This window comes from Coturnix japonica, unplaced genomic scaffold (assembly GCF_054131305.1).
Source record: "Coturnix japonica strain WE unplaced genomic scaffold, WE-NBRP24 Scf046, whole genome shotgun sequence".
Lineage (NCBI taxonomy): Eukaryota > Metazoa > Chordata > Aves > Galliformes > Phasianidae > Coturnix > Coturnix japonica.
In genome coordinates, this window is record NW_028188949.1 from 3239887 (window position 1) to 3310066 (window position 70180).

The 70180-nt window shown below is 42.6% G+C and overlaps 4 protein-coding genes across 4 annotated transcripts; 2 read left to right on the plus strand and 2 right to left on the minus strand.

Moving 5' to 3' along the window:
* The first annotated feature begins 4907 nt into the window (after positions 1–4907).
* LOC146752399 (C-Jun-amino-terminal kinase-interacting protein 3-like) lies at positions 4908–7202 on the plus strand. The gene is made up of 4 exons (XM_085531957.1): positions 4908–5154; positions 5834–5936; positions 6549–6667; positions 7192–7202. The coding sequence occupies exons 1-4, from the start codon at positions 4923–4925 to the stop codon at positions 7200–7202; spliced, it is 465 nt and encodes a 154-aa protein (XP_085388083.1). The 5' UTR covers positions 4908–4922.
* A 20300-nt stretch (positions 7203–27502) lies between these two features.
* Positions 27503–53750, plus strand: LOC146752400 (AF4/FMR2 family member 4-like). The gene is made up of 18 exons (XM_085531958.1): positions 27503–27640; positions 32845–32881; positions 34598–34646; positions 35956–35976; positions 36529–36583; positions 37595–37632; positions 37972–38167; positions 38649–39584; positions 40265–40353; positions 41444–41681; positions 43557–43654; positions 44227–44290; positions 44439–44575; positions 44978–45049; positions 46155–46248; positions 46763–46806; positions 47645–47865; positions 48442–53750. The coding sequence occupies exons 1-18, from the start codon at positions 27518–27520 to the stop codon at positions 48558–48560; spliced, it is 2631 nt and encodes an 876-aa protein (XP_085388084.1). The 5' UTR covers positions 27503–27517; the 3' UTR covers positions 48561–53750.
* Positions 53751–54315: 565 nt separating this feature from the next.
* LOC146752401 (liver-expressed antimicrobial peptide 2-like) lies at positions 54316–56223 on the minus strand. Its single transcript, XM_085532008.1, has 3 exons — positions 56073–56223; positions 55533–55669; positions 54316–54589 (listed from the first exon to the last, which is right to left on the minus strand). The coding sequence occupies exons 1-3, from the start codon at positions 56127–56129 to the stop codon at positions 54553–54555; spliced, it is 231 nt and encodes a 76-aa protein (XP_085388134.1). The 5' UTR covers positions 56130–56223; the 3' UTR covers positions 54316–54552.
* A 5524-nt stretch (positions 56224–61747) lies between these two features.
* Positions 61748–65531, minus strand: LOC146752402 (growth/differentiation factor 9-like). Its single transcript, XM_085531931.1, has 2 exons — positions 64144–65531; positions 61748–63118 (listed from the first exon to the last, which is right to left on the minus strand). The coding sequence occupies exons 1-2, from the start codon at positions 64565–64567 to the stop codon at positions 62169–62171; spliced, it is 1374 nt and encodes a 457-aa protein (XP_085388057.1). The 5' UTR covers positions 64568–65531; the 3' UTR covers positions 61748–62168.
* Between the last annotated feature and the right edge of the window lie 4649 nt (positions 65532–70180).

Consider the following 70180-nt stretch of genomic DNA (forward strand, 5'->3'; position numbering starts at 1 on the left):
ATTGGCTTTCCCTCTCTCTCTGTTTCTCTGTTTAGCAGGAAGGAGCGTCCTAACTCTCTGAATGTCTTCCCCCTCGCGGATGGCATGGTACGTGGGCAGATAGGGGCCAAGATCGTCCCAACACTGGACCACTGGCACCTGAGTGGCCTCGGGCAGCTGCAGTCCAACTCCAGCTACAAGGATTTACAGACCATCACAGAGCAAGGGTTTCCCACTCTGCCACTGTCAATAGCATCCATGTTTTCATTAAGGTGGAGGTTAACCTGTGTCCATAACCCTTTGCAGCCTCTTCCTGCTGTGAGTTTACTCTTGTGGTGGCTGTGATGAGGTGGGAGGATGTCCCATCGCAGATCTGGTGTACAGTGTGGGATGGATTTATAAGGCTCCTCATGCTTGTTACCCCCTTGTCTCAGTGTTAATCTCTTGGCTGGCCCTAAGTTGAAAAGAGTATATGTGAGGACAGTTAGAAATATAGTGAAGATAAAATCCTTACCTTTTTTAGCTTATTTGTGAGAGGAAATGATGGAACCTGCCTCCTCTCTTTCCCTCTCTAAGAGCAAAGCTTTTGCTCCTCAGATGGGGCTAGAAGTAGAGTTACTCTTGCTCTTCAGCAGTTGTTCTTTTTGTCTTACCACTCTTCGGGCCTTCCTATTTTCAGCTAAAAGGGGTACTAAACATCTGACTGCCCAAGTCCTGCACTGTGCTTTTAAAGCTCTTCACTTCCTCACACATCTGGTCTGCAGCTCTAGTCTTGTGCTGTGTATATCCAGTACGCCTGTCACATTCAGTGCACTGCCTTCTGCACTGGGGCTTGCCAAAAGCCTCACAGCATGGCAGCCACACCAGAGCAGCTGGATCGTTGTGCCTTTTGCTTCAGGTGCTGTGCCATTTGGAGACTGGTCTGAGTTCAAAGACCCAGAGATTGTGCTCTTAGTTGACAGATCTGTGCATTTATTAACAGCTGAGGCCGCTCATGATGAGCCATCTTTCCCACATTCTGTGCCTGCAAACTTCTCAGTCTTTGCTCAGAATCCTACCAGATTCTTAAACGATGTTTCCCAGGTGCCTGGTGTCAGCCCTGACAGCCAGTGATGCATCCACCCAGCATGGCTTGCAGTGTGTCCTCCCTGCAGAGCTTCTGGTCTGCTTTAAAGGTGTCTTAAAAGGCACTAATCAGATCCTACACTAATTTCTGGAGAGCTTTACTGCAGTTAGGGAATAGCAAAACCACAGTGCAGTGGGATGTGGATGTGAAGGTGTAGCTTCAGATAGTCTGACGTGTGCCAGCACATTGCTGCACACAATCACACGGCAGCCAAAATGTACAGAGAGCGTATTTGTACTTCTGGAAAAAATTTATTCCTATGGATCTCTGAACAGCACTGCACACTGTGGTATGGGTGTGCTCTTGAGCTCTCTGTTGGTCAGGCATGTGTGGCAGGTGTAAGCCTTTAGAGGAGCTGGAACAAAGTTGAGGTGAGATCCACCTTCCAGACTACTGAAGGCATCATTCTTTCAGAGATATCATTGCGGGGCTTCTGAGAGGTTTTCAGTGAGAGCTGAGGGGAACTCAGCAGTAATTCAGGATCTGCATTGCAGGAGAATACAGCGGGAATCCACATAGATTGTAAGCTTTGGTTTCCAAGCTCAAGTAATGGAGAGTTACTGACTTGATGACTTTGTCATTTATTATTGGTGATGTCAGGCAAAAAGTCCATTTCTGGTAAAAAGAAAACATGCAGAAATAGTACCGTGCTGCTCTACATGTATTTGATGGGTGGGTCTGGGGCTTGTGTTGATGCTTGCTAGGAAAATTCAGAAGTGGGAAACACAATAAGGAGGTCAGCTGATAGTGTGCAGATAGAGCTCGGGCTATGGAAGACCTGGATAGCTGGGGTGTTAGGGAGGATTTCCTAAGGCTGTTGAAGAAACATATGAATAATTAAAAGGACTGATTATCTGACTCTGGATTTGCAGTTTGGAATGGAAAATTTTCCTCCTGCGAGCTACTTGTGTGCACTCTGACTAAAAATGCTGTTTTTCAGCTCTTCTGCATGGCTGAAATCTCAGCAGTGGTGCTCGTGCACTTCTTGCTTTTTCTTCATCTGCTCTGATATTTCACTGACATCGACTGCAGACACGTAACTGACTTTATTTTCCCAATATGTGTATCTTGACTTTTCTGGCTAGTTTTCCTTCTTACGGGGCCATACATTAGTTATGTTTTAATTGTACTTGTGTACTTATTATGACTATTTTCTGTTTAAATTGCTGTCCTTTGTTATTTTCTTTTTATATTCAGTTGCACATTTATTTTACATAATGATTTGGAGATGAAAGTCCTTAACGTTTTTGTTTTTATGTACTATGCTTTCAGTGTTATAACCATACAAGTGTGACTACTCATGGTGACATATGACTGCTATGAATGTTGAGCCTTTGCAATGCATTTTGGAGGTCACTACTGCACATTTGATGTTTAGGAGGTTGACAGGTATGGCTGTAGGTAAGTGGTGGCTGTGGAGTTTTCTTTGGGTGAGCTCTGGGCAATGCAGTGTGCCTCCTGGACTGCAGAGGAGAGCTGTACAGTCGGTAAAATATCTGGAACAGTAATAGTGGAACAATCAGAAGGACAGTAGAAGGAAGATACCAGCGAAGTTTAATAGATGTTCTGGACTGCGAAGAAAAGTGCCTTGGTAGTGTTAACATTTGAGAGGAATTTCTCCAGGGCAGGTTGGTAGTCTTAATAAAGGACACTCTCTAGATGACTACAAACTACAAGTGTATAATCATAGAGTGTAATTACATTTGTAATAACTCCCTGATGTGTTCTGGGTGAGAGAAGGATAATGTCAACAAGCAGGAAGCTTGTATTCTCAATACAAGTATCACTCTATAGATGCTGTAGAACTTCTAAATGACATCTAGATCCCAAGTCCAAGAATTGACATCTGCACATCCCTTTTGCAGGGCTGAAATTCTCACAGACTTCAGTTATGCTTAAAGGTTGTGGGTACAAGAAGGAGCTCTGAATCTGTTCATCCAACAGAAGTGTTTTTTTGGGTGGGGAAAGAGGTTTTATGATTGCACTTTATGCTTGGAACTCTTTGTTGTCCCTCTGTATGACAGAAAGCACAGCAGGTAAATTGCAGCTGAAGTGTTACAAGGTTTATTGGATCACGTTCCCAAAAAATGAACTAAACTATTAGAAAAGTAACTCACAAAACAGGAATCTGGAGTGGAGGTGAGAAGTGTGGTTTCCACATGTAGCCACAGTGAAGTGTTTCCATCTCAGTTTTGCTTGTAAAATCAGCAAATGTGCAGGGAAGCCATTGGAACTTCCATGTGGGAGCGTGGGGGCTGCTTGGACTGAATGTGCAGAAACCAAACAAGACATCAATTTTTCTGAATGGTCAAATATTAAAAATAAACCTTTCTATATAAATGCACAGATGTAATATAGAACCTTTTGACTTGTGCCATGCAATGCACTGCAGGGTGTTTTAAGATAAGCATAGTGGCCGGTCTAATTAAGGGAAGGTGTTAATAAGATTCCAGATTAAAAAAAAAAAAAAAAGGCTGCAAAGGGTTAATATATTTCAGTATTTCTCTCATCGCATTTTGAATTGCTTTGTTATGTTGTGCAGTTAATGTTAGAACAGTAGAGCAAGACTTAGAAATTAGTGAACCAGCATCACAGCTCCGAGGATGGGAGGCCTGAAGCAGCTGCTGAGCAGTCTGAGCCTCTGCAGCAGTTGCACAGGAGGGGAGAGGCAAGCAGTAACAATTATAGCTGAGTCTGGGTGTGCGGCTGCTGAGCGTCACTGCACCCAATTGCAAGTCATCAGCACATAGAACTCTCCAAATTCATTTTGCCATCTCCCTGCTGGCAGCAATTAGAGTGGGCTGCCGTGAAGAAAGGAGAGATCTCATTTGGTACTGGGGATGATTACTGCATCGGTCAAGACATTAATTGGCTGACTTTGAAGCAGCGCTGCTTTAATTGACAAACAAGGGCTGCAGTGTAAAATCCTCACAAAGCCTTACAAGTCTCCCATGTTTTTCAAGAGGTGTTAATACAAGAAATGGGGCTGTAATGTCTGTAAAGCTGAGACTCACTCATGCACATTTCACAATGGAAGTCTGTTGCCTTCGTTAATTTGTCAGCTTCTTATTTTTGAGTTTCTGGGTCTTGCCTTATCAATTTGGGGAGACCACACCTGTTTCTTCTGTGCTGTCAAGCCAGACCCATGCTTGGCAAGCTTCTGTGTAACATCATGCGGGGACATAGGGCTTCCCCCACTAGCAAAATCGGACCATCAGTTTGTTATCTGCTTTGCTTCTGCAGCTTGGTGTAAGAAATACGCTGCTGTTCTCTCAACGCAGGGGATTCTCATTCTTGTTATGTCAGTGGCTTACTGTAATGGCAGCTTCTGGATCCTCTAAGAGCTCGCATCTTTCCCAAGCAATGTCCGTGTTACCTTCCAGTCTTGGGAAATGCTGTCCTGGCTTACTGCGAGTGCCAAAGCCCTTCAGCTTCTGCTGTAGTCAGTGGCAATTGGAGGTGCTTTTCACTTATGAAAAGACCTTCTTCCTTGAGGTGCATGATGAAGAGGTCGCATAATGATGTGGCTTGTGAAGATAACTCTTCATAGTAAGAGAAGAAGGATGTCAATCCTTTCACAGGTAGGATTTGCTTGCTGAGTTCAGCATGGGAACTCACTGCTGCATTCTGGTTGCAGTGCCACGTGTCTCCAGTGAACGCTGGGCATTTAGTCAGTGCAGTGAGCAAGGCTCATTTTGCTTAATGCTTTAAGGCAGCCATATACCAACAAACCGGACATTAAGTGAAATATATAGCTCTGCTTTTCCCTTTTTATTCTTTCCCTACCCTGGAATTGCCATAATGTCCCCAAGATGAAATGTCTGAATCTGGGCAGTCCTCAGCAGCTACCACGCCGAGCACCACTGGAACCAAGTCCAACACTCCCACATCATCTGTGCCCTCTGCTGCTGTCACACCCCTGAATGAGAGCATCCAACCCATCAGCGAATACAATGGCACAACCAAGAGCAACAAGAGGACACGAGAAAAGCGGAACAGCCGGAACATGGAAGTCCAGGTCACGCAGGAGATGAGGAATGTCAGCATAGGTATGGGAGCTGGAGCATGTTTATGAATACAGGTTTCTGAGGTTAGCATCAGAACCAGAACCTTTTCTGTGTAATACAGAGGAAATTCCTGTGCTAACGTTCACCAGCTGTTTCCTAACAGGTTGAGACTATAAAACAACGTGCAACATCCTCTAGTGTAGCATTTGAATAAAAAGACTCACAGCTGAGTCCAGTTCTGTATTTTATTATTGTTTGCCCACAGTGCCAGCCTCAACCAAGCAATGAACGCTCTTGTTCTCATGGGCTTTGTAGATTTTACTTCTGGGGCAGCTTGGAAAGGACAAAAATGTCACCTCTAACACATTAAAGGGGCTAATGTAGTACACAGGTGACATCCTTAATCCTTCGGGAATTCTCTATGCAAACAGACATTGTGTTTATGTTGCTTGCCTCAGCTTTCAAATGTTTTGGTTTCTAAGTATGTTGGTTTCTATGTAAGTTGGCAAAAGGGGGAGTCCCTTATTTTCTTCCTCAAATATTGGTCTTAGGCTACAGATTATACAGAAACCAGGTTAGATTTCATGCACTGAACTGTGCAGTTTCAAAGTGAAATTTTAACTATATGCAGCACCATGACATTGTCAAGCTGTGCTATTTGCAGCTGCAGAAATGCCTTTAAGGAGCACTGTTGCCATAGATCATGTGTTGTCTTACGTAGGTATGGGAAGCAGTGACGAGTGGTCCGATGTTCAGGACATCATAGACTCTACTCCTGAGCTGGATATGTGTCAGGATCCCCGCCTGGAGCGCCCTGGTAACAGGTATTGGTTGTGACTTTCTGCTCTTGGCCCTCTGTCTTGTTTTTGTGAAGGGTGGATATTGTGGTCCAGAGCTCAAGATGCAGCTGTTTCAGAAAATGCATAAATTCTGCCTAATGCAAAAATGAGGTGCTGGCAGCCTTTGAGATCTCCAGGGAAGGCACATATCAGTAATATGGAAGGATCTGTGTGAGTGGCCCAGGCTGCTCTGAGACAGGAAAAAAGAAATCCAGGGCTGTTCACAGCATTTGAGTCCTTATCTGATCTTACTGCTGTGAGGGTTGCTGTTGAAGTTGGTGGGAGTGTAGGCATCACTGCACATCCTTAGGACTGCCAGTGGAAGGTTTTCTATGAATTTTTGAGTAGTTATCAGCTATTTGAAAAGGCATCAGCGAGGCAAGGCTGAGGTCATGCAAGGTAGGTATTGGTACATGGTATGGGGAATAAAACATTCTTTTTCCTTTACTTACTGAATTCCCTCAGTCAACCCATGGCAGAATCCACTCTCAGAGTTTTGACTGTACTGGTCTGTGATGCTCAGTATTTCAGAGTTATGTTCTGGCTTAAACATCACCAAGTAAGAAGAATCCTTGCCTTTCTTTCTTCCAACCACAGCCCAACCCAGGGGATTGTGAACAAAGCGTTTGGCATCAACACAGACTCCCTCTATCATGAACTTTCCACAGCAGGATCCGAGGTGATCAGAGATGTTGATGAAGGAGCAGATCTGCTAGGTAAAATTTGTTGGGACTGTTCTGTTTTCTCTGAAGCAAAGACAGCTCTATTAGGCTTCTAGAAGCGTTTAGATTCACTCTTTTTTCCGAACTTGGATGTTTGACCTTTAGAAAATGGCATGGAATTTGGGATACACTGTGACTGAAATATGCACCTACAGCAGCAATTCTTACCCAACAGCTTGAGTTAATGGCTGTGTATTTGGGCTATCTTTGTGTCTGTAAGTTATTTTCCTTTGTTTGAAGATTGCTTCTTCCCCTCCTCCCACAAATCTTCACTCCAGTAATTCTGCATTCTGGCAGCTTCACTTGGAATAGAGCTTTTCTTGGAAGTTTGCAAGAAAAAAAAACCCTTTTGTTAAGATTTCTATAAGTTTAAGGGGAACAATTGTCGTTCTCGTATGGAAACATCATAGATTTCACTGCAGTTTTTACCTTCTTAGTCAATCCAAGAGAGTTTTGCATTCTCCTTTTAGGCTGATATTGAAGGAGCTTCTTGTATCTGAAGTCTGATTATGTTCTAGGTTCCCAATGAGGACTTTGAAGCAGTCAGAGAAGCAGCTTTGTGTCAGGTAGCAGTCTGATAAAGCTGTGAAAGTGTAGCAGTCCCAGCTGCTTGTGGGTTGTTCCCCCTTTCTCTCATATCTCCTTTCCTGGTCTTCATTATCCCTTTACTCTGGACATACGGTAGGACTAACAGTTGGGTAATGGGCCCTGCGAAGTCCTTTTTTTCAGTGTTAGGGTGGCCTCCTGTGTTTGCTTTGGAGATTAAAATCTTACTTCATTTAATGGGTGTTTTATGGTGAAAACAGCAGTTGTTACATTAGTGGTAAGTTCATGTATATAAATGATGTTTTTCTATACAGAAGTTTAAATGAAATGATCAGACTGAGCCCTGGCGCTGCTGTTGGAAAAAAAAAATGTTGTAAAATGCAGCTGTCCTTTGCATGCTGAAATGTGGCTGAAATGTGGCTCCTGCCCTTCCTTCACCCTGTTCATCATGTCTGTTGACTTGCCATTGTGGTGGGGTTGGAATGCACAGAGATATTTAGTCCAGGGTAAGTGACCTAAACATGATAGCACTGAGTGTAGGGTAAGCCAATCTACCCAGCTGCTTGGTATCTGAACCAGATTGCTCCATGCCAGCTGATGAATGTCTGCAGTTCACAGCTATTGGCCAGTGCATTCAGTCACCAGGTTTACCACTGCATCACCATAGAGCAGTACTTTCAGCTCCAGGTTCAGACAGCCTTTCTGATTGCACTGGAATAGTTTAGAAGTAGGGGAGCAATCATTCCAATAACATCTCTATCAATCAGATTTGCGTGACCAAATAGAACAATTAAACATTCATGATGGGAGGAGCTGTTTGTCATTGGGTGGAAACCTCTGCAGAAGCATGTTTAGAGCATTCTTAATCAGTAGAAGGAGATGTTTGGTTGATTTTTACTTAGTAAATCTGGCAAGAAGACCAAATGAAATATCTTGAATTGCTCAGCACTGACACAATGATGAGTGCAGGAACAGAAGGCGATACTTTTTCAGAGATCTTGCAGCAAACATTGACCACGTTAGCCTGATATAAATTGAAATAACGTGGCCTTTGCTCCTGACAGGTGCTGCAGTGAGATTTACCAATAAGAGCAAAGATGTAGAAAAGATCTCCGCTCGGCTGCGTGAGGAAGCCAAACTGCAGGCTGAGCTTTCAGACACAGGCGCTACTGTGGAGTGGATGAAGGATGGGAAGGAGCTCAAGGCCAGTGATAATTATGAACTGCAGATTGTGGGGAAGAAACACACCCTGAAAATTCACAGCGTCTCTATGGATGATGCTGGAAGTTGTCAGTGCATCTGTGAGGGGGATAAAATGCTCTGTCCTCTTCCGGCCCAGGGCCAGCAGACTGCATTCACCTGACTCCCCGACAGTCCAGCTGTTGTCAGACAGCATCTGGGGTGTTTTCAGTGGCTGTTTTGACTTGAACTGGCCAATCTGCTTTGTAGAGCCATTTGATTTCTGTGTTCTGTGCTGTGATTCGTCCCTAAGATATAGAGGAAATCAAGGGAAAGATAGGAAAAAGAGCATCCCAGCCTTCCTGCTCTTCTCTCAGGGTGGCCATGAGAGATGATGTAAACAGCTCTTTTTGTAACAGTGATCCCAAATGTAGAAGAGACCTGTGAAGAGTCACAGGGATGTTTACTTAGCTGTCATTCCATGGTGGGCTTTTTCTTGCACAGATGTAGAGAGAAACTGAACTTTCCCACGCAGGTCTCTGTTTTGCTGCAGGGTGTAGGTCTGATCTCTGAGATCCACACGCTGGGCCTTGATTGCAATAAATGAGAGCCCTTTGTTTGCTCCAGTGGAAGACTTTCCATTTCTGCAGTACCCTCTGCAGATGACACAAATGCAAATGCACCTTCTTCCCATCAACCATTGCCTTTTTTTTTCACTCTGAGTATGCATGAGGCTCTTTATCATATTCTGCTGGCTTGTCACCCTTGTTGGTCCATGGAGAAACAACAAAGCCCTAGAGTAGTGTATGCACTTTGGCACTGGAGAGCTTACTTAATTGCTTCTTCTCAAAGAACAAACTCCAGAGAGACATGGAGACAGCTCCCAACAGAATTGAATAATGGGACTAAATTGATGGAGAGCAGAACTTCCTGCCAAGGCTTGTCAGCTAGTCTTAATTTTGCTTTTCTTCTCTCTCTTTGTCATGTTAGCATAATATTTTGTACTGGCAGGTCTGCCCCCAGAATTAATTGAATTCGCTGATGGACGTTTCCATGTGCTTTGCACTGTAATGTGACTATCAAAAGAGTAATCAATGCTGTTATTTTAAAATCTGTGCTGGCAAACTGTAAGACAAACAACTGCTGTTGGTAGCTTGGTTACTGCAGAATCAGCTTTCGTGTATCTCATAGATAGGGAAGAGACCCTTAAGGGTCAGCTAGTTGGACTCCCCCCGCAATGAACAGGGGCACCGCAGCTCCATCAGGTGCTCTGAGCCCTGTCCATCCTGACTTTGAACATCCTCAGGCTCACAAATCTTATACCCATGCCACACACTCGCAGTATTTCACCATTCAGCATCGCCACTTGTATCTTCTCTTGCTGTAAACCAGAGCTAGCTGGTAAATCATCTGCTGTGCGGGTCAGCTGTGTCTCTCCCATGGGCATCACGTGGCTGCTGGGAGGCTCTGAAGAGCTGCAGCCAGAGGTGTGTCACCCGCTGGGCCTCGTGCCCAAAGGAGCCCACAGGAAAGTGTTGTTGCAGTTTGTCATGCACTGCACTGCCATGAGACTTGACGTGCCAGACATCCTCTGACACGTGACCTCCTGCATCCAGGCAGGACATCTGAGACGTCTCCTTCAGCCTGACGTGGCTGCAGTTTCACACTGGTTTTACTAAGGAAGGAGAAGGCACGTGGATGAAACTCTTTTCCTGCTCTTCCTGGCATTAGCTCATAGTACAAGTAAAGCACTGTCAGGTCAAGCCTGGAGGAGTAATGCTTGTCACTGACATGTTCCAGTTCAGGGTGGAGCTGGAGGGTAGAATAACACAAGAAATTGTCATTGAAATTCAATATCTGTGAAATTCAGCTGGCTGCATTCACAGAACCTGGCGTTAAGATCTGTTTTCTGGTTTCTATCTTGAGCCTATTTTCCATAACCCAGTCCTCATTTATGAACTGAAGCTCTACTGAAAGCCTTTCGCTGTGTATGCTCATGCTGCAGTGCAGTGCTTGTGACCTTTAACAGCACATTCACATTCCTCTGATCACAGGATCCTTAAGGTTGATTAAGACCCTCTAGTCCGACTGCTCACCCATCACCACCATGATGCTCACCATCAGCTAGCTAAAAACTCAGCAGAGATGATAGATCAAGCACAACACTGGATTTGGGATGGCTAGAGATTCCTAAGATATTGAAGGATTGCTTGCAGGTGGTATTGGCTCAGGTATTCACCCTGCATCCCACCTCCCGTTCTGTTTGGTTGAGAATCATGCATTCTGCAATTTCACTTTGTAATTCAAAGACCCTGGCTTTATCTGTTTGAAAAACTGATCTAAAACAAGCCAAGAAGACTCCGTTGGAACTGGTTGATGCAGAACAAAGGCATCCCCAAAGGACAAGTTGCACTGTTTGATGAACATTATTGGATGAGAGCTAAGCTAAGATTTAAAAAGTTCTGGGGCTGTCTCTGAGCATCAAATACAGAGGAAGCCTGCATGATTCCCTGAGAATGGATACCTCCTACTTTGGTGTAGGGTTAAGGGAACACTAGCAGTAACTCCTATCACAAAATGTCACATGGCTCATTCAAAAAAAGCCATCAAGAGGGCTTAATTAGGAGCACCAAATGGTCACAAGATGGTCTTAGGGCAGGGAAGTAATCTATCTATGTGATATTGGTTGGTGCTATTAGTTCTTCACAGCTTGACTCTAGAGGGACTGTTCTTCTTTGGTCACCTAGTTTTAAAAGAATAGATGTCTACTGTCTATTACAATTTTTAACGAGTTATTTGTTCACTGACGCCATAAATGTGCCTGGCATAGCAATTGGCCTTGGTATATTCAGTGACTGAAAGCAACAGCTGTTGCTCTAAGAAATGCAATACTAAGCTAGGTCTGCCTGTAGCTGAAAGCCATCAGCTTGCTCCTCAGGCAGGTTCTGTCTGGATGGACTGAAGGGCATGAAATACTGATGTGCTCATCAAACTCTGCTTGTTAGCTTAGAGACAAGGTGTTGAATAGGTTTGTTCATGTATTGCAAACAGTTTACTTAGCTACCTTCATTTTAGCTTCAGAAGAACATGTGCAGAATACAGAATTGATTAAAAGAAATAAGAACTGTCTGCATAGAACTTACTCTTTCCTTACACAGGAGAATCAAGCACACGTTTGTATGTGAGTACCTCCAGAGGTGAAACTCGATCACCCAAATGTAATGAGCAGAGACATTGCAATCAGTTCTAACTGTATCTTAATGCTGTGCTGAATAAGCCTGAGTCAGGATGTAAACCACTTTCTCTTTTTTTCTTCAGATGCAGCCATTAATTTTGTCAACAAGCCCAAAACGACTCCAGAAATATCAGTCAGTCCTTCTGAAGACCTGGAGCTGGTGTGTGAGGTGTCAGCTGCAAGCGGAGCTGTCGTATGGAAGAAAGATCAAACAGAGGTGAAGCAGGACCAGAGGACAACCATCATCTCCCAGGGGACGCACCGCAAGCTCGTGGTCAAAAATGTGACCCTGAAAGACCAAGGGAGCTACAGCTGTGAAACAAAAGATGACAAAGCAACATTCCAAGTGAAAGTCAGAGGTGAGAAAATGCTTGAAATCCCAGAGATAAAGGAACGCTTCATTTTGTGTGTCTTGCATTTGGAGGATCAACTGACAGCCTCTCTGGTGCAAAACACTTTGGCTATAGGACTTTCTTTGTCATGTAGTGTCATAGCAACACTTTTCTACATGTGCTTTTCCATCCAGGAATGAATTACTGCAACAAACAATAGGCAAGGAGGGTAACTTGTGCAGCTCTTGTAGTCAGCTGGTGTCTGCAGTGTTACAGTGCAAGAGCACACCAGGCATGCAAGGAGTGAGAAAAGGGGAGGTGTTTGAAGAGATCTGGTTACAAAATTTGAATGACACAATGAGGTGGAAAATGCCACTAATCAGACTCATAAATGGCCTGGGTTGCAAAGCCCCACAGTGCTCATCCAGTTCCAACCCCCTTCTTCCTATGTGCAGGGTTGCCAAGCAGCAGCCCAGGCTGCCCAGAACCACATCCAGCCTGGCCTTGAATGCCTGCAGGGATGGAGCATCCACAGTCTCTTTGGGCAGCCTGTTCTAGAGGGCCGTTCCCTTCTGATTTACTGGAAATGTAGAGAGACACGAGAAGAAAAAAAGAGAAGGGAGGAGGTTCAGCAGTGCATGCAGGTGTTCTAAATCTCATGTCCAAATCTGCTATCAGACTGCGAAATGTTTAGCTTTGTGATATGATGTGATATGATGTGATATGAAATGATATGCTTATCATTTCCCAAGGCAAAATAGAGGGGAAAGTATTTTCCTGTCTTAATGAGGCATCACAATGCTCTCTGTGAAGGGCAAGTATAGTGAAAACGGGGAACTGGAGTAAGCTCTGCAGCAGACTACAGCAAAACGGTGTGACTGTTGTGATGTCCCTGCAGAGAAAGAAGACCTGTTTACAAACAAGGACAAGGTACAAAAAGAGGTGAAGGCTGTACTGACTCAAAATGTCACGCTGAGCTGCGAGGTGGCCCAGGAGAAGACGGAGGTGAAGTGGTACAAGGAGGGGAAACTGATCACCTGGAGCAAGATGTTCAAGGCTGAGTCAGAGGGCAAACAGCGTCGGCTGGTGGTGAGCCAGGTGGAGAAGAAAGGTGCAGGGGAGTACAGCTGCGAGGCTGCTGGCCAGAAACTCACCTTCAAGATTCATGTAACTGGTAGGAAACACATCTTGGTTGATATTCTTTGATTATTCCATAGTCTGGCTGTGGAAACGTCTGTGTGAATGTGTCCTCTTGATTCTGCCATGAAACTGTTTTGGGGAGGATGAAAAGAAATGCTTACAAACGTGCAGCTAAAATGATTATTTGTTTTTAACAGTGTTTCATCCAGCTCTTCCCCAACGACTACTTTTATAATGAGCTGTCCATGGATGTCCAACTGTGATTTGTACAATGTGCAACACTGCTCTACCAGTTGATATTTCAACAGTAGTAGTTACAGATCTCTACTGTGGCTGCACTGAGGTTTGGTTGTTGGTGTCCTAAGAACTTTTAGTCAGAGGCATTGCACTTGCCTTTGGCTTGTTGAATCCCACGTTGACAACCATTCGTTCCATGTTCTGTAAATGTAATGACCAGTCATGAATCCACTGATACCTTTCTAATTGTACATTTCTCATTAGTCTGAGAGTTTAGCACGGAGGCAGATCTCTCACTCCAGCTGCAGTAGAGATTGCTCTGGTGTCAGTATATTTTGCACAAGATCTGGTAAATTTTAACTTAGACTCCAGATAGCCTTGAGCACATCAGCTGCATTCTGAGTGACCATTAGTGAGCTGGCTGATGACGAGGGTTTGTCTTCTGTTTTATTTGTAGCTGCACTCTGCTGGTTTTTGCTCGTAAGTCATCTTGTTCTCTGTTAACTTTACAGTTCTCGTCTTGTATTCTGAGCTGATCAGGACAGGGAATCTGTTTTCTCCTCTTCTTTCCTATGGCAGTGAACACATTGGAGCTTAATCCTGGTCAAGGTTTGGCATTTGGTCAGCTATGTGGAGGAGCAACTGTACTGGGAGTCTACTGCCTTTCTGCTCACACAGACCTGGTGTCCTTGCAGGGCATAGCTTGCGTTCTGTTCCCTTGTAAAGGTTGCAGTCTTTGCTCTCTCCATCTTGGGGCATTCTGCTCCTTCAGTCCCTGGTGTGCAATATATCTCTGCTCCTGTAGTAGACAGTTTTGCTGCTGCCTGTGGTGTAGTCTCTAAACTATCAGCTCTTACTGTTCCCACACCATGTGGATGTGATTCTGGGGCCTTTGGATCTGTTCCGTGAGTTGTGTCGCTCATGCTTTTGGCTCAGGAAACTGGCAGTTTCAGCAAAGAGTGGATTACAGACAGGGTAGATTTGGGAGGTATCTGTCAGAGAAAATGAAATATGAACAGTGACAGAAAGACTATGGCAACAGCTGGAATCTACCAAGTTAATCCTCAGCAGCCAAAGCCAGCCCACGTCTTATTGCAGAGGTGTACGGAGAAAACACAGCAATGTAGTGCTTTTACACTTGAATTTTGCTAGCTGAGGGCTATTATTAGCTGTTTGCCTCAGAAACCAAAGGTTTTCTGTTCTCTTTCAGACCGGATGAGCTCATGGCTGCACAGGGTAATGTAATACTTCCTCCTCTGCCATACGTGGAGAGTGCTTGCCTAGCTACCGTTGCTGTATTTCTCATGTGTACCACTGTAACATGACGTGCAAGTCCAGCCCTCACTGCAAAATGATGTGGTGTGAAAGTCAGGAGGGATTATGAGTACTCTTGGAGTGGTTGGCTCTTTCACTACAGAAATCCTCATCTTACTAGCTTCTCCCAAAGTGCAATGGCTTTCTGAGTCTTAATTTGTCCTCTTACCACTGCACTCAGAAAGATTTTCAGGGTTCCTCTACCCCAGGGTTCCACTGGTAGCACAGAACAATCCCATTTTAAGGACATGTTGAATGTTAGGTGCTGAGTGTTGAGCATTACGGGATGCAGATTAGACCTTCTTGCTTAAAAGAAACAAGTGCTGCACACCTTGGAAACCTATAGAAAACTAGAGTAAAAAGGGCTGATTCTGCCATCTCATTATCTCAGTATTTGTGGTGCATGCTGAAATCCTTATTTGAAGTGGGCCAAAGCTCCATTGCATTTGTGAGAAGTTTTGCATCACCTGGTTGGTCTAGGCCATGTTTGTTGTCTTGCTAATAAGCAACCCTTCTGATCTTCATCAAATCATTGTGGTTGGAAAAGACCACAAAGATCCCCACATCCAGCCTCACCCCATCCCACCATGCACACTGCCCACATCCCTCAGTGCCACATCTCCATGGTTATTGAACACTCCCAGGGATGGTGACCCCACCACCTCCCTGCAAAGCTGTGCCACCACATCACCATTCCTCTTCAGAAGAAGTTTTTCTTAACATCCAACTTGAACCTCCCCTGAAAATCATCAGTCAAAACAGGGGCTGTTGAAGATGGGCAGAGAGAATGATGCTTCTGCAGTCAATACAAGCAGGGAGATCAAATGTAGAGTGTATCAACTGCATTCTTGCATTGGCTTGCTGCCCTGCTCCCTCACCTTCAGTGGACTGCAGTGCTGGTGGTAGAGCTGTGGTGTGAATCCTGGGATTGCACGTACTGCAACGGTCAGCAGCACAGGAACTTGAGCTGAACTTACCCTCCTGGGCAGCTGCTGCCACTCAGAATTCAGACAGCATGCAGAGGAGAAAGTCATGAAGGAAGGGAAAGGGATGGCAGCAGAAGGCTTCACAGAGTGACAGCGGGGAGGAAGGAGATAGGGGACAGGTCCTGGAAGGGTTTGCCATGACTGCTGGGGAGCAGGAGCCTTCCCGGTCACCTGAGCTGGGTATGCCTGAATATGCTTGCATGAATGATCTGAATGAGTGGTCTTCCATGTCTCCACTGCAAATAAAAGGCAATGTCAATCCCCCTCACACCTGCTAGTCCTGCATTCATGCTTGGAGCCTCTGTCTTGGTATCAACATCAGGACCCTGGGATCTTTCCTGGGACCCAAACAAGCATAGGAAGCTTATTCAAAATTGCTCTGCTGTTAGAAGCTGGCTAGCACTAGAGAAGTCCATGATGTAAGTACTTCAGAAATATTCTGCACTCTACAGCCTCTTGTAGGGCAAACCATGGAATAGAAATGGAAGCCCATTTATTTAGGGTTTATCTGTTCTCCCACGCCTCAAATAGGAACTAGCATGAACGCTCTCAGCAACCAGTTGTTGGTAAAAGGAGAATCAGATAAAACAGTCATTAAAGTAATCAATAAAAGATTCAATGTATCAATCGATCCCACTTAGCAAAGTGATTAACTGAATCACCTTAACTGAAGTGTGTATGCCTAACTAATTACACTTGCTATCTTTCTGATGCTAACTCCATTTGTTGACACAAAGGGTAAGGTGGGCTTTAAACACTTTCTTCTATATGTGTTAGGTATTAAGAGGAGATGACCTCAGCCAGTTCTCTGAAGAATCAGGGGTTGCTGTGAGTACAAAACCATGATTTATGCATAAAACTGAGCTACAAAATCTAATGTAGGCCAAATATTCACCATATTAAGGGCTATATCATTACCAAAGGGTAGAGTCAAAAGATGGTTTTCTGCTCTTAAATTTCTATGGTTTCCTGATTTTGAGGTCTTCATAATTGAGCTGTACTTGGCTGATATCCAGTGCAGAGTGGAGCAATATCAAAAAGACAGACAGATGAAGATCTGTCATTGTCTTCATTAGAAGAAATCTGAAAATTAGGAGTCCAAGCTGATAGTAAAGACTACCCAGAGGGATGGGATGACCATAGGGACAGTGCTGAGGATGCATTATAATGTGTGATAAACACTGTGAAGCAGAGTTGCTCCAGGAAATGGTCCAATACAACATAGAAGCAACTTTTAATGTCTTCCAGTCACAAGTTGCTCATATCTAATGTATATTTTACCCAATGTTTTCCATTTCAATTCCAGAAGCAGAGGATGCCTTTATCAACAAGCAGAAGGTGCAGAAGGAGGTGAAGGCTGCACCAACAGAAAATGCCACGCTGAGCTGCGAGGTGACCCAGGAGAAGACGGAGGTGAAGTGGTACAAGGAGGGGAAACTGATCACCTCGAGCAAGAAGTTCAAGGTGGAGTCAGAGGGCAAACAGCGTCGGCTGGTGGTGAGCCAGGTGGAGAAGAAAGATGCAGGGGAGTACAGCTGCGAGGCTGCTGGCCAGAAACTCACCTTCAAGATTCATGTCACAGATGAGAGAAATTGTTTCGACTGTATTGAACCCCCCAACAAAGAAGGAGGGGAAAGTTAAGTGGTTTGACACATTCAACCCCAGCATTCAGTGATGTAGACGGTGCTTAAATTCTGTTTCATTCATGTGCTTTTCTGTTTGCCTTCCGAAGCTATGAACACTTAGGACTTGGGTAGCCTCAGCTTAAGACAGGCTGGAAATAATTGGGGAATTTCCCTGGGGATCTCAAGTAGATGCAATGATAGCAAAATGAGAAGTCAATAATTTCAGGGGAAATTAAAGAATATGAAAGATATCTTCAGGGCACAAGCACACCCCTGCAAATGCTTCTTCCTAAATAGTCTCAGAGACAGCATTTGGTCACAATGCTAGACGGCGGCATTGGTGGTTTCTATTAAATTAAAGAAACCTGCAACTAAATGTTTTCCTGTATTTTCTTTTGTTTTCTTCTCTATAGCAGGTACAAAAGAAATGCTTAAAAATAGAAAGCCTTCAAGCTGGTGCTTTTCTTTCCAGAAATGGAGGAAGACAGGCGTTTTATTTATTAGGAGAGTCTGATAAGAAAGTGGAAAAAGGCTTTTTACCAGGGTCTGTAGCAACATAAGAAGGGGCAATGGTTTCAAAAGTGAAGAGGGTAGACTCAGTTTGGACATGAGAAAAGTTCTTTATGATGAGGGTGGTGATACACTGGAACAGATTGTCCAGTGCAGGTTGTGGGTGACTCATCATTGTAGTGTCCAAGGGCAGGCTGGATGGGGACCCTGGGCAGCCTCATTTAGTGAATGATGTCCCTGACCACGGCAAGAGGTTGGACTGGATGATCTTTAAAGCTTCCTTCTATACCCAAACCGTTCTATGATTCCATAGGGGAAATCATTTTATTACTGCCTATGAAAACTCAGGAGATATTAGAACTGTTTTCAGAAATAAGTAGGTGAGAAAAATACATTTCCTCACTATGACTTAATCACAAACAGAATTTAACCTTGACCCTCACCTGGCTTTTGCTGGCAAAGCAACTTACAGCTGTCAGCTTGTTTGGACAATGTAATGCCTGTCCCCTTGTATGAAACAGACTTTTCAATGACTGCGTATGCTGGTGTGCTGCTGGACAGTGGGGAAAGGGGTGTTTTTTTCCTTTTGAAGATTTTGGAACATGATACTGGTGGAAATGAAAACAAGTTTAGGGCTATCTAAGCTGTTTTGGTCTGGCAGGGAGGAAGTTCTTCACTGGCAATTGATATAGTTCAGATGTTGGCATTCAGTTCATAGCACTGTCAGGAAATGTGAGTGGGAAAGCTGTCCTCAACAGTGCCATCCAAAGACTAATTTGGGCATTTGGGGAAGGCTGTGTAGAAAAGATTCATGTCTTAAATTTGCCCGTTTTCCTTAAATTCCAGAAGAAGAAAATGCCTTTATCAACAAGCAGAAGGTGCAGAAGGAGGTGAAGGCTGCACCAACAGAAAATGCCATGCTGAGCTGCGAGGTGGCCCAGGAGAAGACGGAGGTGAAGTGGTACAAGGAGGGGAAACTGATCACCTCGAGCAAGAAGTTCAAAGCTGAGTCAGAGGGCAAACAGCGTCGGCTGGTGGTGAGCCAGGTGGAGAAGAAAGATGCAGGGGAGTACAGCTGCGAGGCTGCTGGCCAGAGACTCACCTTCAAGATTCATGTCACAGGTAAGACAGGTGTTGTATGAAATACAGCAGAGAACAGTAAAGTAAAATCTAGTTTCCATTATACAGTGATCCAGGTGCAGTAGTCTGTGCTGAGGTTTTTTCCCTATACTTGACTGCCTGGGTTTGTAGAAAGTATTTGCTTTTAGTATGGCACAATGACCTGTTTCAGTCTGTCTGTAGAATAATAATTACTGATATATGTACAATGGAAGCAATATTCAAGATATTATTCAAATCTCTCCTGTGCCTGAGATCCCAAACTGTAATTCTTGTTCACCGAAACATTTGACTAAGCTAAGTATGTGCAGTGAGGCTGGAGTGCATGTTGTACGTGCAGCCTTTTGTGGCAGGAGAAGCAGGAACTTCTCCTAGTAGTACACTGCCTTTTTACTATGCCTTTATGTTGGAGGCTGCATCTGGATAGGTGAGTCTGCTACTCACAGTAAGAGACCTGGTAGAGCTGACTATTCCCAGAGCTCAAAGTAAAATAGATATCTGCAAATCACACACAAAGAACAAAGGACTGCGTTGGTGAGCATATTTCCTTTGTGCCTTTGACAGTCACAGTTGTGGCAATGGTAGAGGCCATGAGGAGTCTGTTCAGGAAGCCAGGAGTACTGTTCTGGGTCATGAAAAGGCAGCCAGTGGTTTGACTATCACATGTTTATGTGTTTTGATGTTTCACAGTGGGTCTTAAGTAAAAGGAACTCAGGTTTTGGTTGCCTGCAGGTCAGATGTTCTTTTGGGTTCAATATGTTTGCATAGTGACTTGCAACCATGGGACTGGTGTTCAAGGACCCTCTTGGTTCCTTCAGTTCCTAGGTTCTTTCTTGCCTAGATTTGACACTTTGTTTCAACAGAAGAGCTGATATTCTCTAGTGAAGGCTATTAGTTTGGGCACAAGTGGTAACCTAAACCTGTTCCAACCGGTATATAAAGACCTGCAAGATGCTCACATGTCAGTCCCTCAGTCAATACTTTTTCTTTTCTTCCCTCAGAGCCAAAACCTGTGTTTATAAACCAGGAGCAGGTGCAGAAAGAGGTGAGTGCTGCCCTGGCAGCAAGTGCTTCCCTCAGCTGTGAAGTAGCACAGGATCCAACCGAAGTAAAATGGTACAAGGATGGAAGACTGCTTGCCTCCTCCAGAAAGTTCCAAATGGAATCTGTGGGCAAAACACGGCGTCTGGTTGTGGAGCAGCTGGAGAAGAAAGATGCTGGAGAATACATCTGCGAGGCTGCTGGCCAGAAGATGACCTTCAAGTTGGAAACAACTGGTGAGCATTCGCCTTGGGAGCACTAAGCAGCTGTTTATGTGGCTTAGAGGAAGAGGAAGTGAGCCATGTCAAAGGGAAGGTGGTGTGGCGCAGGAATGAGGTTGCGATCAAACCCAGCAAACGTTTCCAGATTGATGAGGAAGGGGTCAGAAGAACCCTGACAATAAGAGGGATCCAGGCTGAGGATGAGGGAGAGTACTTCTGTGAGTCCAGAGATGACAAGAGCAGCATTACCATCACCCCCAAAGGTATGTCTCTGGAAATGAAGGCTGACAGTGTGGAAAGATCCTTGGCTTCCCTCATCAGCCATTACAACACTGCAAAGCTGAGTTCATTTGTGTGTTTATGCTGTTCTCTGTGTTAACAACCAAGTACAAAACTTGTCTTTCTCTCTAAATAACTGTGGAACAACTGCTTCTGAAGAGCACAGCTGTTAAGTGGGCAAATCAGCCTTCAAGGCTGGAATTAAGCATCCCAAATGTAAGATGGGATTTATTTTACCCCTTCTTTGCCTCTTTTCTTCTTGCATCTTTGTAGATGCAAGGAGGATCTCCTCTACACGCAGGAGATGTGAGTGTGAGTTATGGTGATCACTTACTGCGAGTCATAAAATCTGATGCTTCCAATGAAATCATTGACTCTGTTGGCTCTTTGAAGGTGCTCATATATAATATGATAGCAGGCTTTGAGTATATAAAAGGCTTTTAGAAAGTGGAAGCAAACAATCTGTTCTCTGTGCAGAAATAAGGGACTTCAATTGCAATGACAAAGATGCAAGTTCTACAACAGAAAAGCTTTTTAATGGTTGGATGACTGGATATGTCATTTGGAGGGGCTTTGAAGCCTTCACTGTGGGATTCAGAAAAGGTTAGTGAAATATCTGGGGCACAAAGAGCTGAGCATGTCCTGGAGCAATGGAGAAGGGCTGGATGATTTTTGCGGGTATTTTCAGCCATAGAATTTTGTGTTCTGGTGGTGTCAGTACATTCTTTTGTACAACATGGACGGGTTGGTTTGTTGCATTGGTTCAGACTTTTGTACTAGGAGCTCAGCAGTGGTTAAAGCTCACACTTCTGCAAAGTAAACAAGCTCCTGCAATTCGTCTCTACTCTGTTTTAGCTGTGGATTAGCTTGACAGTTCCCTTCCATAAGCTTTATGGTTCCCTTCTGTAAGTCTACTTACATAGAGTGAGTTGCTTAACTTTAAGTCTAGCTACAGGATTTTAAGCATATTATTAGCAAAAAATATCACAAATAATTTCACCAACAATTCTCCCCACCCATCTGTAGCTTTCTTTTTTTTCACTGGAAGGTTTTACACTGGCAGATAGGGTGGGCATGTAGAAACAACCCCATTAATTCTGACGAAGCTCTGATTTCTCTGACTGGCCTTTGTTTTGTGATTCTGCATGCATGCCCTGTAGCTAAAGCCTGGATGTCTTCCCCAACACCTTCAGTCTCCCATCCTTACTTAAGTTACTCCATTGTAAATCTCTCTGCTAGTCCAAGAGAGTTTTTATTTTACCCCTTCTGTGAGGCAGCAGCTGGATGGGAAGGATGAGATGAGGACTAGGTTGTTTGGGTGGCTTTTTTTTTTTTTTTGCCTAAGAGCCAACTGGGAATCAAAGATCCCAAAAATTGAAGACAAACTGTGTCATACCGAGCAGGGTTTGTCAAATCACTGGCATGCACTGTTAGGACAACTTCATCATCAACATATTCTCGGCTGACAGTTGTCACAAAATTCTGCTTCTGTGTCCCAAAATGTGCACTTATCACTTCTATTGGCAGTTGCTCATCTTTTCTCCAAACTGAATGGTTGTAGGAAATAAAACAGACAAGCAAACAAACCAAACAACCCGCAGATATTAACTTGCAGCTGATTGTCAGTGCTGATCGTTGGGCCATGTGCATCACTTCACATACTTCTGCGGCCAACAGACATTGGAAAATACAAAGACCTTCAGAGACTACTTGAATTTCTAGATGCACTGAATTACCCTCTAGAGTGTATTTCTGAATATATAAGGAACCACGGGTGACTATGATCCTGATTTATATCTAGGTTCAGGCTTACTGTTTCAGTTAGGTTAGATGAATAATAGTTCCAGAGAAGATAGGGAAATACAGCACTTCATTGATACCACATGTCGGAAGAATGCAGCTCAGTGCTGGGCAGTTTGCTGCTTCATTCCCTCTTACAAGTTGCACCCAAGGCTGGAAAAGACCACTGAGATAGCTGAGCCCAACCCAGCCCACCCTCACTGTACTTACTAACCACGTCCCCAGTGCCACATACCCGTGGCTCTTGAGCACCTCCAGTGACTGCGGTATATCAGCGTGGTTGCTTCAGTTGTGTGAGTTTTCACCACTGGATGTTGTTCTAGCGAGGCAAAAAACCCAAACTGATGGAACAGTGTCTATACAGGAAGCAACTGGCTGTCCTGATGGCTGCCAACAGTTTTGCACAAGGTGTGTCATGCAAGCTTGCATGAGTCTGGTTTAAAAACTTGCAGTTCTGATGGAAGGAGAGGATGTTGGTGCAGGATAACTGCGGGATTTGTGCTCTCCTGACATCCAGTTGCAATCCCAGCTTATTGTTGCTATAGAAAACAGCTTCTCTGTAGACAAACTGAGTTAGTACCATTAAGTGGCTGAATCCCTAAGTGATCCAAGGTGAAGCATGATCCAAACTGGAATTTAGCTAATTGTAGTAGGGAATCCAAGCCTTAATGAGCTGAGTTATTTAAAGTATGAGTCTTCCATCTAAAACAGCATTGAACTGTTACCCTGGTTGATGATAGAAGTGAGAGTTGAACAGCAGAAGTCTGAAGTTATGCTCCATATTTCTCATCACTCAAGAGAATATTTGAATATGTGAATTCCTTTGGCTATGTTAGAGCTCATAATGAGGTAAGCTGATGTTCTTTAAATGCTCGGAGTCTAGCAATGTGGGGAAGTGGACTGCTATTTGCTGTTGAGCTTTAGGCTAAGAAGCCTGATTTTAGAGGACAGTGGACTTCCCCTTTCCCTTCCCCTCTCCTCCCCTTCTCCCTGGGCCGATCCCGCATGGTTTGTGAATGATTTCAGAGCAAGGTAAATGAGGAATAGCCATGTGACAACCTGTTGTTTTACTGCACTGTAAAAGACACTTAGTCAAAAGACAAGTGTGTGTTCCAAGCTTGAGTTTGCAGGAGATCCTAGAAACAACCCAGCTGCTCAAACCTGTAGTCTGGCTGAATATTTTATTGTCAGTTTTGGTCAGGAGGAGATGCTTGAGTAAGACAAATAAAAGGTCATGGGTAAGTTGGTCCTTCTTGTGATATACTTCTAGGCTTTCGTCAGGGAAAAGCTTAATTAGTCCAAATAATTATAGCAGAAACATCACACCAAGAACATGTGAGTGATATTTCAAACTTCTTGACGTGACGGTAAATTTTACCCCATTCTGCCATTCCCCAAATGTTTGTTTCCTTATGTTATGGTTTTGCAATTTGGTTGGTGTTGGTATTCCACATCAGAACACCATGCCTAATAATGGGAGTAAAGGGGACAAGTTTTTTTTTTCTCTGTGAACTGCCTCAAATGTTCATGTTGGGAGGGGCACCGGAAGGGAAGTGAGGAAGGGGACGGGGTTGCTGGCCGGCTCCCTGCGAGGAGACAACGTGGTCAGAGCTTCCTGCCTTCCACAGCTCCACCGGTGAGATTGGGGACTTGGTATTCTCTTTGTTGAGACTCTCTTGTTGTTTGTTTAGCATTATTGGGTTATTAAACTGCCATTCTTTCTCAGATCACCTTTTTTCTCCCTTATTTTTTGTTAGACCTAATCGCAATCTCCCTTCCCTTCCCCGTCTCCCTAAACGCACGTGGCCGGGCCTGGCCGGGCCGCGCCGCACTGCCGCTAGAGAAAAGGGGGGGGGCTTTTGTTCCTGCTGCCCCGGGTTTGTGCCCACTGTCCCGGAGTGAGCTCTAGAGAGAACTCCGTGACACCTACAACAGCAAAAATAACTTCTAGTTCTAATTTTCAATCTTTAAAAGTTGCCTTGGCGTTTATAAAAAGGCATTCCCATTAGCTTTGGAGTGTTCACCTGAAAGAAGTGATTGCTTTTTCCTCAATTCAGTCTCAGACTAAATATGTGCTACACTTTTTGGCATTTCTGGGATCGCTTTTGTGAAGGGATCTTGAAAACTATCCTAGTCAGTTACACTCCCTACTGGGTTTGTTTGTGTAAACACACACAAAAAAGCTTTCTCTGTCTGGTGTTCTGCCCTGATGTTGTGTGCTGGGCGCTGCACTGAGATGAGGCAATTGAGCTTTTTCCTATAGACTGAAGCCAAAGGTGTCTGTGATCTCTTTGATATTTCAGATGCTTTAGTTTTTATTTACGCACTTTGTCACTCCGACAGGAAATTCTCCAATTACTCAAACAGTTAAATACCATTAGAAGGATTTACAGCTTTAAACAAAATCTTTCCATCTGACTGGGAGCTAACTCAGGCCCAAGCTACTGAGATTTCAGAATGTTTTTAAATTGTGGCATAATAAATATCCAAAGACATTTCTCATTTCCCAAGATGGTCATGTTTTACAAATGTTCAGATTCATCTTGATTTGCACAGAAATGTTAAGGTCCTAGTTTTTCAATTTTAATTCTGCAGTTTTATAGGGTTTAAGTCTGAAATTCCATTCATTTAAGGAGGGTCCACAAAAGGAAAGATTCAGAATATAATTTTCTACAGGTATTCAGTTGGTTGTTTCCCAGGAAAACACTCAGCTAGCAGAGTGCTGTAGGTAACAGAAGAGTCCTACTATCTTTGTACTTCCATCTTATTCACTCTATATTACCATGTGAATTAATACGTATTTAGCAGTGTTTTGCTTTAGGTGGTGTGGTGCTGTACATGCAGAAAAGGATAAAGGGTATCGCTTACTCTCCTCTTTGTACTTTATGAGAAATATGGCTGCAGGAAAAGCCCACTTAAAAAGGTTAAGTACAGCTTCATGTTCCTTTATGCTGTTACAGAGTGTTTTTGTGTGCAGTTAAGCAGTTGCGATGTCCCACCCCAAGAATCCTACTTCATTTCACTGAATGAAAATTCATCAGGATAACAGAGGCCAGGTCAGGGTAGAAGCACTTAGCTGCACTGGCATGCGTGCTGTGCCTTGGAAGTGTTCACCCAAATGTTCACATGCTGTGGACATGACTCTGTATACAAGCCTCAAGACAAAGTCTTGGCTAAATATCAGATATTTTTCTCATTGTGAAGACAGGAAATCCTGGGAACTAAAATCATATTCTCCTATGACATTTGTAAACACAATGGTAATTTTGAAGGTTGGCATGGATGATTTTCAGCTTTCAGCTCTGGATCATTTCATGCATTTTTGATTTTTTAAGGAGCACTTCATTGCACAGATTCATGGCAGGCATTTGCTGCTTCTTCGCTCTGAAGAAGTTATGACTCTTTAACTAGGAATATAAATGTAGCATAATGCATATTGAGAGACCCAAGTGAAATGTACTGGGAGGAAAAAAAGGGTAACAGCATATTAAATCAAATTTTCCGTCTGTCTTGGGATATTTAGTGGAGAGCAGATTTAAACTGTTTTGACTCTTTTGACCTTTTTACTCTTATACTCAAAGAGTACTGTAACTCCCTTTATATTTGTTTTTATATCTTTGTATAGTACACTTGTTTTTTTCAACAGATGTTGATACAGTTTTGAAAGGTGATGCTCAGTGAAGATCCTCGTGTTAAAGTGTAACTCTCTACTTGTAAAGTGTAATTATCTTCTAAAGGGATAGCTGCATATGATTCATTATCTTAGTGCTTTTTATTGAATGAACTACCCACAGGTAGGTGTAGATACTCTGTTCCCTGCCAAACATTTTGCCTTTGATAGTAAAATGGCATAGATCCTAATGGTTGGCTTTAACAGGTCACTATCTGTGATTAAGTCTGACATTTGTTGCTGTTTAAGTCTTGGATATACAAGAAATCTGAAGGAGGAAAAAAGAAAAAGCTGTTTATACCTCCAACTTTCAAGGCAGGTTTACGTTCTGCCATCACTGTGAACACTGGTTGTAGTTTGTAGCTTGGCTGCATTGCAGCGTGCAGGGCCCTCCCTCAGCTGGCAGACTTGCATTCACTTGCAGTTGCATGAGTTCAACTGATTTTAGCACAATTAGAGAAGAAGTGATTTTCATATGTACGTTAAAAGTTAGCACATTCCTAGGCTCGATGTCAGCGTCACGTTGGATGATGCTGATGCTTTTAGCTTGCTTACAGTGCAGGTATCTCAGGGAAATGCAACAAACTCACACCCTAAAGCATCACACATTTAAACTTACACCGGGGATTTCTTCTGGTTTTGATGTGCCTGTGGGCAGAGCAGTAGGAAAAAATGAAGCCAAGTGAGTAAGAAACTGCAGTGAAAGGCTCAAATGATTTTAAGGTGAAAAGCACAAATAATGTTTTTTTAAAAGCTGAGTGGTAGGTGGAAGTTGTGCCCAGAATGGAACAGCTGGTTTCATAGAGCTTTCAGATGAGCTCTGTGGCAGGATTATGATGCTGTATTTCTAATAATCAGGCAGCTGTCTGAAAATATGAAATAATGACTTTCTGAGCAGACACCTTTTTCATTTTACACTTAAATTGGAATAGTATTTATGTTCTGGATGCACCTACCATCATTTTGTAGATCAAGAAGCCACTTTTATAAATCTCTTAATGCAAAGTACAGCATGACACGTACAAAAAAGAGTTAGAGACCTTATTTATACCTTATTTTGTTTACTCCTGTAAGTCCTGGTGCTTTATGAACCTCAAAGGAAATCATTGCTGACTTATTTGTGGATTTTGCATTTCTGCAATTTGACACGTTGCTGTTAATGCAAGCAGTAAGGCCAGGCTTCCAAGGAAGATTTGTAATATGTGAGATTTCTATGTTTTTGATCTACATTTTTGCAGTAGAGCACTGTAATGTGTGCTGTCTGTTGGGCTACCAGAGGGGCCGATCCTTCTGGATTTCCTGGAGCCTGGACAACTCCTGACTGCTGCATCGCAGTGCCAACAGAGCTGAAGGCTCCAACTTCCAGTTGTTTGCCTGAGGACTCTGTGATTTATTTATTTAAGTGCATAAACTGTCCCTGTCAGGAACAGATTGTAGGTTATAGCTGCTCTAAATGTGAAATGTTTTAAGCTGGACAAACTTCTTTTCAGTTTTGAGGAGCTGCAGTCAACGGGGGGTTCTTGCCTGGGATCTCTTGCAGAACAGGGTGTGCTTCCATCCTCCTCTTTCCTTCTGTGACCAGGGAATTGTTGGTTGTTTTTTGCAGCAACATGAACTGTGAAGACCGAAATGTGCTGCGTATGAAAGAAAGGGAAAGGCGAAATCAAGAAATCCAGCAGGGTGAAGAAGCCTTTCCACCCAACTCTCCTCTCTTTGCTGAACCGTACAAAGTTGTGAGTTTCTGCCATTTGTACAAATGTGTTTTTTTATTTTGTAGTGGAAATTGTAGGGAAATATGTGCTACAAATCTGTTTATATCTGAAATCTTTTCAGGTCCCAGTTGTCACCTTAACCAGCATTTAAGCAAGTATTGAAACTAAGGATGGACAGTTAGTTACTAATCATCTCCATAGGCAGATTTATGCTTATACTTATGAAGCAGGGACTACTTTCAAGGGAGGAAAGGGATAATGAGACAAGATAATTTATTTTTTGAAAAAACCTTTTTTCTGCTTCTGCTGCAGTGGTCATTAAGTGGTACCATTGAAGGTTTTCATTATACAGTTCAAAACTCACTTTGAAAACAAAGCCATTCCCTTATCTCTGTTTTGTTTGCGGGAGGTCAAACATTGCAGCTGAAGACTTTTCTCCCTCAGGAGGGAAGTTGTGAGTTTTTTGATTCCTGTCTTCCCTTCTGTTTGCTGTGCCTGATAACTAAAACCTACAAGTATGAAGCTAACTAAAGCTGGTTGGGATACAGTAAAACTGATTTGAAGGGCAAAAAAGAAACAACAGAAAAAACCCCAACTGGTTTTTCAGGAAAGAACCCCTATAACTGTGTTGGCAACAAGTTATTCCAGTATAAATACCAATTAAAAATTACATAACTGAGTGGTGAGGTTGAGCTGATGTTATTTTACTGCTAAGTAAAGCGTTGTCTGACCAATACATGATAGACTTTAAGGTGACAATGTCTACAGTTCTTAAAGTCTTCCATGCAGCTCACCTATACATTCTTTGAAGCACTGGTTAGTGTTTCAACTATTCTTGGTCAATTTAAGTGGTGCTGTACAGAAGTACTACTTAAAATCCCTGTTGAAACTTGCCTGAAGGCCTAGAATTTGGCTGCAGATTAAATAAATCCACTTTCTTTGCCCAGAATGAGAATTGGAATATAAGAAAATAACAGAACTGAGTTTGTGAAGTGATTGATCCATTTATTTGAAGTCAGCTGTAATTCATCTGCCTCTCAGGGGAAAGAGGAAATTTGAGGGAGAAAAAGATGAGCAGAGGGAGGGAAAGAACTGCATTACTGTGGTTGGTTGGGGAGAATTGGGTCACTGTGACTCTTTGTAGGGGTTTAAGATACAGGGATCTTCAGGCCATTTAATTAGTATTTTTCACTTGTGTGGCTGCTTGCCTGTTTCCTTCACCTTCTAATGCATGGGACTAAAAACTCTATTGACTGTGTAGATTTTAACAACGGCTTCATTTTTTAGAGAATAAGCATGGATTGGGCATCAATAGACACTTTTCATTTGGCTTTCTTTCTATCAAAATAAGTGTAAACTGTCAAAATAAGTATGAAGTATTGCAAAGTATTTTGGTCTTTTTCCTTCTCTTCTCTGCCTGTAGGGATTTAGTCATTATTTTCTATGAACAGGTGTCTTCTCAGCCTCTGCTAAGACAGTGGTAATCTCCTCTGTATAGGAAATCCTATTTGACGTGCAATCAAGAGGGCAGTTTTAAAGGGGCCTGTATGCAGAAGAACACATAGAAGCGGTTTTTTATTTGCTAATGGCAGTTCTTTCATTCAGCCCTTGGTAGTCTTTGATAAATAGATATGGCTGACATTTTAGTTTGCTTCCTTTCACCTGCCTCCCTAAAAAGCAATGCTTTAAATAATGCTTTTCTTAGAGTTCTGTGTCCTGGGTGTTTTTGTGTCTTCCCAGGCTGAAGGATAAATCTTCTTCACAGATACTTTGTTGGCCATATGAAATAAAATGAGAAAATGATAACAGGGCAAAGTTGCATTTAAATTTGATCAAAGATTTTAATAGAGTTGTTAGTTACTTCTTTGTTTGAAGCACACAGACAGACTACTTTTTAAGTTATCCAGCTTTTCAACATTTAAGAATTCAGAGCAGTGTGTGAATGGAGCTTTCCAAAAGGCTCCGACTACAACTCATGGTTGCTTTTTGGCCAAATGTTCCAGGCTGTGTGTTGTAAGTGCACATCCACCAAAGTGCCACAGGCTGACAGAAGGTTGGATGGTCCTGGTACTGTCACTGCCTGGGTAGCCCAGAGCTATGGGCAGCTTTGGTGTCAGCAGCCTGTGTTGCCTACGTTCTTCTCTCAGTGGCTGTTTGATTCAGGGGGGGAAAGAAAGTGTGCAGAAATACAAAGGCCTTTGTGCTGCAGATAGGAACTGCATAATATTGCACAGCCTTGTTGACGTCTGAACACAAAAGGGAGGCTGTGTTTTTCTTTCTGAATCTGTCAACCTTGGATTCTGTTTCTTCACAAAGTTTGCGAAAAAATTCCATGTATGGCTGCCCTGAGCCTTTCAACTTTCTGCCAGCCTATTTATTTTGTGTGCGTACATCTTAGCCATGGAACTTTGTCAAATTCTCTGTTTCCAAAGTCTGTAATTTCCTCTGCCTTCTCCCCTCTGTCATTCTTGGCAGTGGGATTTCTCCAAATTCCAGCAAGTTAGTGAGCCGTAGGCTTGTACAGCCTAGACCCGGAACAGAATTCAGAAGGCTGAACACAGCGCTGGTTTACTTGAATCAAGCCACACTGTTCTAGAAAATCTTATTCTCCTTAACTTTCTATTTATTTACAAGTTATATGCTGCAGCATCTCACAGCATTTCTCTTGTGTGCAGAAGTCTGGTACACTTTGCCTACATGTAGAAAATGAGGCTCGTTTTGGTGGATGGGTGGATTTTATGTCTAAGATTGCTGGCATAAGATCATTTTCCCTGTGTGCAGCAAGTGTTTGCAGGGACCCAAAATCCTGAGTGGGGCCTGTCTGCATTACTATAAATATATCTTATAATTATCAGGAAGTCTTTGAATCAGAAGATAAAACTTCATGAAAATAGGTCATAAAAAGTTTTATGGGTGCTGTGAAAAACAGATTCCTGACTCTTGATAAAAATGTTATCCCATCACCTAACGCTCTGTAATTTCATCCTGTGTAAGTCTTTAAAGCCAGGGGTTCACAGTCAAAAAATGCAGAGCAGGAGGACTGGTGTGTTTGTAAAATATATTCAGAAATGCAGCTGTTTCTTATTGGATGGAATCTTTCCATCATAGAACAGGGAGTGTGATGTCACTGACAGCTGTTATGTCTGTGTACCTGAGCGGTGACCTGCAGACATCTCTGAAGAGGTGCACTGGTCTCTGGGTTTGCTCAGTGTCCCGTGCTGTAGTAGTTGTGAAGGCAGCAGTCAGTTGCGTCGATCCCTTGTGATCCAGAAACTTTATTCTGAGAATTAAAAGTGAGGTCTGACCTGGGTTGTCAGATATTAAATGGAAATGGATCCTATTCACCACAGCCAAACCAAAAATGGACAGGTAAGAATTATGTACCTGACTACCATTCTAATCACCATTTTGTGTCAGAGTCCAAGCAATGGTTTCTTACCTGTTGAAGTGTCTTCCACTTAACTTCTGCAATCTGCTATGCTTTTGTGAAAAGCATTTCCATCCTTCAAAATGTTCTTAATTTCTTCTTTCTCAAGAAATTGGACTTGAAAAAATATATATTTCTGTTTATTTCTTTATTAATCTTTGAGTTTCTGAGAGACGTGTATTCAGAGGCAAAATAGATGGTGAGTTATTTGGAAGAAGTTGCACATTTAAGCATAACACCTCGTTAAAGTGCCCTTAACTGGAATACTGCCTTAGAAATAGGAAGCTGGCTGAGGTAAGCACTGAGGCAGACACTTTCTGTAGAATTTATGGTATGTACATTGATGAGAACAGTCCCAGTTACTCATCTTGTGCTCAGCACAGCGCAGTCGTTCTGCATATGTGGTATTTTGATTACTGTAGGGTCTTTTTTTTGGTTTTACCTACATTTTATCAGGTACTTTTATCAAGTATTTACCTACTTGTCTTAGTTGACAGGAAAAAGGAAACTGAGGAATCATGCTTGTACTCATTGAACCTGTGTGAAAGATAAGAATCAGTTTGTATTCTGAAGAGAGTACGGCTTTTGCTCTCTGTTGAAGTAAGAAGACTTCTGCAACTTGATCTTGACTTTGCAGTTTAACCATAGGTTGATTTTAATGTCTCTTCTTTCAGTCAGTAAAGATGAAGGGCATTGGGAACATCTTAAAGTTCCCTAAGAGGTTTTGTTTTTGAGAAAATTGCACTCTTTCTCCATTCCACTGACAATACTCATTCAAGTCATGATTTCAACTGCTGCCACTTTTGAAATAAAAATGTTAAAGGAAGTCAGATATATGTAAGTATGCCTTGCCATGTAGAGCTTTTGTGTGTTTATGAAGTTACAATTGGAAACTGCATTTATAAATTGCATCACGTCACTGAGCTGGCTGTTTGTGAAGTCTGCTGTACAGCAGTGCCCCAAACCTCTGCAATTCACTGTCACAGAGTACATCTATCAGCTTGGTGAATTGACTCAAACATTCTCTGTTTTTATGCGTAAGGTCAGCAGTTGTCCTCATTTTAAAAGGAGGTCAGGAAGGTCCTATTTTAAAATGGCACACTAGCTTAGAAGTAGGTTTTCAGTAACACAATACTCTCTGATTATTTGTTTATTTATTTATTTTTTAACATTTCAAGTGTTTGATAACGTACTGTGTTTCAGGAGGCAGAATTGGGTTTTCTGGAACAGGAATACAGAGATCTTACCAGTGCTAGAATTGGCGAGGCTCTGTCTTTCAAGGCTAGTTTCATAGACAGCAAATCCACTGTATATCGAGGCAGGTATTTATCACTGTCTGTTGGCTTTTATACAGCCAGGTTGCTCAGTTACATGAGGATTTGGATGAAGGTGAGAAAGGGAAGATAGGGTTTGCAGAAGTTGCACAGTTTCTGGAGATTCAGGTACTGTGTATGACAACTGCACGTGGCCCATCTTCCAAGCAAGCAAGCAGGGACAGATGGGTCAGTGGGACAGATGAGCTAAGGATGCTCTTCCCATGTACTCGCTGCTCTGTCACTGCTGGGGAAGGCAGCTTGGGCCCAGGAAAGGGCTCCCTGTTTCTGTTTGGTTGTTACCACTGGGTTTTGTTTTTAGCATGTTGGTTTTCTTTGGGAGTAGGTGTTGGTTTTGTTTTGTTGTTGTTTTTTAAAGGATATGTGCCATCCTTTAAAGTCAGAACAATAGCTTGATTATGGCATGATTTTTGAGATGTTAAAATTCCCTTTGAAAAAACTCCTGTGATCTTTTGTTCCCTTAGGAGTCTCAACAGTCCAGTTTTGGCACTGGAGAACAGAGTAAGTACATTAAACTTCCTTTCCTATGTGCAGTGTTTTTGTTACAACTGAGTATTCTTAGTACCCCTTAAGAAGTCAGGCCATTAGATCATGAGACCTCTCCAGGCTGGTAATGGAATGGGTTGCACGTAAAAATTGTCCGTATTTTCTCAAGACTTATGAAATAAACACTTGATTTTATTTGTGGCTTCTTGCTGAGAACTGGAAAGTTAATAACTGTTGTGTAACTCACTCATAACTTCTAGAAAAGGGGAAAAAAATAAAATTGTTTCTTTAAATTGTTGTTATTTTTTTAATTCTCGAAAAATAGGCTTCCTTGGTTGATATGATTGAAAATAGCTGAGTGTGAAAACACCCACAGAGAAAACCCCTGGGTATGCTGGAAAGCAACGAAGTTCATATTTTAATAGAAAAAACACAATGCATTTTCTTCCTTTTTCTTGTCCACTTTCGCATTATGGATATGAAAATTGAAGAGAACTGCTCAAGAATTGTTAATATTCTTGAGTGTATTATCCCAGAATGTATTTCCAAAGTCTAGACAAATGCACCTTTTATTCCTATTTGACTGTGTCTTCATTTTGAATATTACTGAAATGAAGCATTTAACCAGGTAACATATCTGGCAAAAATGAATTAGATTTGTGCTGTTGCCTTCCAACAGTCTTACCAGTCCCTGTCAAAGTGATTAAACAGATTAAATAGTAAAAGCGGAATGGTTTATTCTTAGGTATTCACAAGCAGCTTAATCTAAACTCCTAATACAGTGGGGAATTAAGGAAACAAATTAAAACTTAATTCCATAAGGCTAGCCAATAGGTTACATTCTGGAAACAGCTGATCTTTAGGTATGTCATCAGGGAGGCCAAATAGATAAAAACACAGAACCATTTCTCAGCTCCATTTTCAGTTTTCTGTGACACTTCCAACAACCTCAGATATTGTTTCTGTTGTGCTATGTTTAGTAATTTACTAGAACTAAAGAACAGGGAAGGAAAAAGAAGACAAACCAAAAAGCAGATTATATCACAGTGTTCTAACTGTAGGGTTTGGTTTATGAGTTTGCTTTTTGGATTTAAAGACTTTTCATTCATTAAAAAGCTGCGTAGGAATGCTGAAACAGATTAAAAACTTGATTTAATTGATCTCCTCAGCATGTAGAGGGTAATAGAATAATTTTCATGGGAGGGTTTGGGCTCTAAGGTCCCTTAGATGCCATCCAGTTCCAAGCTTCCCCCCAGACCAAGCTGCCCAGGTCCCACCCAGCCTGGCTTCAGGGATGGAGCACCCACAGCTCTCTGGCAGCAGTGCCAGGGCTTCCCCACACTCTGACTAAAGAATTTCTTCCTAATATCTAAGCTAGACCTATCCTCTTTTACTTAAGGATTGTCACTTGTATCCTACCTTGATAGAAGCAGAAGTTTTTCACACCTTCAGAAACATATTGTGTATTGGTTTAGACAGCAACGATTTAAAAAAGCCTTCTAGATTTTCTTGATTAAGGTCATTGCTTCTCTTGGCAGTCTGTCTCTGCTCCTCTCTCACTTGGTCAGTGTGTGAGAGGCTGCACCTGACGTCAGCTGGTCCCTCTTTCTCCTGTTCACTCCGCCATTCTTGAGTTTGTTTGGCTAAGCCTGTTTAGTTCTGTCCACTTTGCAGTGACTGTTTTGCTGTCTGTGTTCAAAAGAGTACAGCGTTATTTCTTTTTCCTTCTAGAACGATATAATCCTTCATCAAAAACATCCAATGGCCATCAATCCAAATCGTAAGTAGCAGTTGAGAAAACATTTCTCACGTAACAGTCAACTTTTAAAAGATTCTGGAAGTAGCTGTTTCTTTACCAGAATGTGTCAGTTCTTGCACACTCTTTGTCATGCTTTACACTTAACTGACAGGAGAGGGAAAAAAAAGTTGATTTCAACCTATTTTCAGGAACAGTAGGGCAAATAATGGCACACCGGTGTAACAGGTGCGCTGTGCCTTCCTTCCATCCCCCTGCTTTCTTCTCAGCTGTAGGATACTGAGCAGGAGTTTGGCCCTAGGAATTGGCTGGTGAGCTGGAAGTGTATCAGTGTGTGAGAATGGGCACGATGGGACAGGATTTACTAAACGTGCATTGCTAAGCTGTCAGCTGGAAGCAGCTTGTTGCAGTTGCACAAATAGGATGAGGAACTGTTCTGTTATTAGAGGAGACAGTAAATTAAGTTTGAGATCTAGTTAAGTTTGTACGAGTAGTTACTCATTCTCTTAAGTGACTGACAGGCATTTTTATTAGTTGCGTACACAGACCTAACATTATGCTTCATTAATCAGACATCAGAAAGAAAAAATAAAAAAGCAGCAGGAAGAATCTAACTGTCTTTTGCCCTATTCATACCTGAAAATTGATTACATTCTGTTTAAATACAATTTCCAAACAAAAAATGCCCATTCCACCTGATGGAATGTTTACTGAAAGCAACTGCAGATTCTGAAGGTATTCTAAGTTAGTATTTGTGATGCAGTTACGAAATGAAGTTTAGTTTTTCTGTTTACATTTTTAGTATTAATAAGATTAAAAAACAAATCATCTGTGAGAAAGAAATGGGAAATAATTGAAGAGTGGCTTGTTCACTTATTTATTTATTATAGACTATGTCAGTTCCTTAAAACATGAGGTTTCAGATGTTTATACACAGCCACTTCAATAAGTGGTAGCAGTAGGAGTTCATCATTTGGCTTTTCTTTTGTTATAGCAGTGTAGTCCTCTATGAAAGGGCTGTGCTGGTTCCAGAATGGGAGGGTGTAGGAAGGTGCAAGAACTGGAGTTAGCACTTCACATTAGTTAAAGTGAGGTGCATGGGAAGAGGGGTGAGGAGATGTTTGCTGTGTCAATAGAATTTCCGATAAAGCGATTGTGCTCTGTTAAGAAAGCGTTAAAAAGTGAGATAAATGCATCTTTTGATAAGGGTAGCAGCTGAAAATAGATGTCTAAGTAGATTCTCGAGGTTGCTGTTTCTTTTCAGATTATAAGTAGAACAGCTGTACTGTGAAATTGGGAAGTATTCTAACCCTTTCTTATCTTCTTTCTCCAGATGTGAATCGAACCAGACAGAGTAAGACGTTTTATTTTTGTAACGAAGGTGTTTTTAAATAAGCACAAATACCCCACTATGTTTTCTTTGTGTTCCTGTACTTTCAGTGTCATGAAATAGTATGTGTATGTATGACTACCCTAAATAGGAGCAATTATACCTTTGAAGAATAGTAGAAAATTTATGATGTCGAACAGTTGGGATTTTGCCACTAGACATGAAGCAATCACATTTCTTAATTCAATGGGAAACAGTATTCTTGTCCGTGGTGTGTAAGAGGTTGAACGCAGATGTTTTAGCTCCACCTGCATTAGTAAAACGTGTCAGAATTCCTTTCTAAACTTTAAAGAACGAACAAAGGAATCAAAGCACTACAGCCCGTAGTTTTCTTTAAAGAATGACTTAACTTGCCATTCTTAGACATTAAATGTTTTAAATGGTAACTTGTGGATTTCACCCACACACCCAGCTCTGTAGCATAAACAGTAACTTGTTGGAATATAGAAGAGTGCTTTGAATGTAATTAAATTACATGGAAAAACTTGTCTCACTTTCTCCCTTTTACTTACTTAGTATGTTGAAAGATGACTTAAAACTTAGCAGTAGCGAAGACAGCGATGGAGAGCAGGTATGTTCACAAGATACCAAAGATTCAGTAGAATAAACCAAGTGTATTGATGGTTTGTTACATCAGCAATGTTCAGTAGTCCAACAGCAAACTGAACAGCTGAAGGAGAATTTGCAATTGAGGTACGAAAAACAATTAGCAAGTTTTCAAACAAACTTCAGGTACTCTAAAATGCAAATGTGAGGAAAATGATCTGGTTTTGTGAGAACAGTACTTTTTTTTTTTACCTAGGGACTCATGCTTTGATGATTTCAAATGGGCTTTCTCTAAATGTGGAATGGAAACAGAGTCAGTTTCCTAACACACACAATGGGCTGCCACCTAAGGGAGAGCCCCTCATGTTCTGTGCTGGCTAAAGAGTGCATGGCACACAGATGTCCATGCAGCAACTGTTCAAGATAAGAGCTGCTGTGTGTGTCTTTTACTCCCAGGTTGTTTCTGTAACTATAAGTCTAGCAGCTCCTTTATTTTTATCGTATCTTTTGCTCCTTGGCAATATTAACTCTGTGCATCTCCAGCCAGAGATGGTGTTCAGCCTGCTGAATTAAACATACCTCTTGAGTCTGTGCTACCCAGCAGAAGTCCATGCTGCTTTTTTTGCTGTTCTCAGTTCCGCTGTTTGTTATATTTTCACATGGAAAACTTGAAGATGGTGCATTTAGTTGTTTAATTACTGGGGCATGGAACATTTCTGGAATAGCACAGTAAAAATTTGTATCATCTGGTTCTAAAACATGGCATGGGGGAGTGGAGAAAATAGGAAATCTCAGAACTACTGTCAGAATATGGAGGGTTCTGAGATGACACGTTTGTGGTAAAAGCTTGGATAAAAGAACTGTGATTTATTTTTCCTTTTGTACAAGCCAAAGGCAGGCAAATTTAAACCTCTGTATTTCTGAATTAGAGCACTCTTCAGGCTAAGTATTTAGAATCTTTAAGACTTGATATCAATACTTTGCAATGTAATTGCATATGCTTCTAGAAGCCTCATGCTCTTCTTCTTAATTGCAGGACTGTGATAAAAGAGTTCCAAGGAGCACACCTGGAAGGTAGGCATTCCTTTACTTTCTATGCTGCAATCCAATGGTAGTGATGTTTGGTCCAGTCAGCGCTTCTGGCTTGATCTCGTTTCTAAAATCAGTGTTAGTTGTTTGTCTTTGATTAGACCAGAAGGTGATTAGAGTTTAATCAGTGGCCAACACATATTCTGCAAATATTATACTGACAACATTGTGAAGGGGGGAGGGGAACAAGGTGAATTGTGCTCAGTTGAACTCTTTAGCAAATGTTAGTTAAAATATTACATTTTATTCTTCCTAATGGAAGAACTTCCAGGATGCCTTTGCACTGAGTAATGTTTGTTTATTTTTCTTCCTTTTTGTTTTCAGTAGTTCTGAACCTTCACAACATAACAGTGAAGGAGCAGAAAATTCTAGGGATGACTCAAGCTGCCACAGTGGGTCTGAAAGCAGTTCAGGATCTGACTCTGAAAGTGAAAGCAGTTCCAGTGATAGTGAAGCTAATGAACCATCACAGAGTGCATCCCCTGAGGTAGGATTTGTCACGCATTTGGGCTGTCATCAGGCATTAATCCTGAGTTTTAAAAGCAGAAAAAAATGAACATGTTCTCGGTCTCTTTTTTTTTTTTTAACAAAAACTTGTCAAGTGTAGAATTATTTCCACATATTTCCACATATTCTTTTGCTAAAGTACCTGTAATTTGACATGATAACTATATTTTCTATAAGCACACATTTGCTATTTGAGGTGATTTTTACCATAGTTATCTGTTGGAGTGCAGAAGACATGGGAACAGTAGCTTAAAGACCAGTAGCTTTTAGTCTGGAATGCCATGGCAGCAAGTGCTTCCTGTGGACTGCAGTTCTTCTGATTGAAGGAAAAAGCAGACCTGCTATCTGTAGTTATATGCATTTTTCATTAGTTACTGACCTCAGATGCTCGAGTGCACTGCTTGCTTTGGCTTGCAGCACAGTAGGGCTGCAGAAAAGATGGAAGCCACGTGAAACACTGTATCTAACAGTGCTTTATTGAAATTTGTTTTTAGCTGGAGCCACCGCCAATAAACAAGTGGCAACTGGATAACTGGTTGAACAAAGTTAATTCACATAAAGTGTCACCAGCTTCTTCTGTGGACAGCAACATCCCATCCTCACAAGGCTACAAAAAAGAGGGACGGGATCAGGGAACAGGAAGTGGGTACGCTGATCAAAGCGGATCCAAGGACTCGATTTCTTCAACACCAGGGCGAGATTCCAAACCCACCCAAAAGGGCTCAGAGAGCAGTCGTGGCACGCAGAAATCACCTGCCCAGAGTGACAGCTCAACACAGAGGAGGACCGTGGGTAAAAAGCAGCCCAAGAAAGCAGAAAAGACATCTGTTGAAGAGCCTAGAGGAGGTCTTAAAATAGAAAGTGAAACCCCAGTAGACATGGCAACAAACATACCTTCAAACAGGCATAAGGCAGCCACTAAAGGTTCCAGAAAACCTAATATAAAGAAAGAGCCCAAATCTTCCCCTCGGCCTACAACAGAGAAAAAGAAATACAAGGCTTCAAGCAAATCTGCCCAGAAATCCAGGGAATTCATAGAAACAGATACCTCATCCTCTGATTCAGATGAAAATGAAAGCCTTTCTCCTTCATCACAAACACCCAAATACTCCGAGAGCAATAGGACTCCTGTTAAATCTTCCATGGAGGAGGATGACAGCTTTTTTCGGCAAAGAATGTTCTCTCCTATGGAAGAGAAAGAGCTTCTTTCACCACTCAGCGATCCTGATGAAAGGTACCCACTTATTGTGAAGTGGGTACCTTCACAAAATGGATACCTGAGCCTCTTATCAAGAATACCAGAGAAGCCTTACAAGGATGCTGATGTGCCCAAAGTGGAAAAGAAAAATGTGCCAGAGAAGCATGCAAGAGAATCTCAGAAGCAGCCTTCTGATAAGAGTTCCACAAAAGGCAAAAGGAAACATAAACAGGTAACAGTATCGTAAATAAAATCTTGCCTGTTATCTTAGCCTTTTAGTATCTTGCTAAAGGGGTTAAGCATATGGCCCAGTAACCAATGTCATACCTCACTGCAGTGGCTCAGTAATTTAGGAGATTACTTTGCCTACCTATTCTATGTAGAATAAATTGATCCTTCCTGTGCCGTTGTAATAGGGAATATTGGAGTTTTCATTCATGAAAGGCAGAGGGTTGTACCTTTAGATGTGTTAGCACTGTAGCTTGCATTCCTGGAGGTAGCACAGATTGTGTATCCTCTTAAACTCTTCAACTTTAGGATTAGGTTTATATAAAAATCTGGTCTTCGACATCTCTTACAGACTCCATGGGTTTTACAGTTCCTGGCATTCATAAGACACCTGTGTTTGACTCCCCAGCATAAAATCTGATTTCGTACCAAAGCCTTTGGCAGATTTTTGTTATTTCATAGTGATATGCGTGTTATAAAATGAACAACTTGAGACTGCCACTTTTCAAATATATGATACAAGGTAGTTGCTTCAGGGGATGTTTCTGTAGCCTGTACAGGTATTATTCTGTACGCTGCAAGACGCCCACTGAATTAAATCCGTTAAATGTGAAAAATTACTGTCTTCGTGAAGCTGTAAATGTAGACATTTATCTGGATGTGTTTCTTGTTTGCTGTATTCAGAATGAGGATGAAAACAGAGCCAGTGAAAGCAAGAAAACAAAACTGGAAGAAAAAGCTCCATCAGGACACAAGACTTCTAGCAGTAGGGAGTGAGTATCTTGCCTGTCTTTTCAGCACTGAAGGCTCAGAGTGATCAAGGAGAAGACTCATGCCTGTATCCATCTCTCCCTTACCTTCTTCTCCTTCCTCCACAACAAAATGTCTCCTTACTAATCAGTGGGTAATATTTCATGGTTTCTGATTCTTCAGTTTGAAGTTTCCATTAGTTGTTGGTGGAAATTCATATCCATAACTGAAAATATTGACTAGGTAAACCCTACTATGAAGGGTTCACCTTTTTCAGATCAAACAACAGACAGCTGATATAATTATATCATGGAAAAAAAATTCTCTACAGCGAATATTTGTTGAATTACTGATGTGTGAGAAGCTGCAGCTTCTGGCTACAGATGCTAGAAGTCTTTCTGAGTTAAATGCCTTCTTTGTTTCTGTTAAGAAATGTAGAAAAAATGGATGCTCGTCTGTCATGGTTTTTTTCCTTTAGTCCTGATATTTTGTTTTGTTGCTGGTGTGATTTTCTGAAGGGCACTTGGTTAAATGCAACAAGATGGTTTTTCAAAAACTTCATGTAAATAGTTATTTTGTGTACTGTTCTCTGTGAAAAGGGATGCCAGAATTAGCAACTGGAATCCTCAGCAGCCAAGGTAAGACTGTACCAAAAGGCCAATGGATTCTAGAGAACAGTTATCTGGGCCATCTTTTTTCTGAGCTGTTAGGCTGACTTGTCTGCAATAGACAGACTGGCGCTAATGCTGGCATTCATTTCTAACATTACAAGTGTTTAGGGTGTTTTTAAGAACTGTTGAGGGATGTGGTTTTATGGTTAGAACTTGCCTTTTGCGTTTTCAGGTCAGAACAGATAAAGTGGTGAAAACTAGTTTAATCAGGCTTCGTAACGTTTAGTTACTGTGGTGATAATTTGCTTCCTCTGAATCTGTCTTGCTATGTTTAACATTAAAAATCTTGTTTTATTATTTTTTTTGGGGGGGTGGGAAAGGAGAGGGAAAAGGCTTAAATGGGGGAAGGGTGTGGAGAGAAAAAAAGAAGTGATGCTGGATTTTTGTTTTATTTCTATTTTGAAAAGTAAAAAACAAAACTGAATGTATTCATTTTGTCCAGGTCTTTAAAACCAAGTGCTGTTAAAGAGAAGGATTTACTGCCATCTCCTGCTGCCCCAGTCCTTCAGAAGGATTCCAAACAAGAGCACGGGTCCCGGAAGAGGACAGCCAGTCAGTCATCATCCTTGAAGTCCAGCAGCAATGTTAGTAAGGACAGCAGCAGTGGCAGTAAAAGCTGCTCATCTTCTAAACAGAGGAAGATAGAGGGAAAAGGTTCTGGCAGTGCTAAAGAAACAAAGGTAAAGGGCTTGTTCTGTGAATGCCTTGAACTTATTTCTTGGCTTTGCATTTTGACGTGCAGTGTCATCTAAATAATTTGCAGTTGTTGAAATGTAATTAGTTTCAGATTTGCCTTGTTTCGTACCGTGGTGCTTAGACTCTAAATTGGAAAATAACTTAGGAGAGATTGTCGAATGCTAATGTTTATTCCTACCAAATATTTATGTTAATTACTAAAGTGCATTTAGTCATCTTTTGATGACAGATGCTGCGTATTTGCTGTTTAATTTGTTAATGAGAAATATCACTACAGATCTGCTCACACTGAATGAATAATGAGGTTACTCTTATGTCGCTGGAGCAAGTACAGATCTTGTCCTCGTTTTAAGGAGAACAGGAGCTGGGTCCGTGCACAGTGCTGAGATACAAAGCTGTGGCTCTCATTTTTCACCCTAGGATTCTAGAAAGGTTCATCTGATTCCAGATCAGGATGGTACAGAGCTCTCTGTGGTTAGAGTAGAGAAAACACTGTGGAAAAGGTGATGCAGAAAGTGTTTTTTAAGCAACTTAGATTAAGAACATATGTAGTTGAAGGGTTTCAAAAACATTATAAGATGATGATAGTGTAAGGTCATGATATGTAATGTGCTTTTTCATTAGTATATAAATGTGTATTACTGGACAGGAGTAAACTTGTGAGCACATCTGGGTATCTTCATAGAGTAATTTCTGTTGTATAACCAGATTTGAGTGTAATATGTTCAAGTTGGAGGGATTTCACCTTTATCTTTGGGATTCCAAATGTACCATTTCTCCTTGATTGCTCTGAAGTGTTCAGGAAGGGTAATTGATTTGGGGAGGAGTGAAGCAGCAAATTGCCATCGGCAGTGGCAGAAAGTAGCTTAGTCATTAGGGTGGAGTCCATGCAATATTTAAACTGGGAGACCTGCTGGATTAATTTACATGCCATTACTGTGAAATTTTAGAAACCTGGGAAGGTTGTGTGCATCGGTGTCTGCACTTACAGGAAGCCTGTAGATAGCAGATTTGCATCATAGACTGCTGCTCTGGCCTTTCCTTATTCATCAGCATAGAACTGTCCCTAAACCAGCTGTTAACTTGTTTGATGTTTTTCTTTTCATACTTTGGAAATGCTGCATTTCCCTGCATGTTTTGGTGGTGTTTTATGTTACACTGGTAGTTAGGGCATTGCTGTGCAAGTGCAGTGCCTCGCAACTTTGAGATCCTTCTAATTAGCAAGGATCTGATAAAGGCAGGTTATTAAATACTCTGTGTAATTGGCCTTCGGTCACGATGACTCCAAAGAACTGAAAGCACACTGAAGCTGGGAAATTGCCTTATGCTGTTGATCTAGTGAGAAGAGATTCACTTAGAATTCACAAGATGTTTTGATGTCCCTTCTTTAGCCTGAAGTGTCACATTGAGCCATGTAAAATTAAGGGGAGCAAGGGCAGCATGTTGTGAAGACAGCTGTTATTTCTCCTTGAAGTTGGTGTTTCTGAAATACTAATCTTTTCTACCCAGAGACATTCAGTAGTTTATTGTTGAAAGACATGAGAAGTCATAGAAGTATATATAGCCTCTTTGTTCAGAGTGGAAAATCATGATTTAGCAATAAGGGAGATCTCCTAGTGTAGTAGGGCTCAGCTTAATTATAGCCTCTGTGTCATCCCCTGTGCCAGCATGAGATGAAAGCCTCAGGGAAACTGTGTTATTGTATGGTGAATGGCAGCTAAAGCAGCTACTAAACTGAACTTACTGCTTACAGAGTGTGAAATCATGGGAAAAATGTGTACAGTAAATTCCTCTTTGTCTTTGAGAATATAAAAATAAAAAAAAGTCTTGACATGATTCGGTGACCATTTTCCTTTCAGGAGAAGATTCTGAACAATTCATCGAACTGCCCTCCTGTTTCTGCTCCATCTACAGAGAGCTCAAAGTCCAGAAGAGCAAAACTTGTTTTTGCTGACAGGTAAGAAAAGCAGAGGGTGCCTTTCCCTTTTTGGGGGTGCTAATCTTGCAGCACAGTGAGCTCTTCTGTGGAGAAGGGTTGTCCTGTTTGCTTCACAAAAGATGCTGAATACTAGTTCATGCTCTGGAGATCTGCATGCTGTTCTGCAACAACGTGCTTCTCTGCCTGCTTTGTGCACCAAATATTTGGCAGATGGTGCACTCCTTGAGGAGAAACTCTAGTCTGCCCTGTGTGTTCCTGCAGAGCGTGGATGGACCAAACAGTAGATCTAAACAGTCCAGGGTTGTCCTGTTTTTAAGTGTTGATGTATCCATCACACACTTTCAGGATATCACTGCTGCCTGTTCTCTTTTAACAGAGTCTGCTTTGCCCATGGTGAGCAGTTGTTGTCTTTGGTAGCAAAGAGGAGCCTTCATTTTTTGAACCCAAATGGGATTGTGATGCAGTACCTCCTGTTATTGTAACTTGAGTTAGAGGGGGATGAAGTGAAAGCTGTAACATTAACAAACTTTTGTCATAAAAGGAAGTACAGAGTAGGTGGTCTGACTCCTTAAATGTGTCTTCTATTGTAGGACTTACTCAGCTAATCATTATTTACAGCAAGCAAAGAAGTTAAAACATAATGCAGATGCATTGGTAAGCAAATCTACAATGTTTATCCAGTATTTGCACATTATGCTGGAGTTTGTTTACTGCTTGTGCTGTGTTGCTGCCTGTCTGTACTAGAACTTTCTGGTATTTCCTCTCAATATTTTCCTTATTTTTTTTTATCCAATCTTCTAAGTCTGACAGGTTTGAGAAGGCTGTGTACTACCTAGATGCAGTGGTGTCATTCATTGAGTGTGGGAATGCATTGGAGAAAAATGCTCAGGAATCCAAGTCCCCGTTCACTATGTATTCAGAAACTGTGGAATTAATCAAGTAAGCGCTGTAAAGCACACACAGAACTCAGATGGTTGGGGAAGAGGGCTGGAAATCAAAGCTTCTGCATTTTACTCATGTTCTGCCACTAACTTTTGGAGTCCCTTGCTCTGCACTAAGAACGGATCACTAGCCACTTTGTTCCAGTTACTGAAGCTTCAAGTGTGTTCTTGAGGGCTGAGATCCTTTATTCCAAAGTTTGTGATGTCTTAACAATTTGTGACATGTGCAGAGCAGAACTATTCCAATTATTGCCTAGCCACGTTCTGTTTAGGGTCTGAGGGAAAGACCTGAAACAGTGAAGGAGTTGAAAGTTGAATTTCATAAGAACTTGGTGGCTGATAAATGATTGTATAATGTTTCATTTACTTGATAGTTTTCTTGTTGGTGATTTGTTTATAGGTACACTATGAAACTGAAGAATTACTTGGCACCAGATGCTACGGCTGCAGACAAAAGGCTAGCAGTGCTTTGGTACGTGTATCCTGAACTTTATATTACACACTGATTAATTACACACACAGATTTCAGTCTGTGAAATGCTGTCTTACACTGAGTTTTCAGGTGTTTTGAACCAAATAGGAGTTTTCTGTTTGACTGTTCAGTACCATTGATGCTATAGATCGATTACTGTAAGGGCTTGTTAACAGCAAAGTCTTTCAGCTATTAAGAAAATGACTGACTGACTTCGACTTTGACTTCCATAATGTTCTGTCAGTTACTGCTTTTATTTTAGAACGTGATGTCATTGGTAACTTGTCGCATGCAATGGAATTGTTAATATGGCTAAAAATGATAGAGGTGCCTTTGTGAATTTCATTATCCTTAGTGTTTTGATAAAGTTACTGTTGATGAACTGAGCTCTTCATTTGCTCTCTTTGTAAATTATAGTGTTCCAAAATAACAGACTACTGTTGAGTTGGTTGCACGGTCAGCTGATGTTGGGCTGTGACCTAAATGCTTCGGGAAACTTTGAGATTACATTAACAAGCAAACTGTTGTCTGGTCTTGGCTTTAATTTTAGTAAAATAACATAATCAGAGCACACTGCTTTACTCATTTGAATGAATTTCCAGTTCTGTTTTGAAACTTTCTTGGAAAGGAAATTATCTATTGGATTTGGGAGGAGTAGCAGAAGGAGGGTTTGGGGTCTTTGCTGTGTGTTCACACAGTGATATGGCAAAACTTGAAATGGCTGTTAAGAACTGTCATTTGCCTTCTGGACTAATTAAATGGCTGCAGCAAGCAGTTGAACAAAGCTGACTGTGTCAGGTGGAAAAGGGAGGGGGGACTATAGCAGCATGCACCAGATTCAGTGTGTCCTGACATGAGAAAAAAGTGAAGGCTGTATCAGTAAAGTCACTGCAACCTAGTTTCAGCTTAAGGCACAAAACTGTTCTTTACTTTCTTGAGAAGTAAAGGTGGTGTGGGAGTTTGTCTAGTTACAGTTTGACAGTTGGCTGTTTAGTGTTGGGAGAGAAAAGTTTTTAAAAACATGGGTACTCCATTTTTGACTTTTGGTATGTTGTGATAAGCCTGACTTTAACTGGAAATGTTTTGTTGTTCTGTCTTTGGTTAGTCTTCGGTGCCAATCTCTACTATACCTAAGGCTTTTCAAACTGAAAAAGGAAAGTGCATTGAAATATTCTAAAACTCTGACTGAACATCTGAAGGTAATTGGATATATATTTTCTTCAAATATTAAAAAACTAATCAAATTGAAGCTCTACATTACTTAAAATTCCTCTGCCTGGTATTCAGATTGCTGCACGTGAACTTCCAGTATGCCCTAATTTAGGAATGGACCTTGAAAGTACATTCAAGCTGAGCAGTTTAAAGCTGGGAGGATACAGCATGACTATGATGTCATCAACCCATTGGTCCTAATGATAGCTTCCTATTAATATTTTGGTGCAGCTTTTAGTAAATTTAGTTGGCTTCAAAGAGAATTTTAATTTTGTTGTTGATATAACAAAGTTAAAACTTTGCTGATTTGTGTCTTAGTCATCAGTGAAATGGATGCTTTTCCCAATTTTGAAAGTACTTTGATATTATTTAGGATATTTTGATATTATTATATGCTTAAAAGAAAAGCCATGAGAACTCATGTTCAGAAATGAGCAATTAAACAACCAGATAAAATATAATTAGCTGAGGTATAAACATACGTTTACTTTTTCCCAACAGAATTCCTATAATAATTCTCAAGCACCGTCACCTGCTATGGGAAGGTAGGTAGTAAAAGTTTACCTGTATTTCTATGTTTATAGCTCATTCTCCACATAAACTGTGAGTTTGAGGTGCTCAAAGAGCAGCTTTTACTTTCTTGAGCTTCTGTTGTTTTTGTTCTAATTTCTAATTGTTCTAAGGTCTAGATTTTGATCCCTTTGTTCAGGTAAGTGTTCTGATAAGAGGTTGAGAAATGTGCTGTACAGAGATATTCTCAGGCAACTCCTTGTTGGGAGGAATGAACAAAAAACTTCTCAGTGTGTCCTTAACACACAGGTCACTTGTCTCAGTGGTTTGTTGTTTTATGTAATGCTTTTGCTCTCAAAACAATAGCTTTATTAGTGCTGCAGTGATGCACTTGTAGCCCAGATGGCTACAAGTGCTTTCACAGTAAGCTCTTCCATGGTACAGCAGTTTACTTCTGTTCTTGAAACCTGACAACAGACTTTTTATAGATTACTCTATCAAAACAAAACAAAAACCAGAATTTTAGGAGGGCATTTCAGATATGCATCATGTTATTTGAAAATACAACAGCAGTATAATTGCCTTGCTTTAATTTTTTCATTATTACTATGTGAGGTTCAATTTATTTAAACAACAGATTTGATTGAAAGATGCTGCATGTTGATTTGGCTGTGAGGCTAAAATACAGGAGCTGGAGGAACATGAGAGGTTTTCAAAAGCTCACTTGTTTTAGGGCCAGTCCTGAGTTCTCAGTGTGTGAAGTAGGAGTGCCTTAGCATCCCATGTTCTGAGCTGTAGGAAGACATTTGCATGACACACCTGACATATCTGTGTGCGTGTTTTACAATGTAATGTTTTCCTTTGGATAAGCAGCAAGCCTGTTGGTATGCCGTCTCCAGTCTCTCCAAAGCTGTCTCCAGGGAATTCAGGAAATTACTCCTCTGGGGCAGCCAACCCTTCAGGGAGTGGGTCTTCGGTGACGATCCCCCAGAGGATCCATCAGATGGCAGCCAGCTACGTCCAAGTTACATCCAACTTCCTCTATGCCACTGAAATTTGGGACCAAGCTGAACAGCTGTCTAAAGAACAGAAAGGTAAGGGTAGGCAAAGGCAAGTTGTAACCTAAGATGTATACATTGTGTTAAATTCTAACAGGTTTTCAATTTTGGAGTTAACAGTGCATAATGATAAATAATTGGGTCCTTTGTAAAAGAAAGATGGAAAGTAATTCCTTTGGTGACAGCGATGCTCTGGGCTGGCTGTCCTGGTTGTCAGGTGGTGTTGGAGATCTAACATTTCCTACCAGCTATGCTTAAAATAAATAAATAAGTCTTGCATTTCCTGCAAGTTTTTCTCTTTAGGAAGTAGAACTTGGTGCATTTCCTTTTCTGAAATCCTGGAGTGAATATACACATTCGAGGGAGAAGGCCAAGAATGCTTTGTAACAGTTAGGCCACAGTGTAATTATGCTTACCTTCTGCAAAACAGTAAAGAAATGGGCTTAGAAAGGATCTCTTTCTCTTTCTTCTGCCATCTTCAGCCGTCTTTCATTTCTTTTGCCTTGATCTGCAATGTTTGTGCTGAGGTGGTGTTCTTTTAGGGAGAGCAATATTTCACTTACGGCAGCCAATGAGAACGACTGTGCCTAATTTGTGTTTCTGTTGTTTTAGAGTTCTTTGCCGAACTGGATAAAGCTATGGGCCCTCTGGTTTTTAACTCGAGCATCATGACAGACCTAGTGCGTTACACCTGTCAGGGACTACACTGGTTGCGCCTGGATGCCAAGTGATACTTCGAACTGAAGGAATGGAAAATTGAACACATTTTTCTTGCTGCCTCTGATTTATCTCCACAACACTGTGTCATGTCAATAAGGAAGACTGCCATAACACATTGCTTAGTTGACACTAAAAACAAAGAATGCTTTCACATGTCTCCCATCTTGATTTGTGTTTTGTGTTTTAACCCAAAACGATCTTGTTAATGAACTCCTTCAGTATTCCCTTTTTAAGTTATTTAAATATTTTTAAATTTGCGACATATAAAGGTGTAGCTTGGCTAATCTATCATGGATGGATCAGTCATTGGAATTCCCGTCACAATACGTAAATAGTCGGTTTAAATCCTATTTATTTTAATTTTTTTAATTTTAATTTTGAAAAGCCCAGTTTTTGGGTAGTTTTTAGCTGTTTCTTCCCTAAATTTTACCCTTCCAAGTACTTAGGAAAAATTAAACATAGACACTTTATTTAAGTACTCTGTGAGCTTTGTTACTCTGTAATGTCTTGTGGTGGTAGAACCTGTAAAAGGAATTAGGATTGATAGGTTCTAACGTGTAGAAACACCATACTTTTCATGCCTAATGCCTATGATCAACTAATAAATGACAGCTAGAGTTTTATTATTGCAGAATTTGTACTAAATAGAAAAAATTCCAGATATTCTTCTACGTATTAAAATACTTCATTTAAATGAATTTTAAAGAAATTTATATGGACAAAAAATTTAGCTGGTTCTGACTTGGGTTGCTTTCAAGGCAGTTTCAAACCATTGGTTAACACTATAGCAAATCATGAAACAATTTGAATGTAATATCAGAGTAATGGTGTAGGAATGAACTTCGGTCTGATAGGAAAGGCATATAGGAAAGGTTTCTGAAATGGACAATCTTGTGCTTTTTTTTTAATCTCTCTTCATTTAAAACGCATTTTGTTTGTCATTTTTTGACACTTGCAAAATCAGCAGTTTTGTGGTGAAAAAAACCAACAGTAGTTAAATTCCTACCAGAACTGCCATTTGCAACTTTCTCATTGACTGGAAAATCAGGAATCTTAAGTAGAGACGGAGGTCCATTTTTTTTTCTGCCTGAAAAAATGTCTGGTGGTTAATGGACACTACAGCATAACAGTGCAACAGCCATTGTGGGGTGGGGGAGCACACCTGCTATTACAGGGAAGTTGTCTAATCGTTTTGATGCAGAATGGATTTAAAACTTGTATTTACCCCATGTTAATGAAGGTCCCATTCGTGTTTGATGCATTTGATGGAGCAGAATATTCATTTGAGAGGGAAGCGAGTTGGTGTAACAGAAACAGTTTGTGGAGTTGCAGTCGACTGCTCTCAAAACCAAAGTACCTTTCCACATGAGGTGCTTGTCTGAGTCAAAGGTTTAAAATGCTACTGCTTTCAGTATTGCTTAGTGCCCCTAACATGTCTGGTGTGCCTTATGCCTTACTTTTAGATGAAGATTTTATGAACTGTTTACAAGATGTTTTACAGCAGGACCAGGTGTACTGTATGCAGTGGTCTTCTGCAGTACTTGGGTAAAATTCCATTTCTTTTTCAAAAGTACCAGTGTCTGTCATGCAAACTGACTTCTCATTGCAGTGCTCTTCTAAAGAGTCAAGCTCTGAATACTTTAGAGTGCGATTGTGGAATGCTGCTTTGTTTTATCTCCTATTTAACCCTTAGTTCTGTACCAGAGATGAACGTGCACGTTCAGGAAAAAATATTGCACTAAAGTTTTGTGTCGTCATGGTTAAGTGCCAAAATCATGGCAACCTCAAAAGAAGGAATAGAATTCTACGCTACTTAGTACTGCAGTATGTCCTATGGGCTTTAAGAGTTTAGAAGTTTTGAAATGAGTAACCTACTAAAAGGTAGCTGCATATTCGTAGAGCTTCCTTTGTGTTCCAGCGTGTTTTGTACTTCCAGAAGAGCTTTGCTACATACGAACCAACATGTGTTTGGTTAGCGGACCTGTGACTTTTCCCGTTAGAGCTGAATCACTGATCAGGTCTGTTGGTTGGAGCATCCTTTTTATTAAATCACTGTGCAAGATTGCATTCTTTTCGTGTTTGCTGTTAGAGACAAAACTCTGTACCCTCAGACTCTGCATCCTGGTTAATAGGACACTGTCAACTAATTTTTCCTTTAATACTCTAAAGTGCCTAGCACTCTTTTGACGCTATATAAAAAATACGTTTGTAGGAGTTGCATTCATAGTTGTTTTTTTTTGTGTAGTGCTGCACCGGCCGGTGCGGCTGCTTCCAGCTTGCTCCTTTGTGCACCGTGACCATGACTGTAAGCAGGAATGGTCTCATCTCTGGGAATTTATTTTCTCTTTTTATTTCCTTAGAGTCCCACAAATACCTTTTAGTGTTACACGCAGTTGTCTCTTACAAAAATGTTTTGCTTGTCCCCAGGTCAGTGGGTCTTTGGGTAACTGAAAGACTTCTTACATTGTGTTAAAATGTGGACCTGGAATGGATGACAGAATCCGTCACAGGGAAACATTCCCTGGAGTGCTGCCCAGGTTTTCTGTCTGTATGGGAGATACACAGTGGTCTTGTTATTTGAAAAATGCCTTACTCATCTGTGGCTATTTCAATCAGAGACACTTAAATTTCACACTTCCAAAAGCATATCTGATTTGGGCTTTACCATTGTTTCTAAGACAGAAGTTGTGTACTTTGTCAGATTTCATAGCAATTAAAAAAATGCAAATACTGAATATGCTTCCATCCCGGTGCCACGATGCAGACTAACAGTCCAACTCTGTCCTTTTGTTAACCTCTACACAACAGCAGTGGAAATGCAGACAGCGTCAGCACTAAGGCAGGCTGCGCTGGTGGCTGAGGAGGGGATCCCTCACTCCCAGCTTCCTCAACGATTCCCTAGATGATTGGATCTTAAGCACATATCAACACTGAGATCTTAATTCCCTTACCGAACGTGGTCCCAGTTGGTGAATCTTAAAAATGGCTTAATCAGACTAGGCTTGCTCAGATATCACTATTATTTGGATTTGCTGTGAAACTTGCAGGTTCCTAGATGGTAAGGTGCAACCATTTATACTTATAAACAAATCTTCAGGACACCAGAGTAAAACAGCCCGATACTTTTATTTTGATTTGAAACTATTAGCCATAAAGTAGAGCGTGTGAATGGCTCTTCTTGGCTTTTGATGGCAGTATGCAATTTGTATTGTATGTGTCTTTTAACATATATGTATATATATATGAAATCAGTCTGTCCAAAGTATATGTTATACTTGTTTTTAGATTATGGTGCAACTGACTATATTGATATATTATTTATTGAGTGCTGAGTCACCATCTTACTGGTGATAAATCTTGCATATTATACAGGAGTGCAATGTATATTCCTTTAGATTGCTGAGGCTTGATTGCTGTGATAACAAAGGAAAAGAAGAAGAAAAAAAAAAGCCCTGAAATGTATTTATGAATGGCCCCAACATACAGAGTCAGTACTTTATGGGAATGATGTGCTTGCCCGGGGCAAGTAAAATAAAGCCGTAGGCAGATAATGATGTAGTTTTCCAGAATGGGAAACTATTGGAAAAAGAGACTACCTTTGCTGTATTTAATATTTCAGTTACCTAACAGATATTTACTGTCACCGCAGCGTTTATGTTAAGGGCCTGAGCAAGTCAAGTTTGAATTACCCATTGGGGAGTAAGCAACTTCCAAATTTCTAGATTTCTGACAAAAATTTTGGTCAGGGTTTAAATTATTCCATCTAATGAAACAGTGTTATGGAAACCTGTATGTTAATGCTGGATATCTTGAAGTGTGAAGACTAGCCAAAGCTTTTGGTGGCCAACTCAGACAAATACAGAGCTGTTCCAGGAGGCAAATCTCCACAGTGTGAAAGTTACCTAAAAGCAATCAATCAATCAGGGAATCGTGATGTATGTCAAACTCCATTACTTTTCAAGGAATTGGTTTCTGATGCCACGATGCCATTTGAAAGCAGCGGTATTGGGGGTGGGGGGAGGCAGGGAGGGAGGGCTTAGCGATGTAATAAGTACATTTTTCTCTCAATACGAGCTCTGGTCGTTGCTAGATCAGCTATCGACAGCATTAGTTCTTTGCTCTCTGCCGATCTCAGCTGAGTTTCAATCGAATACACTATACTGAACAATTTGAAACGCTGTGTTACAGCGTTAGGGTTTATATAGGCCATCTTTATGTAAAAGTTTTAATTTCATCTGGAAACTTAATGGAAACGTACCTACTCCTGTCATACCTCTCTGCGTTTGCTATTGGAGCTGATACGGGCAAATTGGAATGCAGTGTTCCCCGACTTGGTTTTTATATGCAGCCCGGGGAATCGGTGCTGTTGGGTGCACAGTACTTCTGCAGCGCTTCTTTTCGGCTGCATTGATGTTACACATCTGAAAACTCAACTCTAAGGACCAGGCGTGACTTTTGCAAGCACAGTTCCTGACATTTGTATCTGGTCCCCCTTTTAAATTGTTTTAAGAAATTTTGTATATGGAGGATAAAGTGCTTATATATTTATTAAAAATCCTTTATCTTAATTGAAATTATTATTTGATGAAGAAGGGTTTTTTGGGGGGAGGGTTTGTGGGTGAGGGAAGGTAACTTTTCACCTGTCTCTTATAAATGAAGCCCTTGTGAATCATACAGAAAGGTACTGCTAGTAACTAATGGGATGTCTCTGTTTCACACTTTGTACATGACAAGTCCATGTGTTACGTTTTGTTTCTATGGGAATATTTAGGCGTCCGTCTTCAACCAAAACCTAAAGAAACACACCAACTGTGATTTTATTTGTTGCAATACATTTGAAATTTCAAAGGGTACTTTGGGGCTCAAATTAGGATTTCTAAGTCAGTATGTGCATTTCACGTAATAAAGCTGTTAATGGTGAGCAAAGTATTATATACTAACTAGATTTTTTCCACATCTGTATAGTATATTCTATGTATTTTGTGGTATTGAGATTATAGAAAGTTTAGTGTCTGAAACATGCGTTTAATGTGTATTTTTAAACAAATTTATGGCAATTAAAATATTTGGAGAAAAGGGTATCACATTTCAATTTGTAAAGATCTTTTTAACTACTGTGTCATTAAAATGCTTTGTACAATGCAAAACTGTAACTGGAGAAACTAAGTTTAATAAATATCAAATAGATTTTCTGTATTAAACTTCAAAGTGGTCCTGTCTGTTGAAAGGGCTGCGTGCTCCCTGCTGCTGTATTTTTAAGCAGAGGTTTCTTTTTTGACCCCAGCACTCTGCATAACAAGGGAAGATACCGTCCAGTATGTGAGGTATGTTGAAATAATGGGATTATTCAGACGGGGAGGTCAGCTTGGGACGTAGGCAATTTTGATTAGAAATAATTTAAAAGTAAATACTTCTTCCAGTTATCACCAGATATATTTAGTATATTGAATCTGCTAGCACTATTATTATCAGTTTGTTTGCTCTCTCTTCTAACAGGCTTTTATTTGAAGTCCGGCTAAGAGTTCAGCTATTGAGACTGAAATGAGACAGAAGCGTGATCAACTTTACACACTTGCCAGGTTGAACGATAAATGTCTAAAGTCCACTGTGAAATAAGCACTTCTGCTTGAAGTGCCTGATGTGCCGTCAGCAGACACTGTGGTCACAGGATGCAAGGGGAAACCCAGGTAGTTTGCGGAATATAAACTTTTAATACGCACCTTAAAATAAATATATATATATGAACAATTACAAACAAAACAAACATGAGATGCAGAGTCCTTTTATTGAGCTTGGCCATCCTCAGTGCGTGCTGCAGAGGTACAACCCCGGTGAGCGAATGCTCTCCATCTTTTTGAAGTCCTTTTACCAGTTCCTGTGGCAGGAAAGTCGAATGTACTTGTTGCTGATTTGCTGTCGTAGCTTCTGAGTGGTCAATAAATACGTCACAAGTAGAGCTGAGCCGTGGCAGCAGTAACAGCAGTGGGTGTTCTTAGAGGCAGGTCACTCGGAGGCAGTTCTAAGGAAGCAGCGGTTCTTCCTGGAGGACAAAACATCGTCAGGCACTGACAGCTCAGACTGGCGGCCATGTAGGGCTTACACAAGTCTATCCAGCCCTAGCGGTGCTCATCTTACTCAGCCATTGCAGCAGTGCTGCTGTTATCTCACTGACTTAATTCAGTTTGACTTTATTCGTTTTACATTCTTTGCTTCTCATGGTAACTGCAAAGAACAGCTTACCCAGGTCTGACCCAGTAGTCAGATAGTGGCGTACAAGTTACCCATAAGAGACACCTTTCTGTCTATTTATCTTCCTGTAGCTGCTGTTACAGTTCATCCATACTAGTTGGTAGAACCACAAGAAGCATTTCAAATGCATGCAAAAGAGGAGCCTGACTACCATTTCCTGTAGCATTTGCATCTAGATGATGTATATGTTCTGCTCTTCTTCCATTTGCTTTCTGGCAGTACAGTAGGTGCCACAAAATCAGCTTTCAGTCACCAAGTAACTTCAACATCACTTTTTATATGGATTTGGACAATTTACTCATACTTCGTGTGCATGGCAACTGAGGAATTTTTGCTTTAGTATTTTAGCTCTCTTCAAAATGAGAGCTGAACTAGTCCCTTTTAATTAATATATGCTTTAAAGTGAATTATTTTGGCCTTAAGGATTAATTTTTAAGGCCTCAGTACCTAAATTCAGTCTCGAACTCTGTGTTCTTTTTTCTCTTTCTAAGATGACTTTTCTGGGGTTGCACTGCAATGGCTCAGGCCTGTCATCAAGGGCACTTGGACTCTGTTCTGTTTGTACTGCCAACAGAAGAGGTCTCAATCTATTGCTCCATCCTTATTCCTGGCATCTTTTTCTTTTATGCACAGAGTTAATCTCATATCTTAATTGATTGAGAAGAAGTAGGAACTTCCTCCACATAACACAGTATCAAACGTCTCCAAGCCATGATGTTGATTAGGGTTAGTACCTGCATAGCATTGTAATGCATTCACTGTTATCCCTACATGAGGCTCCAACGGGTCTCAGTGAGACTCCTCTCCAGAAAGGTGTCATCCGCTTCTGTCTCTGGAGGGGCTGTGGTTGGTGCAGGGAAGCAGAGTGTGCCTGGAACAGAGCAGCCAACTGTCAGCAACATGCAGCAGCAGTGGGCAGAGGGTCATTTTGATGCTCGGGTCAATCATCTTAAGCATTACTAAGTGAAGGACTTTAAATCTTCCTTGTTTTCAGACATTGCTCTCTTAAAGCATAATTGTTTGTATCCGAGTCCTAAAGAAATAGTTATTAAAAATCAGCATTTTAGTTACTTTGGGAGGGAAGGCACAATTACTCTGAAAAGTAACTGAGCAAGTGACCCATCTTCACTAGGCAGACACTCTGCTTCTTTGGGATGCTGAGTCCCCCAAAAGAGCTCTACCCACACTGCTGACTCCTGCCAGTTCCTCTCGTTCATGCACGTCTTTGCTGTCTGACATCTGAACTAGCACTTCAAACAGTAATCTGTGCTTACCTGACTGAGCAGCAGTGAGAAGAATAAAAGGAATGCCATGCTTTTCCAACAGTGCATCTTCACAGGATGAGCTGCCACTTCAACTGTAGGAGCAGCTGTGGGTGGAGGAGGTTGGAAGAGCCCCGAATAGAACTTCCCAAGCTACAGCCAGATTTTTATAGGCTTCATTCTCTTATCGTTGCATCAGCTGTCAGTCCTTACAGGAACAAAGTTCATTTAGGAGCAAGAGGGAATTACAAAGTTAGCATCTACTGAAGCGATCTGGTTCAAGGCCTATCTATCTAGCTAATGATTTACTCTCCTTCCACTTGTACTTTGTCTGGTCAGCTTACCAGATTTGCCAACTGTTCTTTCTTTAACACCTATCTAGCATGTTACCAGAACTCACTTGTGTGCCTGCAAGTAAAAGTGTGGGTGGCCAACAGTCTCATGGTGAAGATCAAAAAGCCATAACCTTATTTGACTTCTGTGACATTCACAGCATGCACAGCTCTGAGTTTGCCAGCTGGGAGGTAAATACTGCTCTCCTGAGAGTATTTTGAGCAGAGAATCAAACTTTCGACTCTGCTTCTCATTCTTGGTGTGTGAAAGAATCACAAGCAAATAATTTAACCTTTATTCCCACAAAGCAGTACTTGAGAATCAGATATAATATTTTCCATGTGGGGTTTGGAATGTCAAAATAATGTTATTACTTGGTAGGTAAATCACAGATCTGTCCTTTCAAGGATCCTCATGTGCAGTTAATCTCTAGATAGCTAAGCAAAAAAGTAGAAGGGATGGCTGCAAGGATTTTATGGAGGTGAGTTGCTCTATGTAGCAAGACTGGTTTATGGAGATGAATGCTCTCTGCTGTACTCTGCCTCTGTATCTCATAGTCTACCTCACGATTCATCTTCTGAAAGGTGCCTACAAAACTCCCACTGATGCGGACAGGCAGACTGTAATTAAGGGAAATCTTAAACTCTTCTGTGGTGATAGAAGATTGCCAACAGCCCAGAGAAAATAATGTTTAAAAAGCACTACATACTGCTTCCCATTTCTTCCAAAATATCAAAGTTGAAACATGCTTCCCCCACTTGTCTCCCACTGAGACAAGTAGGAGTAGGTGTGTGTCTAAGATTACTACTCTGTAAATGCACCTTGTCACTATTTACTCCTTTTTGGCTGTGATGCTTCATGCACCCAGCTACCACGTATGTCCAGGTTTGCTGTATCTGTCAAGGAAATGACTTTTTTCAGTTGCAGAGTAGCAGAACACCAGTATAGCTGTGTCAAGCTCTGCACGTAGATTTGGAAGCAGTCTGTTTAAAAACAAATATTTCAGGTACTGTACAAAATAATTGTGCTTCAGCTACATTATAAATCCAAATGTGAATGCAGTAGGCTACAGTTTTCTGTGATTGCCCAATATGGAGGCATAAGTGCCAGCGTGGAAGGCAAGTTACATAGATTAAGATAATGCCTGCTTGGTTGTCAGGTTCCAGCCTACAAATGATTACTGCGAAGCCCAAATTTCACTGGGATTAAATGAAAGCCCTTTGCAGCATATTGCCTCCAACCCACTGCAGGAAGATTTGCTCCTTTTCTGGCGTTCCTCTTATATTTTCCCACTTCCCCTTATTTGTCTTGCTTCCCTGTGAGGAGGAATCAAAACTGGTCTTTATTTTGCATTCTTGGGTCTCACATAATCACTGCAGATCAAATAGCTGAACTTCAGTGTTGGTTGGTTGTTTTTTTTACATTTTGCTGTGAATTTCTCAACTGTTTCTTCTACTGAATCCTTTCTTTACATACAACTGAGTTTTAATTACTGCCTTCACCTGTGGAGCACAGGTTTGAATGGCATCTCAACTCTAAGAGCAGTGCCTCCAGCATGTCATTGTTTCTCAGCATTTTTTGCTAGCTAAAACTAGTCGTGTGATGATACATCAAAATTGTTGTGTATTATAAGTTCTTTATAGTGTCTTTGTAGTTGCAGATCCCTTCTGGGCTGCATCTGTTTCATCTGTGCAAGAAAAAAAAGGGACTGATTGTTTCCATGTGTGCAAATGCAGTGCAGTCCAGATGTCTGTTGCAGGCCAGTAGATAGCCACTGCAATTGTTTAAACAATTGAAAAGAATGTAAAACATTGCTGTGTTGCCACTTTTAGCATTTAGTGAAGGAACATCAGAAATAAATGAGGGGACAGATTGATTTTCAGCTGCATTGTTCAGACTCTGAAATGCTGCTCAGCTGAGCTCCCACGTACCACCTGGCAGGTGGGAGCCATCACTGCAGCAGCATGTCAATGTGCCAGGTTTGCTTCTTGCTCCCTGCTGCACGGCTGGGCCCGCAGGCAACTGCAGAGATGAGAACAGCTCAGCGGGATTGCAGCAGGTGCTGCCAGCAGCAGGAACAGACAGGGAGCAGCTCCAGCCCAGCTGCTGACCCTGCAGCATGAAGGTTAAAAGCCAGGGCCTGGCAGCGGTGCTGTCGCTTGAAGCTCACGGGGCTGCTGGGTTGTAGGTAAACTCAGCAGTGGCAGCTGAACTTGCCACCTGTTTACAGCAGTCTAGCAGCTGGTCTGGACATAGTTCAGCTGTCTGTGAATGGGAGCAGAGACCTCACGAGAGGCTGGGCTCTGTTCTGAGCTGCTCATGCTCAACAGAACTGCTGAGAGGTACCAAAAAGGAAGTATTGACTCAAACTCCCACAGTACGAAACCTTAGATGTCCTGTTATTCAGGCTACGAATCAACTCCTGTTGCTGTTTGAGGGTAAGTAAATAAGACCCAAACAAGAGTTCTGAATGAAGTATGGCTGCCGACATGTTTGGCTGCTCAGAATTGGAGAACCCAGTTTATTCTTCCCTTGCTTAAGTAGAAATAGAACTGAAATAGATTATTTTTAGCAGAACTTACAGCACTGAGTAGCTTGCTTTGCTTGTTTCTGCCAACCTCAGACTGCACTTGGGAGTACAGAACAAGAAAGCCTGCAGCTATTGGAAGTGTATATCCACAGCTTGCTGAAGTGAGAGACTGAGCATCTTTGACTTCCAGACAGCTCAGCCCTTAACCCACAAACGATCTATCACAGAAGAACGTCACACTCTCCAGATTAGATAAATTTTCAGTACCAGCTACAGGAATAGCGTGACAGGGAGATAAAGGTGTTACTTTGCTTGAATTTGAGGCAGACAGCTCAACACTAAGAAAAATAAAAGATAAAGGAATGGGCCAAATGTTCTGGACTTTGCAGAGGGAAACGTGTCATACATGTAAGAGCCCCGGGGTGAATTTTGTAGTCATGCATTTGAAAATTTAATGGTAGTAATAGAGTTCCTTAAATCATCTTTGGGTGTTAAAATAATCCTTTTACTTCCTTGTAGTTCCCTAGGAACTGCTTTTAATTCAGCCAGTTAACGCTAACCAAACATCAGAATTGCAGTTTATCATCTGATTATTATTAATAAATATGATAACCTGGTAACTGTATAAAGGATCAAAGCTCATATTCAATTCTGAACCATCAGTCAGGCTGGGCAATTTTTGTCAGTATCATATCAGACTGTTCTTCACAGGTACACAGACTGGAATATGTTCTAATTCAAGCAAAAAGTGGCCAGTGAGAGGAGGATAAAAAGATCAAATTGCTCACCAATGCTCTGCTATTTCTCATCACCTGTACTGTAGCCAGGGCTGCCTTCAACTGAATACACTGAGAAATGTATCTAGAAAATAGAGTCAGAGAGAAATGTGAAATAAAGCAATTTGAGCTTAGAGGATTTTAGTACTGTTATCTCTGTATGGCATTCACCTGACAGATAACGGGGTATAATTCACCTTAAACAATGTAAGACACAGACTTCATATAAAGATACAGGCCAAAGTTAAAGTTTATTAGGCATTATTATGTATTATCTCCCCGTCCCTCTGGTTCCGTGAATGAGCAATGGAACAAGTAACGCAGAGCGGTGACACTGAGCGGTGCAGTCACTGGTCGTTCTCATAGTCAGCAGGATTCTTCCTCTTCAGCCTCTCAAACTCTTGCATGCCCCACGAGTACAGCAGGTAGGTGCCCAGGAAGGCTGGAAACGGAAAGGAAACACTGACACAGGGCACGGCACAGAGCAGCACGGGCTGCCCGCTGTGCTTCTACGGCAACACAGCCATGACACCTCGCTATAAAGCCCCATTGCCACCATAAAGCCCCACTGCCACCGTAAGGCCCCATTGCCACCATAAGGCTCCATTGCCACTATAAGACCCCACTGCCACAATAAAGCCTCATTGCCACTATAAGACCCCACTGCCACTACAAAGCCCCATTGCCACCATAAGACCCCATTGCTCACTGTGCCCCCCCGAGCTCCATCAGGCCCCCGCTCAGCCCCGCTCCTACTCACGGGGCGCCACCTTGAAGACCTGCGAGCTGAAGCGCCGCCACACATTGGGCAGCCCGTCCGAGAAGACGTTGGGGATGGCGCGCTGCTCGAAGGGCGACAGGCTGTACGTGATGATGTGCCGCACCTGGGCCAGGTTCCCGAAGTGGATGCCCATGGCCGGACCGTGTCACCTTGTCACACCGCCCCGCTGCAGCGCGACTCAGAACGGAACCTCACATGCTGCTTCTGCTTCCTGGCGGCGAGGCGGCCCTTGGTCGCCATTGGTTGCAATGGGTGCGTTATCACTGCGCAGAGGATGCGCCCTCGGATCCATCACGTTTCTGATATGAGGTGATACGTTTCTGTAGCTGCCCCCATTACAGCTTCCACAGCCTGAATGCTTTGTCCTCCATTGACTTTTCCACACTCGTGATAAAGAGCGAATAACTTCACATCTCCGTGTTCGCTTCTGCTGAACCAGCTGCAGGGTGCGCAGCATCTTTAATCCCCTAAAAACGCCAAAACGCCCTAAAAACTGTGAGAAAAGGCACCACAGGGCGCTGCCAGGATCTGTCACTGCTGAAAGAGCCGCAGCCACAATGTGAAAGGAGGCGGCTTCAAATACACACACGTTTGGCAGAGCTCAGCTCCCATCGTTTGGAATGGATCGGTGGGAGTGGCGTACATTCAGCAAGCAACCCTTTTTAAAGCCAATCAGACACAGCACCAAGCTGAGGCAGGACTTTGTTTGACGTGGAACCATTTCGCCTGGAGCCCTTGGTGAGATGAACCTCACACAGCGCCAAAGTCAGCACTATTTTTAGTTCAGCAGCTTCAGGCCAACGCAATGGGCAGAGCTGGGCTGTGTCAGGCAGCACCGCAGCTCCAGGCTCATGCCGAGGGACTAAAGCACGTCTGCTGCCCTGCCAGTGCCCTGTGAGCCATGTACAGTCCTTGGGCTCCGTGCTGTCCCCACCAGGCTGTGCTCCCAGCCTAAGCCCCACGGAGCCGTGTGAGTCATGATCTAATGTTAAGGGCTGGTAGAGAACGGGAGTTTACGCAACAACATGCTCACAAATTGTTTTAAAAGCTATTCTTCGCAACTAAAAAAACCCCCACACTCAAAACAGCACCATATTCTATTAAAAAATCCCTACCAAAAGCAGCCCCCTTTGTGTGAGCTGCAGCCAAAGCTCTCTTAGCTTGAGTTGTTCTCATCCTGAAACAAGCATTTTCTGCAACATTCCTACTACAAGAAAAACACTGGGGGGGGGGGGGGCTGGAAATTTGGAAAGGAAAAAGAATGAAATACTGAGAATAATTTTAACATGAGCCTTTCCTCTTATCCAGAAGCTTAACAGAAGTGCCATTACAAAGGATTTCTTTATATAAAGTAAGACTAGCAGACACTGAATTCAAGTGATATGTGTGATAGGCACTCATTTTATTTATTATTAAATCTGTACCAAAACAGCTTAAAATAGGCACCTGGTAGTTGAAACCACTTCTGTTCAAATGCAACATTATTCCAATAAAAAGATATTTACATTTATTTCCACATTCTAGAAAGCCCGAGTGGCTACAAAAACAGTGCTATTATATAAACACCCACTAATTAACTCCATGCTCCTATTCAGTTTGAAAGAGCCGTCAGAATTACACAAACACCACAAATATTCTGAGATTACAAAACACCTAAAGCAAGTGTGAAGCAGGTTAAGGTGCACCCCCTACCGACAAGTGCATTTAGTAGCTATCATGTCCTCGTATTCTTTGTAGACTATGGAGCCATCAGGCTCTATGGTCAGGACGCTCAGAGGGCTGTATTCAGCAGGAACACAGGAGGGCCTGGGAACAGAGGAGTCCAGTTTCTCATATATGAGGTTCTGCACCATTGTATGTACAGGTGAGCCATAACGGTGCCCAACCACCCTTGGACAGTCACCCTTGCAGTACTGAGGGCTGTATCTATGCGGTGCTATGATCCATTTGTCCCATTTTAACCGGCTGAAGCTTAAACGGAAGCTGTGAAGCTCGCACTCGTTTTGAGGAAACAGAAATTGTTTGAAATATTCACTCAGGTTTTGAGGCGGAGTTGCTGGAGCTTCCTTCAGATTCTCTTCCCTTCGATGCCTGGATGCCCTTTTAACCTGCGTGTTCTCTCTTCCTTTGTCACCTGTCACATCAGCAAACAGGCTGTTCCTCTGCCTGGGCCGCGCTGGGCTTTTCCTTCTGTGTCTAAGTGAGTTCCACCTGTGATAAGCTTGCTCGCTGGTATCGTTTAGGTAAAGAAGAAGAGAAGGGGGGACCAGAGCCATATTAATGAGATTATCCTGTTTAGTGTTATGTTGTGGGTTACCCATCAGACAAGTGAAGTTCACAGCCATATGAATATTCCTCCTGTTAGTAGCAATGAGAGGCTGCAGAAAAGAAGTCACATCAACCTCAATCCACTTGCGCTTTCTAACTTCAAAGTGCAGGCTAAAAGCTACAGAGTGTGAAATGCTGGGACATTCTTGGCTAGAAGAATCATGCTCCTTAACAGCCAAATGGCACGTGCTCGTAAAGGAAGAAGTGGGAACTGAGGTGTCAAATGAGTAGAGCAAGACAGACTTGAGTAAGTGCTCGAGAGCAGTAACACGGTCCAGGTTGAAGAGCAGATCCACTGAGTGAAGGTCTCCTGAAAAGAGAAACAAAGATCTTGCACAGTTAATGCATCTTGATTTGCCACCGGTACATAAATGCTCTGACATAGTGGATCACCAGAAATTGGTAAGCAGCAGAAGAAACCAATTTAGATGCCCATATTTTTATTATATGGAATGTCTACTTCAGTCAGAACCAAAACTTATCAACAAAACCAAGAAGGCCCAAGGTTTCTAAGAGGCACTGAGTGCAGTTAAGGAACAGCACACAAAGTTGGCAGTTCCAATGGGGAAAAAGGAACCAGAGCCTTTGGACTGTGCAGGAAACCATGAAATGATGTAAGTTCTAACGGGTGTGCTGCCATGTTCCCTTTAAAACTTTAGATTTTTAGCATTAGCTGCAGTTATTGTTCCTACTCACACATTCCTGACCAACAGCTGCCAGTGATGCTGACTAACAGCAAAGCAGAAAGTCATTTCTGTCAGTTTGCTTCTCTCTCATGAAACAGAATGACAGCTTCCAAGCTATTCTGAATGCATATTTCTGTCTCATTTGTCCCTACTGTAGTACACGCTGTTTGTTGTCATTTCCCATGATGTTATTTGTATTTACTGCAATTTCTGTCTCATTCTGAGGCTGATGAAGCCCCGTGCTGGCCTTCTCTCCAGGTGTAGAGCTGAATGCTCAGCACGCTGCTTCTCTTACTGCTCAGCACTGCTGCTTCTCTTACTGCTCAGCACTGCTGCTTTCCTGAGTTAGAGATTGTTCTTTGGTAGACACAAGTGCATTAAGTGATCTTCAAACACAGAGAAGCAAAGGGTTAAGAGTCAGATGTGGTCTCTGTGGATCTTAATAAACTTACAACTTTATGTTAATGATTTTTTTTTATCTAAAGTTATGAATTTCAACAGCAGCCTCCAAATTTGCTCCAAGTTGATTTGGATTCAGACCACTGCTTTAACTGCTGCTGTATTTAGGAGACATTGGCATGAGGCTGCCTGTTAAAAACCAAAACGCCTCCAGCAGCCTGTGCTGTAAATCACCTACCTGATCACCTACCTGTAATCAGGTCCCTGTGGCAGTGCTGGCACTCAGAACACGGGGTGAAAAGTCGAACAGTGTTATAGAGGTGGCTCTTGTGGGCCTTTGGGATTCCCTCCTTGGTGGCGTACATCTTATACAGCCTCTTCATGTACCGCAGGGCTCGGGAGTCCAGCTGGAGCCTGGGGGTCCCACGTTCCCAGCTCTGCCATCCCTGGTCGGACAGCACTTTGAGCAGGGGGGGCAGGAGCGCACAGCCTTGGCTCGCTCCCTTGGGCAGCCGCAGCAGCGGGTAGAGCTCGCGGAGCTCAGGAGCTCTCATAAGCCCGGAGCCCTTGTCTGGAGCTGCGCGACCCCTGGAGCGGGGGGAGCACTGGATGCTGAAAGAAAACCAGTGAATGCAGCAATAGAAACAAACGCAGACCCTCCAGGTACCCTCCATGCTCTTCAGAGCTGCAGCCTAACAACGCCTCCCCCAAAATATTCAAGAAAAAACGAACGCACACGAGTGCGAGCCCTTATATATGCTTCAGCTGTGACTCTAAAGGGAGGTTTCTTTGTGATTAGAAACCAAAGGGGAAGATCCGCAGCTGGCTGTGGAATCCACGTGCGTGTGTGTGCGGCCGGGCTGAGTCTCTGCACGTGGAAGCGTCTCACCAACAAACGCTGCTTCTCAGGGTTAAACTTCTCCACCTGGTGAAAACTGCAGTGCACCATGTTCGTGGATCAGCCCCCAGGGGGAGCCGGGAGCCCAAGTGATGCCGCCGGTCCGGCTGAGTGAGCGCGATCTGCCGGCACTCCGGTATCAGGGTGTTAGCTGTTAAAGGAAGTTCAGCAACAGCACCAGTTATCATTGCTAAATATATATAAGATGCTAAATATTGTTGCTCCTAAAGATTCCATCTGGAGTAGTAGTGAGTGCTTGGTGTGTTTAGAAACTCGTTGCATGATGTAAGGAAAGGGGTGGAGTTTTGTTTTACTTAGTAAGGAAAACGTGTTTTCATGCCAGATGGTTTTAATTAGAGCTGTGCTATCGGTAATCTAGTGAAGTGTCACCTGTAATCTGGCTTTTGCATCTTAGGGCTTCTAAATAAGGTGTGCTTGTTCAGAGAATGCTTAATTAACTTACAGAATTCTTTCATTTGGAATGGAAGGTTTAATTCAGATACCAATTTTGGAGTGTTATTGACAGCTAGTTAGCTGAGAAGGGTCATAAACACAGTGCAGCTAAACAAGCAGCTGTACCACCTGCAAGGACAGCAAGAGCAACAGGATGCCCTGTGATGGTGAGAAACTAGCCATGGTTTTGTGAACTCAGCAAGGGAGTAACTATCAGGATGATAACTCCAAGTTGCAAAGATACTTGGGGATGGTATGTAATTGGGAACCAATGATGAGCTCCGCTTTTGCACTATGCATGAGCTAATTATCTGTATTATAAATGTACACGCAGCCAAGCAATAAATGAGATTAGCTGATCATATGTCAATGACAGGTGTGGTCGTTTGCTTTTCTCCCTCCATCTCCAACAACCAATCTCTAATGTGAAACAACATAACCTTTTTGCTTAGATCTCTTAGAGCTGTTCTGACTGTGATGAGATAAGGGGATGCCATCAGGTCTAAGGCCATCTGTGTAACAGCGCTTTGGATGAGGTCGGTACTTCTGTTTGTTTTAAAAATGCATCCTTCAGTGACACCTGAAGAGCTGATCTGCTGCTCTCCTGTGCATGTAAACCATTCCCTCCCTGTGTTAACGTCAGACAAACATGATGTGTGCCCCGGTGGCGCAGTGGTTAAGGATGCCGCCTTGCAACGCTGGGGCCCGGAGTTCGAATCCCCCCTGTGGCGCAAGTGGTAGAAGTGCCGCTCTGCTACACAGAGGCTCGAATCCCGGGGGCTGGACTCAATGATCTCTAAGGTCCCTTCCAACCCGCACGAGACTATGATGATGATGATGGTTTCTGCTGTTTCATGACTATTAAAGCTGCTCTCCAATATCTTTTCTTTCTTCTTCCTTGGGAAACACCAAGTACCTCATTTGTACTATCACAAACTAATGGCAATCTTTGAATTTCTATGAAGCAGAGAAGACTTGGTGCTTTGCCCTGTAGCAAGATAATGACATTTGTTTGTTTCCATGAGAGAGCGGAAGCATCAATTGCAGGTGCAGCTGTTCTGCCCCAACCAAGTGCTTTACTTGGGCTTGTTGGGCTGATTCAGAGTACTGTGAAATACAAGAAGCAACAGGTGCTCTCTGTAAGGTCCCTTGATAATGCTGTAGGTCTGTAGCTAACTACTTCTACACTGTAACTGTGAGCTCAGTGCCTGCTGTGGAGCTGTGTCCTGCTCTGAGTATGAAGCTTGCTGCACGCAGTGCTGTGATGAGCTGTGTTCTCCATGCCAGGAGCAAGGCACACTGCATAGGTGCACTGTTGCTCCTTTGGATGCATTACCAGCAGGAAGCTGAGCATATAGCACAGCATTGAGAGACTGGGCAGTTTGTACCACTGGAATTAATAACTGTTCTTGGCAGGGTAGTCATTCAGTTGGTTCATTTAGTAGAGTTCAGTGACTGAATAGGCAGCAATGTGAGAAAAGCTGTACTTCACCCTTGGTGAAAACAACTGCCTGGCACAGCACGGCCCTGCTTTGGCCACTGGAATGGAGCCTGGCCCTCCTCTGCTCATGGGCTGCTGGGGCTGCTTGGCTTCATCCAGTCCCTTCAGTCCTGCTGCAGTGAAGGTATGTGCTTGTGGAGTGCTCACTTAGAGCTCTTCTGTACTGAAATCTTGGTTTACAACTCATCCACTCATTGCTTCCCATCAGCCATGTTATGTGAGGTGATAAATGTTGATACGTAGTGTTCAAACATGGCACTCACATCCTCACCCGTTCAGCCTATACTGCGTAGAAGCTGGTGGGTCTCTCCTTGTTGTAATCAGGTGTTCATTAAAAAAGAACGATGAGAGCTCATTCCTTGGCTGCTCAATCCAACCAGGGCCATGGGGCAGCTCAGGCTGTGCCCTTTGTTAAGGAGGAAGGCAGGAGGTGAGGTGGTGGCTCTGCAGTGCTGCTGTTAGCGTGGATTCTTTGTAGGGCGGTACCATGCAGTGCTGTCATCAGCTGCATGGTCTGGGGAAAAGCACATGTGGTTAGAGTGTGCTGGTTGGTCATTAAGAACAACCAAAGCGCTCGTAATATATGCAGAGACAGGTTGGCAGAAGACCTTCACCCTTTTCTATTTTACTTTTTCTATATAAAGGGGAAGGACAAAAACCCAAATGAACCCCCTCCTGACAAGCCAGGAGGTGGGTGCTGATGCTTGGCTTTCTTCCTCCTGTTTTTGTGCTGCTACAGAGCTGAGATCTGCCATGTCCTCACGTTGGAAGGTACCTACAAGCAGCAGCACGGCACTGATGCTGCCGCTGTCACCTGGCGCAGGGCAGCTGATGGGGTAGGTAAATAACAGTACCCACGTGTGACGTTTTTCGGATGTTTTAAAATAGTTTTTAAATAAAATAGCAATTCCAGCCGTTCTGGCAGCCACCGGCTGGTAGGAAAACAAGGAATCGTTCGTTTTGTTGTGCTGCCGTGCATGTCCTTGTGTGACCCTCAGCCATAAAAGCACTGGGCTGTGAAGCAGCCCCTCGTGGCCGCTCCGAACTCCACGGACCGGAGCCCACGCCGTTGCTCCGCCCGGCGCTGCCCGTTCCTGCGACTTCGGGGCGGCCGCTTCGCCCTTTCCCCGTGTCCGTGGGGGTTCTCCTCCTCCTTTCTCCCCAGCAGCTCCGCTCCAGCCGCACGTGTCTCCCTGTGACCCCACCTCCGTGCCTCCCCGGGGCCGGGCCGGCAGAGCGCAGCGCTGCGGGGATTGGGCCGAGAGGGGTCGGCTCCGCTCCGTGAGTTGCGCCGCTCGGGTCCAATAGCTGAGAGTGCGTGTACCCATCTGGAAGCGATTTGGGACTGACGGAGGTAGACGGATTTGGGAAGGGCGGAGGGGGAGGGATCGCTTATGCAGCGATTTGAGGGGCCGGTGAAACACTGCAGTGCTTGGGGAAGTTCCGAAGTTGTGCTCTCGGGAGCTGCCGTGCGGGTGTTACTGCGCTGATTCCTGCCTGAAGCGGTCCCGGCTGGAAACGGACTCTCGGAAATCCCTCCCAGGGATGCTGCTCTCATCTGTACAGCGCTAAAGGTACAGCGTCCTGTTGTCTGCTCAAAATGGTCCTGACGATGATTGTGTCTCATGTGATGTTATCTCCGCGGTGAAAAGAGCCCTGCTGTAGATTGAATAAGCGGCGTTACGTGGCTAAGGTGGCTCTGCCGTGCATCGACATGCCATTCTCTGGGCTTTAAAATCTGTGTGGTCGCAGTCTGAGCCGCATCGCTAATTCCTGCGGTCACTGCGGGGTCTCCTCTGAGCAGCAAAGGTCTGAGCGCCAGGACGGGGCAGGGAGCGAATACACTGCGCTGCTGAGATCTGAGCACTTAGTTGTGTTGTGAGATGTTCGGATGTGTTGTGTTTAAGAAGTGTCTCTTAGCAGTGTGTGTGTGTGTGCTTCGGTGTGAAAGTCCAGGAGAAAACGTTAAAACTCATGAAACGATTTGAGCATGCAGCTGGAAAACAGGAATCCAAAGTGAATGAATCGTGCAGAGGTGTGGCTGGGAAGGAAAGGTGTTTGCAGGGGAGGGGGAGAAAATCCCAGCAGACTTTCCAGTGATTTGGGAGAGCAGATGCAAATGATTTACTTATGAATCTGCCTGGGAGGTTTCGTGTGCTCTGATGCTGCCTCTTGACTGCTGTGTTTGGTGCTGAGCTGCGAGTCTGAGCACGCGTAGGGCCGGGGATGTGGGAGTGCTGCCGTGCTTCTGAGCCACCTCTGTGCTTTGGAGTTGAACTCTCCTGTTCAACTTTGAACAGTGAAGTCAGCTTTGGAGTTGAACTCGCTCGCTGCCTTGTCCTGACTTTGCTGGAGTTTGTTTGAGCTGATAATTTGCACTCTGGTTGTTTACTCGGTCTGGGTTTTTGGGGCAAAGTTAGCAGAACAAACCCTGTGTCCCTAACGATGATCTTAGGGGATCAAATGCTGTCTTCCCTATTTTCAGTAGTTCTGAGCTGTCACTGAGCAGCTGCGTTTCCCATGATTTGGAGAAAGGAACTAATTTTTGTTTTGCATGGATTTGCATTAGGGATGCACCTTTTGTTCTTCCCTCTGAAGATCTTCCCAAGTCTGGCCAATTAATAATCAACAGAAAATGCACTCGCTTTGATTTTCATACCTTAAATGTCTGAAGATTGTCCTTATCCTACTGGAATCTCCAGGAGCTCCCAGCCATGGCTGGGCTGACTCTGGGCTCATCCCAAGAGATAAATGACCCGGCTGCCTCCAACCCGTGCCTTCAGGTGCAGAGCCCGACTGTCACTGTGGGCTCCTGGTGGGCATTGGCCACACTGGAACTGGGGGTTCTGACACTGTGCCCCAGGACCTGGCAGAGCTGAGCAGGTGGGAATGGGGCTGGGAGGGGTGGGGTGAACACAAATGGAGTAGGAGTTCTGTGAATGTTCTTTAAACATAATTATAGACGTGTATAATTTCCATACAGACAGCTGAAAGCAATGAGAAGGGGGGAAAAAAGAGCTAATCACAGTTAGTTCCTTTTTGTTTGTGATGTTTTCTTAACCTTAGTTATTAAAATGAAGCTTTAATTTCTTTGAAAGTTATCTGCAAAGGAAAGACTGTGCTAGAAATATGGTTGGTGCCAAGTCTCAAACACACTCCAGTTTCTATCACCTTCCTCTTCATCATCTGCTCTTGTGACATCAGCTCGCCATTACTGCAGGTGTATGGCAGACCTGGAGATCCACCTGAACTTAATGCTCCTCTGGAACTTAATTTTGTACATTTTCAAAAGTGATCAAATGTGTTTAAATATTTCATGACCTGACAGGAACGTTTCCTGATAGTCTTTGCTGTCAGAAGGGTGATGATTCTGTGGGTGAGGATTCAGGCACTGAATACTGGAGGGTGCTGAGGTGTCAGTGAATGGGCTGAGCT

Excerpts from the sequence above, each read along its gene's own strand:
- LOC146752400 (XM_085531958.1), top strand. The coding sequence starts at position 27,518 with ATGAACTGTGAAGACCGAAATGTGCTGCGTATGAAAGAAAGGGAAAGG. Across the intron at positions 27,641-32,844 it reads TTGCTGAACCGTACAAAGTT|GAGTCTCAACAGTCCAGTTT; the intron begins GTGAGTTTCTGC and ends TTGTTCCCTTAG. Across the intron at positions 38,168-38,648 it reads CGCATTTGGGCTGTCATCAG|CTGGAGCCACCGCCAATAAA; the intron begins GCATTAATCCTG and ends ATTTGTTTTTAG.
- LOC146752401 (XM_085532008.1), bottom strand. The coding sequence starts at position 56,129 with ATGCACTGTTGGAAAAGCATGGCATTCCTTTTATTCTTCTCACTGCTG. Across the intron at positions 55,670-56,072 it reads TCTCACTGCTGCTCAGTCAG|GCACACTCTGCTTCCCTGCA; the intron begins GTAAGCACAGAT and ends GCTCTGTTCCAG. Across the intron at positions 54,590-55,532 it reads TGCATTACAATGCTATGCAG|GAAGAACCGCTGCTTCCTTA; the intron begins GTACTAACCCTA and ends TTTGTCCTCCAG.
- LOC146752399 (XM_085531957.1), top strand. The coding sequence starts at position 4,923 with ATGTCTGAATCTGGGCAGTCCTCAGCAGCTACCACGCCGAGCACCACT. Across the intron at positions 5,155-5,833 it reads GATGAGGAATGTCAGCATAG|GTATGGGAAGCAGTGACGAG; the intron begins GTATGGGAGCTG and ends TGTCTTACGTAG. Across the intron at positions 5,937-6,548 it reads CTGGAGCGCCCTGGTAACAG|CCCAACCCAGGGGATTGTGA; the intron begins GTATTGGTTGTG and ends TTCCAACCACAG.
- LOC146752402 (XM_085531931.1), bottom strand. The coding sequence starts at position 64,567 with ATGGAGGGTACCTGGAGGGTCTGCGTTTGTTTCTATTGCTGCATTCAC. Across the intron at positions 63,119-64,143 it reads CCACAGGGACCTGATTACAG|GAGACCTTCACTCAGTGGAT; the intron begins GTAGGTGATCAG and ends TTCTCTTTTCAG.